We start from the raw sequence: 69,336 nt of genomic DNA on the forward strand, positions 1-69,336 counted from the left end.
CTATGTGAGCAGCTCGGTGGTGCCCGCTGCAGTGGGCAAGGGACCCCCTTCCACCTGCAGGCCAAACTTCAGTCCCTCCTGCTGCAGTCAGATGCTCCTCTTAGGTTTTCTGGGCCCTGCTCCCTTGTTCATCCTTCCCGCATCATCTCATCTCCCTGGACTGGTGTTGACAACTCCATGTTGCAGGATCCTGTTTCCATCCCAGAAAGCCAAGGACGTGGCTCCCTCCAGCACCACCCCCCCTCCTTTCCTGGGGGCCAAGATCATTGCTGAGCATGGAGAGCCGAGTAATCGGGGGAGGGGTTCAGACCGTCTCTGCCCTCCTGCTAGTCCCCCATGACTCAGATCAGGGGGACAGGGGCTGAGGCCATCTGTTTGGCTCTGGGCTGACAAGACAATGGCGTGGGCTTGTGACTTTATTATTATTCAACAGGCTTTGTGGGTGGTAGATTCCCTTCCACTTTCTACTGGCAGGATCCCCTTCTTGGTTTCCCCAGTCCTCTGTTGATATCATCCCCATCTCCGGTTCTTCTCACAGACAGGCCTGGCAAGGGTGGGAGCCAAAGCCTTTGGATCGGAGGCAACCCTGTCACTGCTTCCTTTCCAGGGAAGTTGTGAGCCAGAGAGTGCCCAGCTTGGAGAGGAAAGGCCTCTTTCACCTTCCCGACAACCGTATTTTACCAAAGATGCACATTGCTTCTCACATTTTAAGACCCCTGAAACTAAGCACGTCCAGTAATTGATGGCTTACTCCGGTTTAATCGGCCTCATTTTCCCCCTTCTTGTACCTGCAACAACAGTCACTCTTTAAATGAATGGAATCTTAGATTTGATGTGACCGAGCCTCGCCACCTGAAGGTGGGGGTAGGGAGGGGACAGGAGCTGTCGGGGTCTCAGCACCCCCTACCTGAGGTTTTCACAGCGCAGCATCAAGATCCAGACCCTCCCAAGGCCTCCTGCAGGCAGATGAAGAGCAGAACCAGGTTCTGGAGCCAAATAGAAAATTATTTTTAGAGACTCAGGGCTGAGGTTCGCTTCCGGTGCCCCGCAGACCTCATCTGCTGGTGGCTACAAGCCTCCTTCTCAAGCTGAAATGAAAGTAGCTGGATGCAGCCGAGAGGATATCAGGGATGTAAATGTGGGTGCAGACATGCTGGGGGAGAGAGCTCGGGGCTGTGGTGCCACGTGAAGTCTTGTAAAGGGGTACACGGGACTGGCACTCTCTCCAGGTGAGGGGAGCGGCCCTGCAGGGTGCTGGCTGTCCAAAGCTGGGACATGAGGAAGAAAATGTCTCAGAGGAGGAGAGGCAAGTCTGGGGGAGCCAGGGATGCTGAGCTCAATGGGGGCAGAAAGATGTCTGGCCACAGGCAGCCCAGAGACCTCGGAGCAGGCTCCCAGGGGAATAGCCCTCACTCTGTTCTCCTGAGCTCCCAAACGGCCAGCTGATCAGATCCTTGCTGGAGGACGTGGTCGTGGTCGGTGGCTGATGTGGAGATCAGAGCCAGATGAGGTTTCAACAAGCAGTAGAGACTGGAGGAAGCCATTTCAGGGGCAGGGACAGGGACAAGTATGACCGGGGCCCAGTGGGAGACAGTGCCAAAGAGGCTGGAGGACTGAGCTGGGAGGCGGGAGGAGGCGGGCAGTGTAGTCTTCCAGAAATCAGAAGCTCCCAGCAAGGGGCCCCGGGGAAGAGAATTTTGCAGGAGAAAGACAGGAGCAGTTACCACCCCCAGGACCACAGGGCTTCCTGCCAGCCCGGGTCAGCTCTCATGCATTACTCCACTCATGCAAATATGTTCTGAGCACCCATGACAGGCCATACCTGAGCAGGGTGCTGGGGATTCAGCATCGAAGCAGACAGGCTAAACCCCCCCTCTCGAGAAGTCTGTGTTCTAGTTGGAATGTGATAATAAAATCAACACACAGCCAGTGCTAAGCGCCGCGGAGAAAGAGACACCGGATAAGGGAGCTGGGGAGGCATATGGGTGCTCTTTTACTGGTGTGATCAGGCAAGTCCCTCTGGAAAGTTTGACTAGGTATCAAAATGAGATGAGGGAGTGGGCCAGCAGGGTATCCGCAAACACTGCACTTCAGGCTCAGGAAAGCAACAGGTGCAAAGGCCCTGAGGCAGGCATGAACTTAGAAAGGTGAAGAACTAAAAAAGTCCAGTGGCTGAAGTGGAGGGAGCCAAGGAGAGATGAGGATGCAAGGGCAGGGAGGTAAGTAGCATCCCCTCCCGCAGGGCTTGCTGGCCCATGGAAATGACTTTGCCTCTCATTGTGAGTGAACCTGGGAGCCTGTAGAGGGTTCGAGCAGAAGGGCATGGTCTGGCTTCTGTTTCAGTAGGAGAGCAGACTGTAGGGGGTGAGGGACCAGAGGCAGGAAGCCCCATCAAGAGACTATTGTAATCTTCCAAGTAAGAGATTACGGAGGTTGGATTCTAGCTATATTTGGAAGGCAGAGCTGAGAGATTGGATTCAGGGTGCTTTCCAGTTATGTGTTTCCACATAACAAACCACCCCCAATACTCGGTGCTGAAAACAACCACACTCGTTCATTTTGCTCATGAGTCTGCGTTTGGCAGGGCTCAACAAGGAAGACTCATCTGTTCCATGTGACATCGACTGAGCCAGTCTGACAAGAGCTACCAGAGCCACTTCCAAGATGGCTCAGTCACAGCAAGTGTGTGCCGGCAGCGGCTGGGAGCTTAGCCCGGGCTGTTAGCCCAAGGTCTATCCCTCTTCCCACGGGCCTCTCCCAGGTTCCCTGGGCTTCTCGCAACCTGGCAGCTGGTGACAAGAGCCAGCGTTCCAACAGACCAAGGTGGCAGCCCCTTATGACCAAGCACTGAGTCCTAGACTCTCCTTCCACCACCTTCTATTGGTCAAACCATTCCAGCGCCAGCCCTGACTCAAGGGGAGGGCAAGTAGCCACCACCGTCATCCTTCAGTGGAGGAGAAGCTGATCTGCTGATCTGCTACAGGGTGTGCAAGGGAAAGAGGCGAGTCAAAGGATGGCTTCAGGATTCGGAAGCTGGGCCACATCTTTCCTGACTGAGGTTGCCATCTACACCCAGAGACAAAGCTGTGTGACCTTAGCCAAGTCCCTTCCCCTCCCCAGACCTGTTTCTTCCTGTCAAATGAGGAGCTTGAATTAGGAGACAGCTGTCCCTTCCAGCCCCGGTACCTTAGCTACAGGGGCTGGGGACACCCTGTATTGTGGCTTCCCAGAGACAGATGACCTCTCTAGCCGGGGCTGCTCTCAGAACCATGGCTGGTGGGCCTGAGGCTCGAGCCAGAGCAGCTAGACCTGGTAGGCATCAAAGGCATCAAACAACAGGATCCCAGCTCTCAGCTGTCCCCTTCACATCCTGCCTCTGTGAGGCTCGAATGCAGCCCTCCCTACCACAGAGGACCTGGCCCAGGTCACAGCTGCCCATGGTGGCCTATACCCTCAGGAAAGAGGTGGAAGGGCCTAGCCTGCTAATGCCAGGTTATGGTTTCCAGATGTTTCCAAGCCCTTATTTATCTAGGCCTAACTACACAGCAAGAGACCCAGAAGCAATCAGCTGAGCCGCTGCTGCTCCACTCTGGGCTGGGCCGCCTGGCGGGGACGAGGAAGGCTGTCCCCGGGGCAGAAGAGGAGTGGAGGGGGCGGATTTGTGCAGTGGCTGCGAGCACACAGCGGGGACGCCAGAGGTGCATACGGCGCCCCCTCCTGGAAGCAAGTCCAGCAGCACGGAGAGCCTTCCGGGAAAGCTTGCCCGCAGAAAACTCTGGTGTGCTTGTGAGTCTCTGGGGCAATAGCGCTAAAATGCTGACTCTGATTCAAAAGCTCAGCATGGGGGCCGAGGCTCTGCACCTCTCCCCAGTTCCCAGCTGACATCAGTGCTGCTCACCCACAGAGCAAGGGTCTGGTCTAGCCAGAACTACGGCTTCGCAGGTAGACACTGTAACACAGACAACCCGGGTGGAGGGACGATCATCCAGCCCCAGGTGACATGACCATCAGCCATTGCGCACTGAACACCCAGTGGGGACGAGCTGGGTGCTCCTGGGCAAATTCCTTCTCTCTGAGTTTCAGTCTGTTCATCTGCAAAATGGGGGAGAGTTCTGGACAGTAGGAGAGAGGAGGAAAGGTTGAGGGAGGAGTCGGGGAGGGAATGGGGAAGCATTCCCCCAGTAGACAAAGGGGAAGGATGGAAGGGGAGGAGGAGGGGAAGGCAGAGTGAAAGAGGGCAGCAAGCCCAGAAACCCTGATCAGGAGTCAGCGGGGAGAACACCGAGAAAGCATGCTGAAGGGGGAGATGCGGGGCCAGGGCAGGGAGGGAACTCGGATGAAAGGGAGGGGTGGGGCTTGAAGGGGAGGCGGTAGCTCTCATCTAATGCTGTGCTGCAAAGCGCTAAGAAGAAACGAGATTCTTGCTGGAATTCTTCTGGGAAACATCTGCCTTTTCATTTATGAGAAAAAAGCAGAAAAATGACCGGGGGAGATGCCATTCTGTTTTTTAAGCAATCGAAGCAAAAAATGTCACCACTGGGAGTGTAAAGCCCACCAGGATGGTTAAGTAATCGCCTGGCCGCCTTCATCAGGCTCAGCCACCCACAGACCCCCCCTTCCCTGGGCCATATTTCACCCCAGGGCCCCACAGCCCAGACTCACCTGCCATCCTGTAATGAGCCGCTGGACAAGCATAAAATGCCACCAGCAGTCAGCTCGCGCGCAAGCCAGGCCCTTCTGATGCAAGACACAGAACTTGCGAGGCCTTGAGTGTCCCACCCTGTTCCATAACACAACCATAGGGAAACAGAGGCACAGATATTCCCCACCCCTTTCTGGATCACCAGACTTACTCATTGTGCTGGCTTCTCCCACCCAGTGGGGTCTACAAGGGACCAGAGTTGTCCTTGGGCTCAAGGAATGACAGTTTGGGGAATGCCTTAAAAAAAAAGAGAGAAACAGGGGAGCACCTGGGTGGCTCAGTTGGTTAAGTGGCTGCTTTTGGCTCAAATCATGATCCCAGTGTCCTGGGATCTAGCCCCGCATTGGGCTCTCTGCTCAGCAGGGAGCCTGCTTCCCCCACCCCCACTCCCACCCCCCTCATCCCCTCCGGCCTCTCTACCTACTTGTGATCTCTGGCTGTCAAATAAATAAATAAAATCTTAAAAAAAAAAAAAATAGAGAAATGGATTTCTATACTTTCCTGAAGCCCACCCCCCCCCCTCCAGATAAAAACTTTCTCTTTGGATTTTTGCCCGGAAACAGTTCTTGGTTAGGTAAGGCTGGCATGGGGAGGCAAAAGGGAGGCCTTGGAAGAAACAAAAGAAGAGGCTGGCATCACAGGCCTCTAAAAGATGCCAGGGCAAGGAGGGCTCAACATCTGTCCAGGGTATAATTAGCAAGGACTCTGTGCTCAAAGCACCTACCAAGCTCAGGCTTGGCATGGGACTGGGCTTTGAATTAGAAAGAAGGACTTCTGGGGCAGCCCATCCCCTCCTGCATGATGGTGGGGGGTGGGTTGGGGAGGTACTTGGGGGAGGGGGCTCCTGCCAGCCTTCCCGGACAGGCCGTGCCATGCCAGCTCACAAGTGGAATCCTGTCCAAGGAAGAATCTGCACCCCTGGGGCCAGTCTGGTCTCTTTCCGGAAACATACCAGAAGGCCCTTCAAGGCAGAGCCTGGTACCAGCCCCGGCTCATGGGAAGAGCATTTGGAAATTCCCTTTCCCCAAAGTGCAGAAGGGGCCCAGTCACACCCAGGCCTGCAGGCTCTGCGCTCCGAGCTGCTGCTCAGCTCGCCTTGCTGTACCCACTTAGCCCAAGGCCCTCCCCCACCACCCACTGCCCTTCTTTGTTGATTGTCTCCGGCTAGAATGTAAACTTCATCAGGGCAGGCTGGTTTTACCTGTTTCCCTCACGGATGGATATCTGGCACCTGGAATAGTGCCTGGCACATGGTACGTTCTGAATGAATGCTTGTTAGATCCCGTTCTTTACCAAGGTGGAATGTACGCAGGAGAGTCTTTCTTCAAACTGGTCTACAAACAGAGGCCAGCCTTACCTAACCAAGAACTGTTTCCGGGCAAAAATCCAAAGAGAAAGTTTTTATCTGGGGGGGGGGGGGGGGTGGGCTTCAGGAAAGTATAGAAATCCATTTCTCTATTTTTTTTTTTTAAGATTTTATTTATTTATTTGGCAGCCAGAGATCACAAGTAGGCAGTGACGCGCCCGTGCTTTGTTCTACATTGGGAAAGCAGATAGCACGGGAGAGGAATGGGTCCTTTCATACTATTTTGGGGTCTTGCCCCTTCCCTTTGGAAACTCCCTTGAAATTCCCTCATCTGGACTTCAAGCCCTCAGAGAGCTCAAAACACAGATTGTTGTTGTTGTTGTTGTTCAGGTCCTGGAGAATATGTAGAGAACCAGCACCTTTCTGAGATGAGAGCAGTATAGTGACTTGCCAAATATCACACACCCCATTAGTGTCGCAGCCAGAGCACCACCACCACACCTGGCCCCAGGGGAAGGGGACCAGCCACCAGCCCACGCTGGCTCTCTCACTCAGACGGAAGGAGGCCAAAGACAAGGAAATTAGCTGACTTTAGGGTTTTGCTCCAAAATAAAATGGGTCTGTGATAGGGGTTCCACCTGTGGGTCCTCCACTCCTGGCTGGGTCAGAGGGGCTGAGGTGGGGGGAGCTCTGGCCCCAGGGGCTTCAGCATTCCTTGAACTGGTTTTCAGTCTGGGACTCTCACCTGGGGACAGAATGCTGGGCCTGGTCCCCAGGCTGGCATGGGGCTCTAATCTGCATTTCTAACAGAGGCTGATGCTGTTATGGAGGAGGGCATCACCTTTGAGGACCACTGGCCTAGAGAAAGCCCTTCTGGTGGTTGACAGGCTCACCCTGGGGAATTTGATTGGAAGAGAGAAAGGTATGAGGGACTTTAGCTTTTTACTTATCCATCTCAGTGTGGTTATGAACATGTAAAAGCCAAGGGGACGATTTCTGCAATGGTTTTTTAAAGCTTTAAAAGAAAACAAGCAATTCGTGCGGGATGTGAGTGGCAATTACCTGTTTCAAGTAACAAGCATTTATTATGTGCCTTCTGTGTGCAGGGCAAAATCTGAAAAGAATAAGATGCAGTCCCAGTTTCGTCTGGATGAGAGAATCAGATGGGGAGTGAGACAGTTAAAGCAGCAGTAATGGAAAGAAGGGGGGACTGCCCCGGAGGTGTTTACAGGTATGCCGGGAGCACAGGTGGCCATCAATTCCACCCGAGGAGTCAGGGAACACTGCCAAAGAGAAGGGAGCATTTTCACTCAGCCTTGAAGGACCCCAGCCAAGGGGAGCAGTGTGCCCAGACCTGAAGGAGCACGGCACCTGCGTTTTTATTTTTTTTTTTTATTTTAATTTTATTTATTTATCAGAGAGAGAGAGGGTAAGAGAGCGAGCACAGGCAGACAGAGAGGCAGGCAGAGGCAGAGGGAGAAGCAGGCTCCCTGCGGAGCAAGGAGCCCGATGTGGGACTCGATCCCAGGACGCTGGGATCATGACCTGAGCCGAAGGCAGCTGCTTAACCAACTGAGCCACCCAGGCGTCCCGGCACCTGCGTTTTTAAGGAACTGGACTAAGCCTGGGATGTAGGGAGGACTCTGGGATGGAGGATGCGGGGATGGAAGATACTGGAGACAAGCCAGAAAAAGCAGGTGGCAGGCAGGTGAAAACCCTTATCTATGGAGTAAGTGGCTGTGACTCCACAGAGAACCCTCCAAGTTGGGAAGCAGGAAGATGAGACTCTCCACTGTGCTTCCAGAAGGACGTCTTTGCACAACATGTAGGTGGCTTGCATGGGACAAAGCAGAGAAGAAAGGCTGGATACCAGGATAGGTGATGGGGTCCTGGGTTGGGGGGCAGAAGGGAAGTGGGCACAAAGAATGCCCCTTGTTGTTTCCAGACCTTAGAAAGGGAGAGACAAGAGCAGATCTGCTCCGAGGTCACCAGCTTGGCCCTAGGACTCTGGGGGCCAATGTTCTGTATCATGTGACCCTGCTTCATTTCCCTAGCCACAGTCTGTTGGTCCACATTCGGGCACATGATCTGATGGGGGATGGGGGGAAAAGACTGGCCCTTAGGGATGAGATTCTGCCAGAGCCATGTTCTAGAGGATTCCTTGCAACAGATGTACAATGAGGAGCTCAGCCCTTATACCCCCACCCTCCTGGTCCCAGCACAGGACTCGGCACTCAGCATGGGATTCATTCAAAAGGAAGGTGGAAAGGGCTGGAAGCATGGAGGGCTTCCTGGAGGAACACGTTGGATTTGGATGGGCAGAAGCCATGGCAGGAGCGCAGGGCCAAGCAGGTCCTTCAAAAAGCTCTCCCCTTCTCCAGCCCTGCAGCTCAGAGGGAGCCCTGACTTCCTTGTCCCCTTGGTCCTTCTAGGGTAGAGTCTCTGAGAGCAGCTCTGGTGGGGAGTGTGGGCTCCCAGCAGCTGAGGAAATGAGCCCAGGGAGAGCAGAGACATGCCTCAGGTCTAATAGCCAATTAGTGGCCTTGCTGAACCCCAGATCCAGGCCTCTTTTTCTTGGGGAGGTGGTCAGGGCTGGCCAGACCTCCAGCATGTATGGGACACTGAAGACTGGCCCAGAATCGCCGACTCAGGGCCTGGAGCCTGGGCCGTTTTGCAGACCTGGCACAGATACACCCAGAAAACCCTTCCGCTCCAGCCACAGGGTCCTTGAGGCCCAGGAGAGGACGCTGGATCTGGGGGGCTAGGGGAGGTCAGGTGGTGACAAGTTCTATGATCTCAAGACCTTCAGATCCATATCTTCGGATCCATACCTCCCTGCCCCACCATTCTAGCCACCACCCATTTAACCTGGGGGGCTCTTTAAACCCTCCCTCCAGAGCTTGAACCACAAGCTGCCAGACACGCAGATAAGGGGAGAAGCAGTGAAAGAGGCAGGTGCCAGGCTGAGTGCCCACAGAGCTCTCCTCCGTGGTAGGGATCCAAATGGAGTAACAGCAATGACAGCCACTGGGTGCCTGACTTACAGATCAATCCACTCAGACATCAGGTGGTTATACCTGTGTAGCAGGAGCAGAAGAAGGGTATGGTAGCTTCTAGAGCTGGAGTACCCCCCAAAACCAGGAGGAACCCCCCTCTGGTCACCAGCCCAAGCCGGAGAGCAGCAGGAAGCCCCCAACCCCACGGTCCCTGCCTCCCTGTGTACCAAACTCTGTTCTCCCTCTGTTCTCTGCCCTCCCCACTATCTGTCTCATACCAGCCCTGCTTTAGCCCTACCCTCTTCTCCTCCTGCTCCCTCCCCTACCTTGGAGGTTATTCTGGTGAGTTAAGCATTGCCCTCGTCCTGTGTCCTGTTTTGTCCATGTTTCACCTGTCTCAAGATGCTCTCGTGACTAATGAAATGCAAATTTATCCAAAGCATCCCTGACCCCATCGTGGATTTTCGCCATTATGAATTTCCCACCCAGCAACACATTTCCACTGCAAGGCGCCATTGAAAGCTTCTGTTTTCAAAGGAATGCTGCATTTTCTGTTTTGTTTTAATTCTTCATTACAGAGAATTGCAAAATGACAAAACTGCAGAGAAGGTTCTAATGAAGGCGCAGGTACCCCTCAGGCAGGGTAAAGGGCCAGCAGCCCAAGGCCGGGCCTGGTGGCCACGCCCCAGCCGCGCCCCTCCCTCCCCATACTTGGGAAGCACTGCCCAGCGTCATATGTCATACGGATTCATCTTTCCACACCTGACCACAATTCTCCAAACGATAAGGATGCTTCACACTTTGAAGTGGCATCAAAATACCATGATCACACTTAATACTTACTGGTCACTAGGTCATATCCTGTCAGTGTTCAAAGCTGTTCAAAGTTGATGTCAAACGTGGAGCCCAATACTTGAAAAAGTCATGGAGCATGCTTGTCTGGGCCTTCATGTCTCCCCTTTGATGGTAACTGTGCCTCCCTCTTAGTCCCCACCCCAAGTCACCCTCCATACAACAGATGGGAGCCATCTCAGGCCAGAAACTTAGTCCAAATCCTCTTCTCACCCCCGTGGGAGAAGTGGGTCGGGACCACCACTTGTGGGGTCCACAGTGGGGGCTCCGGAAGCATTTATTCAGCTGTAGTGAGCTGCACCTTATACTGAACACAACTGTAAATCTAAGACCTGCCAGGAGAGGAGCTGGGGGAGGACCCAATCGCCCCCCCCCCCAGGTGGCCGGAACATGGCTCCCATTCCCAGATACTTTCCTGAAGGGCCTCATCCTCCTGACCTCTTGCAGCTTATTAGGCCCTGAGAGAAGCTGTCCCTGAGCATCCTGCTTCTACTCTGCCTCTAAATGCACCTCCTCCAGGAAGCCCTCTGGGAGCCTACTTACCACTGAAGGCCCCCTGACTCCAGACTTTGCCTGGCCCACCCCTCCCTGTGGCTCATTTGCTGTAAGCTCCTGAAAGGCGGGGCTGTGTCTTGTCTGTCTCCCTACCCCCCCCCCGCCCACCCCCCACTCTAAGTGATTGTTCACAGCCAAGAAATACCAGAGCATCTTTCTACCCTGAGATTTTCTTTTTCCCTGCCCCCCTCACTAATTCTTCCGACCCTTTAACCATTTTCTCCCTCTCTCATTTTTTTCTTTTCTTTTTTTTATTTATTTAGAGAGCTAGAGAGCACAAGTAGGCAGAGCCACAGGCAGAAGGAGAGGGAGAAGCAGGCTCCCCCATTGAGCAAGGAACCTGATGCAGGGCTGGATTCCCAGGACCCTGGGATCATGATCTGAGCCGAAGGCTGTCACTTAACCAACTGAGCCACCCAGGCGCCCCATCTATTTTTTCTTTTTAAGACTTTATTTATTTGAGACGGAGAGAGCATGAGCAAGGGGAGCAGCAGAGGAAGAGGGAGAAGCAGACTCCCCACTGAGTGAGGAGCCCAAGTTGGAGCTCGATCCCAGGACTCTGAGATCATAACCTGAGCAGAAGGCAGGCAAATGCTTAACTGACTGAGCCACCCAGGCACTCCTCATTGCCTCATTTTTTAAAACCAGGGCTTCTCACCCATAAATCCATTTATTTTGCAATCTCTAATTAAGCGCTGCTGCATGCTGGGTGTAGGTCAAGCCCTAAAGGGCCAGAGAGAGGAGAAAGTGGGGTCACTTCCCCCAAGGGGAGGTCAGCAGGGGTGCAGTGCCCAAGACGATATCCCACATCTGACTACAGGCAGCTTCTCCAGACCCTCCACGTGCAGCTCATGCCCCATAACCCCTTGGTCCACACAACTCAACGAGGCCTGGCTCTGCCCTACATCCAGGTGTGGCCACCCAGACCTGAATCAGATACTCAGGCCCATCCTCAGCAGCGATGACAGTTGATACAAGGGATACACAGAGAGTTTGTGCCTTGCCTGAGGGACACACACAAGGCAGGGAGGGAGAGGAAACTGGACGTGAACCCAGTTTTTTACACCCCTCAGTGGTCCACACAGCTGACCACCAGGGACCACTCTAAGTAGAGAGCTTGCCCCACAACCACCATGCTGGGTCTGACCCCTTCCAACATCATCACCAAGAAAAGTGTCCCTCACCCTCTCTTTGGTATTCAGAAAGTTGGAGGGGGTATCTCAAACCCTCCAGTACAGCCTTCTTTTCCCCAGCTCCTTATATTACAGTTGAACTATCTGAGCCAAGAGTGGGGCAAATGCCTCAGCATTTATTGAGTACCTACTGTATATACCAGATTCTTTATATTCATTATCCATTTAATACGATGCCCTAGCTGGGCAGATCTTATGATCCCCATTATTCACTTGAAAAGGGGCTGTAACCAGGTCAAACCCCAATATTTCCGCAGCCTCCATGTCCAGAAGTGAGCACAAACTTCTACAATCAAAGTCATCAACAGTTCTCTGATCTGTGTTGTGGAAAGAGCTCCTTTGTTCTGGGCAAAATGATTTGGTAGGTTTTCTTGTGTCAAAGTGCAGCCAAACTCCTCTTCTTGACTAGAGGGGATGGCTCTGATAAGCACAAGGTTCTAAAGGCAGGGTGGCCTTTCTCTCTGAGCCCAGCAGAGAGTGGGTACCGGGCTCTGGGTTACAGGGCCCTGGACAAAGGCATTCTCACTCAGGGTGTGAGGGGGGGCCATAGCACCAGGTCTAAGCTAAGACAAGAGCCACCCTGGGGGAGAGGGGTAGAGGACTGCCCATGGAGAGCTTGGGGCACCCACTAACCCATTTCACTTTGTCGCTGGCTAAGCCGCAAGTAAATCTTGTTTAAACCCCTGACTCGTACGGAGCCAGGTTTTGGGAATTATGGGAATCAGGACTGTGTCCCAGCTTGGAGGGAAGGAGTTTGAGAAGGAAGGAATTGGCCCCAAAATGCCCACATAGGGTAGAGACAGCGGACCCCAGGGACAGCTGTCATCTGGAGAGAGACGCCGGTGGATTTGGAGAGGAACCTAGGCCAGACCCGACTTCCTGCACACAGCGGGAGGGGCTCTGAGCCTGGTGGGGTGGGTGCTGCTGAAGTCCAGTCTCTGTAGACTGGAGAAGCAGGAGGCATCGGGTTAGTAGGGAGGAGAAAACTGAGGACCCCACGGGGAGGTGAGGCAGCTTGCCCCAGGCTGTCAGAGCCCTGCTCTCCAGCTGGAACCAGAATGTCACTTGAGGGCTTCAGCCTGTTCCTCTTTGGAACCAGAGGTCCCCCTCCAGGCCAAGTGAGTGAGTGGCTCAGGTCCCCTCGGTCACCATCACCTCTCAACCAGAAGCCTGTGCCCCTCTGCAAAGGGATCCAGGGCTCTTAGCGGGAGGTGGCCGGCCCTGCTTCACCAGGCTGCCCTCCACGTTGGCTGATTGACTTTTTATTTCCCTGCTTGTCCAAGCAATAATTAGGATCCCCTTTTCCGTATCAAGCAGCAGCTGTCATCACCACTTCACGGCTCTCCTGGTCACATTTTCTCCTCCTTCTCTTTATCCTGGAGGCCGGTGTCTGACAAGTCAGCTGTTTCCTTGTCACTGAGAAAAGGCAGGATGTTGGACAGGGAGGCTGGAGAGCAGTGGGGGAGCCGGGGAGCTTTCTTAGAAGATGAGCAAGGCTGGTTCTGACTTCCAAGGTAGATCCACCCAAGATGGACTAGGTCACGTTCAGTCTCCCTGCAGGGAAACTAGGAGAGATTCTTAGGCCTCCTGTCACGAAGATCTGAATCCCCTCCTCAGAGATTCATTCCTTTGAAAAAGGGCACTTTAAGAATACAGATAAATTCTGGAAGACTAGTTAAACTGTCCCTGCGATTTCTGGTGAACATCTGTTTGACCCCTGCCCTCCCTCTGCTCCTCTCTATTACTGCAACTGCCCCCAGAAAACTACATTTCCCTAGGCTCCTTGCCTGCAGGTTTCTGGTCAGATTCAGCCAATGGCTGGAGACTGGCAGGAGGGAGAAGAGGAGAAGCCAGGGTATTTTTTCCCTCTTTCTGACTCATTGTGTCTCTGCCTGTGGCTGCTTATTGGGCATTGACTACATCTCTGCTCTGGCCTCAGTTTCCCCAGCCTGGGAGATCCCTTAGGTAGCCCCTTCCCCAAATCCTCATTCCCACCAACCAGCCTCAGACCCTGGGCTGCTGGTACCATCACGTCTTCTCTTATACCTCTTTCCAGGGGGCAGGGTGTGCGGAAGGGTGCGGGAGTGGGAGGTAGAAGGGGCAGATACCTGTTTCTCCACTTCCTGTTTTAGCTCTCCAGCACCCCTGCACCTGGTTCTGCATATTGTATTCCCTCTACTAAACTACCTGGCAAAAAGATCTGTTTGCTTGCTTGGACCCTCTCTGAACAAAGCTCTCACACTTAAAATGTGCAGCACAGAGCTGTTGCTTCCACCTGTCCCAACATGGACTCTTCCGTCCTCAGTCCTCCTCAGGACTGTCCACATAGTATCCAAATCAGAAACCTGAGCATCATCCTTGATTCCTTTTCCCATCTATCCATCATCACCAAAGCCATTTTCAAGTACAGATCGTGAATTCCTGGTTTTCCTCCTGCCATCATCTCCCACCTGGCCTGTAGCCTTCCAGATGGTATCCCTGCTTCTTTTCCTGCCTCCCAGTAATCCACTCTCTATACAGCATCCAGAAGGATCTTTTAAAAGATCCTTTGCCTCGGGGAGTGCCTGGGTGGCTCAGTCAGTCAGGTGTCTGTCTTCAGCTCAGGTCATGATCCTAGGGTCCTGGGATGGAGCCCCATATATCTTATGTCTAGCTCCCTGCTCAGCAGGGAGCCTGCTTCTCCCTCTCCTTCTACACCTTCTCTTGGCTTGTGCTCTCTCATGTGTGCATGTGCTCTCTTGCTCTGTCAAATAAATAATCATTTAAAAATAAGTGAATGAATGAATGAATGAATGAATGAATAAAAAGATCTCTGACTAGGTGCACCTGGGTGGCTCAGTTGGTTAAGCACCTGACTCTTGATTTCAGTTCAGGTCATGATATCAGGGCTGTGAAATCAAGACATGTCAGGCACTGCGCTGGGTGTGGAGCCTGCTGAAGATTCTCTATCTCTCTCCCTTTACCCCCTGCCTACCGTAGGTGCATGCAGACAGGCAGGGGCTCTCCCACCCCACCCAAAAAAAAGAAAAAAGAGTGTGCTCCCTGCCTAAAACCCCTCAGTAGCATCCCATTTGAATCCAGACTCCCAAACAGGGTCAATCAAGATGTGCTCATTCATATGTAACACTATCTTTTTCTGTCTAGCATAAGAAAAGAAGGCTCTGCTAGAAGATATCAGGCCTTAGAATTGACAACAGGAGACTCTAGGTTTTGAAAACAGGTGAGAAGCATCTTTTGGCAGAAACAGCCAGGAGAATATACTCAAAGCTGCTAGGCCCCACATCTCCCCATCACCACCTAGAGAGAGCCTGACTTTCTTCACATCTTTGGCTACTTGAGATTCAAAGTCCAGGGCAGGAGAGAGCAGTTCAAGTGCCAAGCCAAGTGCCATAACACAGACAAGAGAGAGAATCTGGTCCTTCTGGCCAGACTCCTTTCACTGCCCCAGAAAGGTAGAAAGTTGGATGCTGGACAGCCAAAGCATGATCAAACTCACAGGCAGCCTTCAGGCACTGCATGATCCAGCTCTTGCATTCCACTCATCCCTAGTTTTCACATCCCACCAGCTCCCCCTGGGTTCAGTCCACACCATGCTGACCTCTCAGTTTCTAGAACATGGTCAAGCTCATTCCTGCCTCTACAGTCTGTCAGGGCTGACCCTCACAGAGGAGCAATGTCTCATCATCCCTCTTGCCCGCAGTCCTCTTACTTGTTTTACTTTCCATGCTGGAAGGAAGGGAGGGGTGAGGGAGCTATCCTACGTCCAATAGGTGCCCAGGCCATGCTCTAGTCTGTTGTGATGGGTGACCCTAAATCCAGCTTTCAGGGCCGGCACATTCGCAGAACCCAGGTGTTGTCAAGGTAGCTTGTGACACAGGGCGGCTTTTCCCAAGGGGCCTCTCCAAATCCAGTCACACCCTCCCCCAGACTTAGCATCTTCCAGGGGGTGCTTCTTCAAGAGCATGATCTCAGGAATCTGGTCCCTCTGTGTCTCTTCTCCCAAACGCACCTCCTTCTATCACCCCCCACCCCCTTCACCAAACAGCTGCAAAATTTCAGCAAAAGCATAAAAGACAGGTGCTTGTCTTTGGCTTTGTTCTTTTAAGAAGAAAAACAATGAAGAGACAAGCCCTAGGAAATCAAGTGGGGAAAAAAAACCAACCCTGCGTTCTAGGGAAATGTTAGATCAGCGAATTAAAATGCTGGTGATGAAAGTGGGACTGCCGGGTGGAGCTCGTCACACCCGCGCTCTGGTAATGACAGCGTGGAGATGGTGGGGGGACGCAGGCAGTGTCAGGTTGTGAGGCTTGACGGCAGCGCCCCCACTCTGCTGGCTCCTAAGTTCCCTTCTGCTATGGCTTTGTCCAGCACCTGGGCTCTCCCCCTTTCCCCCTCCAGCTTGGACAGTTGGGGTTGGGGGAGCTCTCTTGCCTCTGCCCCTCCCCACCACCAAATTGTCCTTAAGTCCCCCACCCCCACGCATCATTTAGGAGAGCACTCCCTAATGGTGGAGTGATATTGGAATTTAGAATAAGAAATACATATTTGGTCTTCTTACTATCTGGCATAGAGCTCCTAGAACCCTTGGAATTTCCTAAGTAGAGCAGTGGGAGCATCTTTCGTTAATGTTTGTTTTTTGGTTCCTGATACAGCCCAGAGCCATGATGATGAAAGGAGTGTCTTGTTACCATAACAAACCCCTTTCTATTGCCCCTGGGTTTACATTAATGAAGTGACTTTTGGAAAGCACCTAAGGGTGGGGGCTTGTTGCCAAGGGGAACCAGCCACTTGACTAAGAGGATTGGAACTTTCAGCCCTTTTCCTCCACCTCCATGGCAGATTGAGTTTAGTCACCAATGGCCAAGTCACCAATTGATTTCATCAATTGTGCCAGTGTAATGAAACTCCTATAAAAAATGCAAAAGGACAGGGTTCAGAGAGCATGTGAGTTGGGAACACGTCTACATGCCAAGAGGGTAATGTACCCCAGTTCTATGGAGACCGAAGCTTCTGTGCTTGGGACCCTTCCAGACCCCACCCTGCATACCTCTTTTATTTGGCTGTTTATCCTTTATAATAAACTGGTAAATGTAAGCTTACCTGTTACAGAAGTTGACGTCTGTGAACAAATCAGTCAAATCTGAGAAGGGGCTCATGGGGAATCTCCAATTTATAGTCAGCCAGTCAGAAGCACAGGTCACAGCCTGTACTTCTAATTAGTATCGGAAATGAGGGCAGTCCTGTAGGAGTAAGTCCTCTAGGTAGATAGTGTCAGAATTGAGTTAAACTGAAGGACACTAGCTGGTATCACAGAATTGCTTGGTGCAGTTGGAGAAGACACACACTGGAGATGGCCTCAGCAAGTTGGTAAAGAGATGGTGGCCTCCTTGGCTCTCTAGAATCCACCTCTCAGGCCCTGGTCTTCCTGTAGACCTCTGTTCCAGAGAGAGTTGAGCCCCCAAGGAGATGGACTATATTCCTGTTTCTTACGGACATTCAGTCCTCTGGTCATTGACCTTGACCATGGGTCAGTTGATTTCGGGAGGTTTCCAGGTAGATTAAGCTGGGGACGGGGGGAGAAAGAGGGGAGAAAGAGGTGGCTGACAACCGTGGATTGGGCACCATCAGATATACTACTCAATGAGGAGATGTAAGATAGGGTATGAGAGAGGAAATGAAGAACACTTGGAGAAGAGATAGAAACCCAGAAAGGAGCCAGTAGGATAGAACATGGGCCAAGTGGGGGCATGGGCATGAGCACCCCCTCCTGGGACGTGAGCTTGTAACTGAGTCAAGTGAGCATTTGCCCACCCAGTGCACAACAAGCCAATAAAACCTGACACTGAGCTCTTGCAGTGAAGACACATAGGCTCCATATTGGTGTGGTGCCACTCAGGAGAATGGGAAGCTAATGCTCAAAAGTCCCAAACTCCCCTAGTAGCTTGTGAGTGAGGGTTTTTAAGGGCAAAATGGAGACCAGTGGTCTCCTGACTCCATTGACTTCATCAGGTTTCCTGGAGGTCTTTTCCATCTCAAGAAATTTGGAAGCTGAAATGCATCTGTATTGTTTATGTTAGAGATTTCATGGGGTAGATCTGGTTCATCAGGCATATAGTGAGTATATCTTTAGAGTGTGTTGATTAACTGCTTGTGAGCTAGTGGGGTTGCATTCCTATAGGTCCTTTGGCTGGTCCAGCCCTGCCTGGGGGCGATATGACCTCTAGTGTCTGTTCTTTTCATCTGAACTGACAAGATGGACTATGGCTTCAAGCCAGACCCAGGCCTGAGGTGATCCTACAGGACCTCAGGGAAGGCAGCTTGTGAGTTGGAGGGTGAAGGAAAGGTCTGATGCCCAGCAGCATGGTTAGCACCACACCCAGATTGTTTCATCCTCTAATGAGCCCTCTCATCCCCACGCAGCATCTGCCTGTGTGGGTCTGTGTGGTCTGTGCTGCTCTGTGACAGTCTGGCCTCACTAAGCAGCTGTGTTTTAGGACAAAGTAGGACCTTCCTCTTGGCACAGAGCTGGGCCTGTCATCAATGATAAGGGGACAAATTGGACCTCCTATCCCCAAACAAGCCTGATGAAGTCAGAGGCTGAGGGAAGGAGGGCTGGGCTGGCTCCTTTTCTCAGGGCTCCTCTCTTTGGCGTGCTAATAGGGGGCTCCACCCACAGAAGGAACACCACAGTGGAGGCTGCCCACACTCCTCTCTTGTTCTCCCAGCTCCCAGCAGGGTTGCTGAGTACCACTGAATGAGGGGTAATCATTCCAGAGATGCAGCAGGGGTTGTTTGGTCGCCTATAGGGGAAGGGGAAATATATCCATTTGTTTAAATCATTCAGCCCTCCAGGGGTGCCTGTGTGGTTCTTTCAGTTAAGTGTCCATCTCTTGATTTCAGCTTAGGCCATGATCTCAGGGTCACGAGATCAAGCCCCACACAGGGCTGCATAGTGAGCTTGGAGTCTGCCTAGGATTCTCTCTCTCCCTGTCCCTCTGTCCCAACCCCCCCCCCCCATCTCTCACTCTCTCCCCTGGCTTCCCTATTTCCCCAAAAAATTAAAAATTAAGAAAAATTATTCAGCCCTCCAGGTTCCATAGCTGCCGGAAGTAGTGCCCTGGTTTGGCCAGAGAGGCTGGTTAAGTAGTGCCTTCAGCACCACGGACAGCGCCCTGGGCCAGACCACCGCAGTCTGGCAGCTGGATGATGCTGAAGACTAGGCCCTATTAAAGTCCACATTGAGTCCCTGAGAGCATGTCCCTTTCACTGCAGCTTGAAGGGACATCGGATAAGGAATGTCACCGCCAGGCCCAGTTGCCTGGTAATCAACCATTCTCAGTACCCTGAATGGAAAGGCAATTAAACCAAGAATTAAAAAGCCATAGCATCATTTAAAATCCAATAATACGGCTGGCCTGAAATGTGTGTTCAGTCTCTGGGGAGGGTAGAGGTGGGGTGTGGGGAGGTGCTGAGGGCAGAGGGATGCAGCACAAGGGGAGAGAAGGAAGGGAAAGGCAGAGATGGTGGCATGGTGGTGGAGAACTTTTCTGAGGCTCGTATGCCTTCCCACTACCCTGCTCGCCTGCCTTGCTGATGACTCTGGCCTTAAGGAAGTTGTCTCCTCTGGAGTCCTCTAGTGCATCTTATGGTACTCAGTGTTGCTTCGTTGTTGTCATCTTTCCTTCTCAACCAGAGCGTATGGCCCTGCAGGGACAGGCTTGCTTATGTCATCAGTGTCCACTGCCCATCACACCTAGTGCCTAGCACAGAGCTGAACCCTGTTTAGGTGATCATTAACTATGCACTGATTGGTTCAATGGCTGAGGCTTTTAATATAGTCCCACCATTCCTCCTATTATTTACCCACCCCTCAGCAAGGCCATCCATAAAAGGAGAATCATAAAACTCAAGATCTTCATGAACCTGTGTGTCAAACACAAAGCAAGTCAGTCTGGCCATTTCCCCTCCTTTTGTTTCCAGTGTCTAAAAAGGGTTTATGCATACTCCTTCATGGAAAAGCTCAAATTTGCTTTTCATTCCTAAGAGACCTAGAGAATTTCTAATCTGCTAAAATGACGGTAACCCTTTTCACATCAAATAAAGCCCTCCTGCAGGTAATCTTCCTGTCACAAGCTGGCTGCCTTGATGTGACTTGGAAGTGAGTGGGGATACTCCGTTCCCTTTCATATTCCGTCCTCCTTAGTAAAATCCTAAACCGGGAGGATTCAAGTTTGATTGGAGCTGTTCTTGCAATTTATGCCTCCTGTCCCTTGGGAGCTTACACGTGCCTATTTTAAATAAATTCCCCCTTTTTTCTCTCCTTTTTTACAAAGAAGAACTGCAAATCTTCTCTGACGATAACTTTTCTTTGGGGTGGAATTCAGTTCTGACAGTCAAACACTCAGGAGATGAGCCCTGGGTGAATAATGATTAGATGAATTACCACTGTGATTGGGTCTTGCCTGGGACCTGGGAGCGTTCTCTCAAAATCCTGCAGTGTTGTTTGGCTGCAGTTTTCCAGTAATTTGGTTGCTCTTCCAAGGGAAATATTATTCTAGGAAGCAGAAAAGGAAAAAGAGGAACGGGCGCTGCAAGAGGAGGTGAGGCTGACAAGCTCTAACATCCTTGTCTTCAGAGCTGCTCAGGGCAGGTCTTGTTCAAGATCCTAGTAGGAGTAGCTGAGTCTTGCCACTATCTACAGCACTTGCTCCAAGCTCATCTTGTCCCCATCCTGGCTCCTGTGATGCCTCTGGCTCGCCCCATTATCCCAACTGAGATCTTTGGACCCGCCCATATGACACATGCCTCCCTTAGATGTGCCCCACAGGAAACCACAGCGGTTAAGGACCTGAAGAGCATGCTCGCTGTGGTGGCAGACCAGGTCTCTGCTCAGACAGACACTATGAAGGCATGGAGCTGTGAATGGCTCCTGAGCACCAAACCTGAGCCACCAACAATTTCTGCTCAATTCCTAGGTGAAATCACCCTCCTTCACCTCCTCCACTCTTGCCCATCCCCCATCTGGCAGTTCAGCCCTGGCCATGGACCACAGAGGAAACAGAATCGCCTCTTCGCCCCTGCCTCTCGCCTCCAGAGTGAGGTGGTGGGAAGGAGGTCTGCGTGACTGCCACTGGTGTCAATGGCAGAAGCTACATGTAGCCCATGGTTCCCATCAGCAGCCACCGGCAGCCCCCAAAATCCAAAACCCACCAGCCCAGCAGGTGTGGGGAAGACAATGAATGAGGTTCGTTGATGCCATGGTAGAGAAAAAGTTTGGACATCTAGCTCCTTTTACCTGAATCTACCCTGGATTAGGCTGACATTTGAAATGATTTTGGCTCCTATCCACATGGCGTAAAACCTCTACTGAGACTTCTTTCCTTCTGAAACATGAGAGTACAAATTTCTCTCAACCACGGACTTCCTTAATCATTTATGAAAATGTGTCAGCTGTCCCTGCCTCCATGTTCTAGTGCCTCGTTCCCTCCGATCAGGGTGCTGGGAGCCCCCTGCCCTGAAGGAGTTGAAGAAAAAGGAGAGGCTTTGGCTTCCCTTATAATTAATTCATCACTTCCAAAGCCATCTGCTTTCCCTTCACACACATCCATCATCTCTATAAAAACATAAATACATAGATTTAAAATTCAATTACAAGGAGACTTGGTGTCACCAGCTCAATTAACAGAAAGAACAGAAAAAATAAATCCCATCAAAGTCCATTCCATAGACCCAGCTCTAAGCACCATCATCGTCCCTGGAAAAAAAGTTATGTGACCTCTTTTTTAAATTTTATAGCAGCAGCTTTTGTGATAAACCCCCATAAATAGAAAGGGAACCCAGAAGCACATTAGTGACTGGGACATTTCTAGGAGTATATTAACCACCCGGGGAAGTATTGACCGGGAAGTCGGCAGGAATGCTATTGTAAAACTCAACAAAGTTCCCAAATTCCGCGTACACTGTCAATAGTCTACAGAGCTGAGCTGAACAGGAAAGCATTTTATTGGATTGTTTTGGGTCCAGGGTTGTTGGCACACATTGAATGGACTCAACAGGAAATCGGAGATGCAGGAATGTTAATTCAAGTATCAGATGTAACACACAGGAAGATCAACAAATTGGAAATTAAATCTGGACGGACGCTCTTCAAATTTGTGTTTTCCTTTCCACTCGCACTATTTCTATACGGGGGCGTTTCTTGGTGCATGGTGTCTGCTGTGTATCATTTCTCAACAAATCATTTGTGACTTCTGAAAAAAGAGCCTAAGCCATGGAAGGAAAAGAATAAAAATAACCCACAGGTCACTAAAGTCTGTGTCCCATGGGCCAGGACACTGTTGTTGCCTAAAATACATCTTTCAGTGCTTTGCTTGCCCTAGTTTTTGTTTTTTTGTTTTTTTGTTTTTTTTTTTTAAGATTTTATTTATTTATTTGAGAGAGAGAGAGAGAGCATGTGAGCAGGGGCAGGAGCAGAGGCAAAGGGAGAAGCAGACTCCCCACTGAGTACAGAGCTCTATCCCAGGACCCTGGGGTCATGACCTGAGGGATCATGACCTGAGCCAAAGGCAGATGCCTAACTGACTGAGCCAGCCAGGGGGTCCCTGCCTACCTTAGTTTTAAATGCCATCACTGTCAACTAGTATTTGTGCTCATGAGCCCAGTCACACCCCTCTAGCTCCAGGAGGGCCGATTGTAGGTGGAGCCGCGTCTTAGGGCCCCCCCCACCCCGTTTCTGCCTTTGAGACACTGTGTTCTTTGCCTCTCCTTGGCCTTTGTTCAATGTCAGCAATGCACATTTAATTCTTACCAGCATTCTGGGCAAGCCAGTCTTTCGAAACCTTTCATTTTTCTTTTTTTTTTTAAGATTTTATTTATTTATTTGACAGACAGAGATCACAAGTAGGCAGAGAGGCAGGCAGAGAGAGAGAGAGAGAGAGAGGGAAGCAGGCTTCCTGCAGAGCAGAGAGCCCGATGCGGGGCTCGATCCCAGGACTCTGAGATCACGACCCAAGCCGAAGGCAGCAGCCCAAACCACTGAGCCACCCAGGTGCCCCTCATTTTTCATTTTTATACCTTAAGCTTTGGCACTCCTAGCAATCTCCGGGCAATTTTGACTTATCTGGACTCTTGTCTTCCTCTAGCCACTGTCCTCTGCCTCTTTGAGGGTGCCATCTGGAAAAGAGAGCAATGTGTTTGCCACCACGCTTCCTGCCCCCCCCGCCACGTCACCCCGGTTGTAGCTTTCCTTCTTTGCTGGCCTCTCCTCACCATCCACATCTCATGTCCTCAAGGCCTTGATGACCTATGTCCAGCAGCTCACCTGGCCTTTTCCAGCTTATAGTTCTGACCTCCCAACGTCTTCTTGTATTAGGAATCTGTCCTCCCTGATGTTTGCTACATCTCCCAATTTAGTATCCTCTGCAAATTTAATTAACACGCGGTTGCCTCCCTGTTCCAGGCCATTAATGAAGAGGTTATGCAGTACCCAGCAAACAATATTTTCAAGGTCATGAGGAGAGGCGAGCTGAACTGTTAATACTTCTGCCCAACATGGGGGAAAGAGGCAATCAAGGACCCACATGTGGTTTGAGTTGCTTCCTCTGAGTTTTGTGAACTTCCTTTCCCAGACGTGGGTCAGGTTTTTTGCCTCCCCTCTGCTTCGGCCGCTGCACATCAGAGGCGGTCCCAGATCAGAGAAGGAAGAACATCAGATTATGCCTGCCTTTTATTTTTGTCCAGTTTCTAGCAGAAGAGCGAGCCACTAATTGAGCATTTGTAGGGCGAGACAGTGTACATGGTAAAGACAAAGTAGTTGTTATTAGGCTTGTTATCCACCATCTCTCCATTTTGGAAGCACTACGCTCGACAGTGGAAAATATACCTCAAGATTGAGGCCCCGGACAGAGAGGAGAGAGAAGACATTCTCCTGGTGAGAACCTTCCTAATGGTCAGACCCCCACGATCCGCAGCCAAGACGAGCAGGAAGAAGAGGCCCCTTCCTCCTTACAGCTTGTGACTCCAGAACAGAGGCCACAGCAGAGCCCCAAACTGGTCCACGTTCCCCCCTGCATTATAGGGAGTAGCTCCCTGGGAACCCCGATTTGCGTTTCCTCCAGACCAAACTGCAGATATCATATGTAACACTGCAAAGTGCTTGGATCAGAAGTCCTGAGTCACAGGAGAGCTCCAGGATAATGCTACTCATGCCCAGAAAATTGATCCCAGATTATTTACTGTTTCCAGCACCTCCTACCTCCCCATCTCTCTTCGCTGTCCTGTCTCCGGTTCCCAGGTTCCTATCATTTCTCAGACAGAGTGTCTCCGGATCAGAGCCCAGACTGGGCCAGCAGAGACAAGGTGCTGGTCTCAGAGGCCTGGTGTAGAGGGGTGATGGGGAGAGGCTTCGAACTTTCCCTTGTGCATGGTGGACAGCCTGGCCCACCACATGCAGTCCTCCCCGGGTCTGAGTCTGACCTCTCCAAACCCGAGAACACACAAGAACAACCTGCATTTGTCGCAGTTGGTCCATTCCGACTGGGTCATGCTCAGGTACCTTGCCAGGGGCTGACTTAGGAGAAAGTGGCAGGTTTGTAGAATTTCTACGGGGCCCTATCAAGGGCCTTCCCCAGCTGTAAACATCCACGTGCTCACTCATCAAACATCAAGTGGCAAAAACTGCAGTGGGCTCTGAAGCCAGGCTTTGAATACAGGCCCTGCCGTTTTAATAGGTGTGATCTTGGGCCCAATGTTTCGCCTCAGTTTTTCTACTTGTAAAATGGAACAATACCCGCACCAGCCTCAGAGTATTGTATGATTTCAAAAAGCTGATACGTAGGATGTCTGGCTGTTATTTTTTAACGTATCAAGCACCTTCCATGCTCCAGACACAGGAAGGCCAAGGATAAGCAAACTTTCTAGAAGGCCCAAATAATAAATAGCTTCAGCTTCGTGGGTCTTAACGTCTCTGTCCAACTATTCAACTCTCTTGTTAGAGCCCCCAAGCAGCCACAGACAGCAAACAAATGAATGAGAGTGGCCGTGTTCCAAGAAAACCTTATTTATGGGCACAGGAATTGGAATTTCATAAAAATTCACATGTCACCAAAATCCTTTTTCTTCTGATTTTTTGAATTATTTTAAAAAACGTAAAAACTACTCTTAGCTCACAAGCTGGATTTGGCCCATGGACCACAGTTGGCCTGCCCCCCACCTCACCATGTGTTAGAGATGAAGGTATGGACCTGAGCCCTGTTCTCCTCTTCCCTCCCCCAGGAGAACATGGTGCTAACAGAGACCCCCGGAGTCTGGGAAGTGGGGAGGGAGGTACTTCTTCACCTTGCTCATGCTATCTTGCCACCACCAAGATCTGTGACTATGTCTTAAAGGCCATTCTTGCAACCTGGGGCAGGGTGGGCAGTGGCATCTCAGTTCCAAGCCCCGGCATTTCAAGCTTTCATTCCTCTGGGCTAAGTCTCAGGGACTGCAGAGACCCAGGGGACAGGCTGAACAGCAGTTGGCGAGCCCACGATCCAGCGATCCAGTGTGACTGGCCTTGAAGTGGAATGCCCAGACCCCGCTGGCAGGAAGCCTTGATGAGCACAGGATTGGGTTTGTAGCTCCACAAACATTTGTTTCTTTCTGAGGAGAAAAGCCACGGCAGAGAGGTCTGACCGGGGAGGGGTTCCTGGACCAAGAGCAATCCCCATCTGGATGTGTGCAGCAGCCTCTCTGGAAAGTGCTACTGGCCAGCAAGGTTCCACTGGGGAAAGGGTCTCCACTAGCCCACGCCCTCTGGACCTCACACTCTGTTGTTTGTTTGTTTGTTTTTTAATTTTTTTTTCTTAATTTGACAGACAGAGATCACAATTAGGCAGAGAGGCAGGCAGAGAGAGATGGGGAAGCAGGCTCCCCACTGACCAGAGAGCCAGATGCGGGACTCAATTCCAGGACCCTGAGATCATGACCTGAGCCAAAGGCAGAGGCTTAACCCACTGAGCCACTGAGGTGCCCCACAGTGCTTTGTTTTGTTTTTTAATTTTATTTATTTATTTGACAGAGTGAGCACAAGCAAGGTGAGGGCAGAAAGAGGGAGAAGCAGGCTCCGCGCCGGACAGGGAGCCCAATGCGGGACTCGATCCCACATGACCTGAGCTGAAGGCAGACGCTTAACTGAGTGAGCCACCCAGGTATCCCCAGCAGCTGAGTTCTAAGTGGGCCAGAGAGTGCCATCTGGGTGGGAGTTGGCCTCCACCAAATCCTGACTGTTGCCTGAGGCAGAAGCCTTCCAGGAAGGCCCCAGAAGTCCACAGGTGGCAGGCCCTGCCTGCTGTTTCCATGAGCTTCAAGAATCTGGGCTCCCCACCCAAAGCCCCTAAGGTGTGGCCAAAGGTTAATGGGCTCCCAAGGACGGGCCAGAGGGACCATCAGACCAGCCAGATACCAGATATAAAGACCGGTCAGATCAGCCAGATACCAGAGGATAAGCAGACACAGACTCCGTCAGTCCCATTCACACCGCTGCGCTGATGTGAGTAGCCTTGGTTGGGGGGGAGTGGGGAGGGTTCAGCATTAGCCCCAGGGCAGAACAGCGGTGCAAGCAGAGCCAGCCGGTCCAAAGATCTCCCCTGTGTCTCTCCTGCCACCTTCCAATACTTCACTAGGCTTTGGACTGCAAGCCCCAGAGCCGATTTCCAGAGTAGCAGGTTAAAGCCACTCATCGTGTGTGTTAAAGCAGGACTGCCCCGGAGCAGGGAAGCTGGAGGGGGGAGTGGGTGGGTGCCTTTCCTGGCAAAAGAGAGGCTGTGTGGGTGCACGGTGCCGTTGACTACAACTACAAACCAGAGCTCAGTGTGGACGCAGGACCCCCGCATGGCATGGAGGCTTCACTCTGGAAAGATAAAGGTGAAGCGGGTCCCTAGGGAGATTGAGTGACGAAGCCAGACTCGCCAGAGCCGGGGATCCTATGGGAGGGCAGGGAGCAGACAGATGCCCCCTCCTCCAGCCTGATCGCTTGAAGACTGGAGCCCCATCCTGGGAGATGGAAAAGGGAAGTCAGTGTCTCATCATACAGCGAAAAGCTCTCCCACGCCGAGCTCCCAGGAACGCAAATGAACGTAGGTGACATGCCAACTGCCAGTTGGATCAAGAAAATGAGCAGCAATTGGATTTTGCCTTTTTTTATTTAAGGTTTTTATTGATTCTTATGGAGGGAATTAAATGTGAACACCAGAATGAAAAGGGCTCTGTAGCATCTCTGTGAAGGAAACGGGACGCCATCGATGTGACACATGGTCTCCACCTGGGGAGGGGAGTCAGGGCCCTCCAGCCTCCATAGGGAGAGGGAGGATAGGAAGAAGAGTGATTGGGAGCCCTCCATCCCTGCCCAGACTCTGTACTACTCCAGGTCCTCCTGGGGTCCCAGACCAGATCTCGGCTGTCCCCACAGATGGGGAAGGCAGTCGGTGGGTGGGTGGTCTTCTGACCCTGAATTTGCATGTAGCTGGCATGGGAGGCTTTGACTATCTGAGCTCTCATGTTCTATCTCATGGAGTGTTAGCCAGATGGAGAGAGAAAGTAGGACGGGGACAGGAGGCTTCAAAGAAGGCAGAGAGAGTGTCCTGCTTAGTAGAGGTGGCTTCAGATGACTGAGGATAAGGGTCCTGGACATGGGGAGGCAGGACGCAAGTCGGCATTCTTGGATGATTCTCTCCAAAGGGGTAAGGGGGGTTGGAACTGCAGGGAAGCTTGGAGACCAATCCAGGGCCGGACTCTTTCCTGCCAACAGAATCCAGGCTGCCCAAGGGCTGTGGGAGCCCCAGGCTGACTCCCTGAAACTCTTTATCTGCAACCCTATAATCCTCCAAACTCTGCCTGCTGTGGAGGCTGCCCGTTGTCTCTCCTCCTCGCTCTGGGGCCTGGCCCCTGCTCTCATCAGCCCACTCAACACAGGAATGTTGGGGCCTGGATTGCGTTCAGCAGGCTGCCCCCGCGATGTGCTTCTCCACTTTCTGTGAGCAGAGGCAACATGGAGTGGCGTGCAGGGCCAAGCAGCAGGCCTCAGGAAGCCAGCCTTCCAACTTCCACCATCTCTGAATAAGTCTCCTCACCTGTCTAGGTCCCCTCCCCTCCCCAGATAGCACCTGCTCCCAGGTGAGTGTGCAGATTGTGTGGGAGAGGGCTTGGAAGGGGGCACTGTGCACCAGGGTAAGGAGTCAACTGAGGCTGGCACCCAGCAGGCAGCACCCTCCCCCACCCCCACCATAGGACCATTTGGACCCAGCCCGGAGTCTGCTCAGCTGACCCCATTTCTCAAGCCTTTGTTCTCCTGGGGTCACCACACCTACCTGTTTCTGGTAGGTGTCTGCGGCCCACCTTCTGGCCCGCCAATCCAGACATACCCACTTCCTGGGACACGAGGCCCCACACGTGCAAGCAGGCACCCCCAGCACTTGCAGCATTCTGAGGTGTCAGGGGAGGGGGTTGCTGGGAACAGACGCACTCTGTGTTGTTTCTAGACAACCAACAGGCAGCTAGCTGAAAGAGTCTAACTGAAAGAGTCTCGTTCCAGAGCCAGTGCTGGCCCCTGGAGGGGTGGAGACCCCACTTCAGCTCTAGGATGCTGTTCCCTGCTGAAATTTTCCATCTGGCTCTGCTTCCATCTGCGCAGAGTGTTCCAGCTCCTCTCTCCAGACCCAGTGCCACCTGGCACACTTGGGGAAACCTGGGGTCATCTTGGCCTGGGTCTATCCCTTTTGTCATCCTCATCAGCTCAGGGCACAGGGAGGGCTCAAGGGGGTAGCACAATTCTGTTGATTATCTAGTCTTTCTTCTGAGACATGGGTCCTTCCCACTTCATGAGCCCCCCTGACCCTGGAGGACTGCAGCTGTGACAAAGAGGGGAGCTGACACATGGACGACTTCTCCCCCAGCATGTGGCAGGGGCCGGGCCACCTCTTCTCAGGCCTGGCTCTGTGACAGAGAAGGGCCTCTGAGCTCCTCTGGTAAAGCCCCACACCCGGCCCGCATCAGGAGAGGCTAAGTGGCTTGCTCAAAATCACAGCTGTAGGGAACGTGTGCACCATAATCCCCATGACAAGAGCTTCTTGTCACTATCCAGCTCCAGGATGGTGTCCCGAAAGGCTGTGGCTGCTCTGCTTGTGGTGCACGTGGCTGCCATGCTGGCCTCCCAGACAGAAGCCTTCGTTCCCATCTTCACCCACAGCGAGCTTCAGAAGATCCGGGTAGGAAGTCTCCCCCACCACACACATACCTCAAGGCATGCCCACCTCCCCTGTGTGGCCCAAGTGGCGCAGAGCCCTGCTCAGCACTCAGGTGGCCTTAGTCTCTCTAAGGCACAAGTAAGTGTCCCTTTGGTAAACCCTTGTTTAATCAGCTGAGCTAGCCCCCAGCTCCAGCTGTCTACCTGCCACCTTCACTCCTCCCCAGCACCACACACAGGTGACTGCAGCTCCTACACGCAACACCTTTTCCTGCCCCTGCCCATCCTTCAGAGGAGATTTTCAATTAACAAGCCAATCAATATTTGCTGAGCATCTCTGCGGTATAAACGGCCACGCTGGGTGAGAGGCCAGGCACACAAGGAGATCTAAGAGCCTCCGTCTTCAAGGAGCAGGCTCAGCAGCCAAGATACAAACACCTGAAAATTTCACTAACAATAGAGAACAAGAGAAATGTCACGAGGTAGGACGTGATTAATTGCCCAGCGAGTGACGCTGATGGTAAGTGCGAAGCTCGGAGGAGGGAGAGGTCTCCACGGGCTGGCGCATGTTGGCAGCCTACAGAGAAGAGGTGAGCATGGATCTGTGGGTCTTTAGAGAGAAGGAGGGGCACTTGGTGGGAGCAAATGCCCAGAGTGGGAAAGAAGAAGCTGCTGCTCCCTGAAGTGTCGGCCAGAGCCGCCTCTTGAGAACCCAGAAGTAAACCAGGCAGACTTAACAGAACTCAGGGGGGCAGGTCCCCTGAAAAAGTGACCACCAGACCTGGCTCCCCGTGCCTTTTACTTTAGATGTCCAGGGGTTCTGAGTATCTTGTACAGATAGTTGTTTCTCTCTGACCTGAGGAGGTGAAAAAAATGGGACTTTCATGTCCCACCTGAGACCAAGGCTCCACTAGGAACAAAGACATGAATCCATTCTCTGGGAGGTTGCGTGGCCTCTGGACCCACGTGCTCTGTACAGGGCAGGCTGCCCCAGACCCAGTGACCAGTGTCCTCTGCCAAGGCAAGGCTGGCCGGAGCCTCCCTTCTTCGTGGGGGTGGGGCGTAGCCATGGAAATACGGAGGAGATGTGTCAGTCTCTCTAAACACACTTCCTCCGCCACCAGCTTCCTCCCCAGAAGAGACAGCCCATTGTTCTAGAATCACCATGTCTCAGGCAAGGCCCTGAGCTGAATCCCAAGGGTGCCATTAGGGAAACCAAAGGAATGAGGTGTGTCTGATCTCAGTGCCCTGGGACCCAGAAAGCAGGATGCCACGTAAGATTTGGGGCAGAAACAGTCAAACTCAGTAGAACATAAACTAGCAAAATGGCAACCAAAGGACACTTTGCATTAATCCACTCTATGGTTTTGCTCCTTATAATTGCCAGGCACCAGGATTTTTATGAAGAAGCTGCAATCTCCTTCCTCCATAATTCATCTCCCTGTCTCGCCTCTTATAAATCACCTCCCAGGGACTCCAGTTTCTGGGCCACCCCGTGGTGCCCTCGCAGGCTAGGCTGTCTTGCCACCTTTTTTATAGGCTCTCTGCTAAGAAAAACCCATTTTCACGCTTAATATGCATGAAGGGCAGCCATTATTTTCAGCATTTTAACTTAATTAACAGTAACAGCCTGGGTGCAGTGCTGGAACGAGAAAGGAAGGGATTCTTCTGCAAGTTGACCTGTTGGTGGACAACTCGGAGAGGCTTCTGTGGCCATCGCATTGCTGGGACTTGCCATAGAGGCACCTGGGGAGAAGGAATGCTTCTGTCCCTGTGGGAAGCTCAGGTCACTTAGCACCTTGGACAGAGACAGGCAGGTGCCCTCTGGGCAGTGGACAGACCACGGTTTTGGGTTTTGTGTGATTTTGTGCTCTGCCCTTAGGAAAAGGAGCGCAACAAAGGTCAAAAGAAGTCCCTGGTTTTACAAAAGAGGTCTGAGGAAGTGGGGCCTCTGGACCTTGTGGAGCCCACAGAAGAAGAAGAAAACCAGGTTATCAAGGTGAGCAGACAGGGCGACAATACAAAGAAACCTAGTGGGTGGGGGCAGGGAATGGCTCCCCTGCTAGCCACCGATTATGCTAGGATACAGCAGCGAACCAGACATTTAGGCACCCAGCTCCCTTCTAGGAGAAAGGGAGGGAAACACCAACGAGGAGACAGTAAATCATTTCAGGCACCAAATAAAGGAGGCATATCCAAATAAAGGATAGAGAATGACAGGGTGGGGCTTGGGGGTACTCTGTCGCCAGAGGAGGGCTCAGGGAAGGCCTCTTGGAGGAGGTGACATTTATTTTCTTTGAAACCAGAATGATGAGAAGGAGCCTCTCATGCAAAGCGCTAGAGTGAGAACATTCCAGAAGGAAAAGTGCAAAAGCCTTGCTCAGGAAGCACATAACAGGTGTGAGGCCCTCAAGGCCAGGGCATACTGGGAGAGGACAAGAGGTTGGCGGGCCTGGTGGTCCAGGTGAGATGTCTATGTCACTGGGGTTCAAAGCAGGGTAGTGACCTGATCTGACTTAGGAAGATCTGGGGCAGCACAAGTGGAGGCAGGAGACCAGTCAGGAGGCAGGTGTGGTCCTCAGGGGACAGATGGCAAGGGTGCCAGTTCTTCCCCTAGCAAGGAACCTTGGGGACAGCTACAGTGTGAACCCCCCTGGGTCAGTGCTGAGTTTGGATGCACAGATTGGCATAGCCAGAGCCAGTCTTGGGTTTGTCCAGCACAGCTCTTTAATTTCCAGACTCATTTGCCCAGGAAGTAAGTATTTACCGAGCCCTAAGTGCGAAGCCGGGCTCTGGGCCCTGGGGATAGTGTGGTGAACAAAACAGATACATCCTCTGAGCTCATGGAGCTCACAATCCATTGGGGGGGGGGCAGAAATGAGATAACAAAAGGACCAGCAATGGACTACAACCAGGATAAACAACCTTCCTAGTGTGGCCGGTGGTGGCAGGTGCCATGGAGGAAAATAAAGCAGAGAGGGGAGATGGATGTGTTGCAATTTAAATAGGGTGGTCAGAGCAGGCTTAGTCAGTACATGGTATTAGTACACAGACCTGGAGACAGTGAGGCACTAAACCGCTAAGATGTCTGGGGGAAGAGCATTCCAAGCAGCACAAGTAATCAGTGCAAAGGCCCTGAGGCAGGAGTAGACCTGGCGCATTGTGGGAACAGGGAGGAAACTGGAGTGGCTGGGGCAGAGGGAGTCAAAGAGAAAGTGGGAGGTGAAAGCAGACTCTGCAGTTTGAACTTTGCTTTCACTCTGCTGAGATGGGAGCCACTAGGGGCTTTGGAGCAGAGCAGGGAGAAGATCAGATTACATTTTAAAAGCATCTCCCCAGGGGAATCTGGGTGGCTTAGTCTGGGTGGCTTTTTAAGCATCTGACTCTTGATCTCAGCACAGGTCTTGATCTCAGGGTAGTGAGTTCAAGCCCCGTGTTCGGGCCAGAGGACCTAGAAGGATGGGTTCATGACTCATGGAGACGGTGAAGCCTATGGTTAGCTGTAGGATGGCCGGAGGAAGGTCAGGAGGTCAGATAGGACCTGTGAACTTTAAGATGCCTGGTGGGCGCCCAGGTGGAGGCGTTGCCCAGGCAGGTGGATATAGATGATGGACTTTAGGAGCGCTTAGGGCTGGAGACATCCCTCCCTGTGGGAGGCATCAGCAATTAGCTGGAATTTCAAACCAGGACCGGGTGAGATCCTGGAGAGAGTAGGCATGGATGGAGAATGAAGGGGGTCCTGGGTCTGAGCAGGGGACACTTCCCTGTATAGGGATTTGGGAGGGGAGATGACTGATAGTAGGGAGAGTGAGAGCCAGGGTGACACAGTCATCAGAGCAAAACTGAGCTGGACTCCAGACCTCCTGCCTCCTGCCAGACACCAGCCAGGGATCCTTCTACCCCCTCGGGTCGCCATAGCACACTGTCCACAAACAGGGAGGTCAGTTGTGGCCCAGAGAGGGACTTCGGTGCACTCATCACACTGGGTGGCAGGGTTAGGGGAGTGTGCCTTCCCTTCCCACATGCTCCTTGGGCTCCCTGGGAGGAACGGGGAAGGACTGGTTCAGCTGGCAAAGGGGAGCTCACTTGGAACTGCCCGCTACCTGCACCCTGGGCAGTGGTAAAGCACGTGTTACATCCTGAAGAATGTCTTGGGGAGACTGTTCCATCTCCCTAGAATAGGATATATGGGTCGGGAGGTCCTTTCCAGATCATTCCATCAGCCGCCTCATTTTAAGGTGAGGACGCTGATGCATAGAGAAAAGCATAGCTCAGCAAGAGGATGGCGTGGGCAGAGGATGGCATGGGCAGGCCTGGAGACCCTCTGTGTGGCCCTTCAGGCAGCCTCAGCCTGTTTCCCACTGCCAGGGAGCCCCTGGGACTCCTCCATCACAGCTCTCCAGACAGGCAGGGAAGCTCGGCTGGCCTGTGAACCAAGACTACTGAACCAGGAAGCTCTGGGGTGGTGGCAAGATCAGTCAGGCCCCCACCCCTCACCCCCCCAGCTCGGCCACAACAACTTCTCTTGGTGGCGAGCCTCCAGACAGCTCCTTTGGGGTCTCACCTGTGTCCCCATGGTCCAGAGAAAGTCTCACCTGGTGGCGCAGATCCTGGAGTCAGACCCCCTGGGTGTCACACCCTTTCCCTCCACGACTTAGTACCTGTGTGGCTTTGACCAAGTTACTCTACCTCTTTGCCCTCAGGTTCCTCATCTGTGAAATGGGCACACCACTAGTCATATCTACCTCTAGGGCTATTGAGAGTCATCATACATGCAAAGCGTTTGGAGTAACGCCTGTGCTGCAAGGCTCCAGGTGCCAGCTCTCCTTATACAGGAGAAGAGGGACGGAGAGTTTCCTCCCACAGGAAGAGCCAGGGGGTTTCCTGCAGACCCCTCCCCTCCTGTCCCAGCTTCCCAGCCAGGGGAGATTTGTTGATCCTCCTCCCAGCAAGACTAGGGTGACTTCCAGGATCCAGCCCCTTGGTTGGAGTTTGGTGGGGGGGGGGGGGGGGGGTTCCTGCCAGAATTCTCTGGCTGGCCCTGGAAGGTCAGAGGCTTCCCCGGAGGATGGATCAGGAAAAGTGGGGCCGCCGCAGAGCCGTGTGGCTACTGGCCATCCCTCCTGCCACCTGTGAGGCACCCGGGGGTTAATGGCGCGCTCCGTGTCTTTTCCTTCTTGTTAACTCTGCCTTATTTCACAGCTGACTGCTCCCGTGGAAATTGGAATGAAGATGAACTCCAGGCAGCTGGAAAAGTACTGGGCTGCCCTGGAAGAGTTGCTGGGTGAGGCGCTGCTGTCCACCCAGAACGGTAAGGGAAGGCGGGCGCCTCTGCAGCTGGGGCCTGGCCTCATCCACCCCGTGTTAATATTCCAGGAGCGCGTCTGAGCGCAATCTGGGGACGGCGATTTGTTTTGCTGCCTTGCACTTGAGAACAGGAAGCTGCCTTCTTGGGGGAAAGGGTGCCCCTGTCCCTGAGGGGAGCCTCATCACAGACAATGGCAGGCTCTGAGAGCTCCTGGGAACCACTGAGGCCCAATCCCCAGCCAGCGGCATCTCAAGGCTCTGTCCCATGGCTCGGGCCCCTTTTCCACTACCACGACCCTGCTCCAGTTCGTTCATTCCCTCCCCCAAAGCACCACCAGCACTGGGGGCTTCCTCTGAAGGGAACTCTGGAACAGTCTGGCTCCCGAAGCCTGCATTTTTTTTTTTTTTTTTTAATCTGTTCTACAAATCGTAGTGCTGAGCTGCACTTGGCCTTGCCCCGTTCAAGGTCTGCCAGAGTAACTTATGCGAAGCTAGAACTTACCTGACAAACAGCTACTAATGACTTCTCATCCTCCCCAGGAGGGGAGGAGAGAGGTGGGGAGGAAGGGTTGGAGTGGGAAGAACCAGAGGTTAAAGGACTTGCCCCAGGGTACAGAGAAAGCTAGAGGCTGAGCTGCCAGATAGCTGGGGGCTGGATGTGCCCCCTCCTTCCTGGCTCTGCAGGCAGGTTTAGAAGTCAGTTTCATAAGTGGACCTGCGAACGTTCCTGAGCGCAAACCCTGCTTTTCCCCAGCAGACAAGTGACAGCCCGCTCTGGGAAGAAGATGGAGCCCTCCTCCCACCCAAAGGAGGCCCCAAAATCTGCATGCCCAAGAGCGGGGCTCCGAAGGAAAATACTCTCTCCCAGGCAAGCCCCCCATCTGGCAAATAAAGCAGGAAATACACAGAAATGACTCTTTTATTTAATATTTTAATTTTGGAAGGTTAAACTCAGGTCATATAAAGGGGGTGGGGGGATAAATTTGGAATGGGCCGTAAGTGGTGGTACGTACAGGAGCAAAATGTGTGCCTTTGGTAAATTCTATGTTCAAATATGAAGTAAGACCCACGGAACTGGAAGATCTGTGCCGCTGAGAAAAGATGGCATTTTCTGCCCACACACACCAGCCAGTGGCAGAGCAAGGACCGGAACTCAGGTCTCCTGAACCCTTGTTGGTCTACTTTCTGTGTATGGGCAAGCTCGAGGTCTAATGGGCCAGAGAGTTGTGAGACTTCTGCACTCAACCCCTTGCTGTGTAACTTCCAGCTAGCCCTCTAACCTCAATGAGCCTTTGCAAATGCAAGGTGGTAATATGTGCCTTGAGATCGGGGGACAGGCACCAGCAAATCACTATTATTACTATCATCTTGTGACTCTACGCTCCAGCATCCACAGCAAAATTCCACCGTCAACACACTTATTTCTGCCTTCTGAACAAAATTGGATGGGAAATATCATTCTGATTTCATTTTGCATTAATGAATGTTCATTTATTTATAAACTGGGGCTGTATAGGAACCACAGCTCCCGCTATCCATAGGTAACCAGCAATTAGACATGCTGCCCCTTCGGCATTTCCACCCACCACAGTCATCGCGGGAGCTTAGCCACAGTTGGTAGTTAGCGGGACCAGACAAAACCAACCCTTAGAATGGACACTTTTGGTGCGCTGTGACTGCTGCTGAGGGACACCTGAACCTTCCAGGGAACCCAGACCCTTTACACCACCCAGTCCTACAATTTCCCATGCATGCACTGATCAACCCAAGTGCAGCTGCAGGTTTATGGGAAATGCTGCCAAGACACCCTGTTATAAACGGGGAGAGGGCTGCACAGGGCAGGGGAGGAAAAGGAGGAAGAAAGGCAGGGAAATCTACAAAGTATGCCATTGGGAAGAACTGGATCCAAGACCCCTCCTGGCCCTTCGGAGCTCCGCCGTGTCATTCACATCATTCCACGGAAGCCACTCCAAAAAGCAGACCAAATGCTCACTGTCCTCTTTCTAAGGCAGAAAACACAGCTTTTGTGTCTTTTCCTCTCTGCTCAGATCTGTCGCTATATGAGACTACTTTCCCCCATCACCAGATGGGGGCGCTCACCACTCCCACTCCCCCTGCCCCAGCCTCCGAGCCCCCACGCCCCCGCGCCCACCGCCCGCGTGAGGGGAATTTTCCTTAAGATCCTGGGGTTGGAGAGCAGCGTTGAAATAGGTAACAAGAAGGAAACAAGAGCTCTAGGTGGTTGTGCCAAAGGCAATCTGCATTTCTGAAAACGGAATTGGTTCCGCAGCCACAGCACTTAGGTGGCACGAGGGTGGGGTTCCTTCTGCAGAACAGCCCTGTTCAAAGCTCAGCGTGGCAGCCAGGTTCTCCCTGACCCTCACCCAGTGGCCTCTGATGTGCTTCTCAGTAATGAGCCGCAACAGGGACCCAGCCACCACCTCCATCTGTATGCACAGTGCCCCAGCTGCCTGGTTGGATGTGTCCGCTCCTTTCTTCTCTCCTTCTCCTCCTGCCGCTGTTCAATTTCTCACAATCGGTTCAAATAATTCTTTTTCTCCAACGAGTTCCTCCAGTTTCCAGGACAGCAGACTCGATTGCTTACTGGACATGCAGAGCCCTGGAAGAAATTAAAATGGGGGGTGGGGAGGGAGGGATAGGGGAAGATAGTGTGAGTTGAGCCGAGACAAAAATGACCCTATTTTCACAAAGGAGAAAGAAAGAGAGATCCGCTTTTGGTTAAAGCTCTTCACAGCCAGGAGCAGGGATGGGAAAGGGGAAAGTGCCCAGAGGAACCAGGCAGGAGAGGACCGCGATCTTCCTCACATCTTAACTGAGGTTCATCCCGTGAATTCTGCAAGAATCTCGCCAGAAAACTGGCAATTACGGAGAGTTACAGATTATCCCTCTTCGTCTGGAATGTACTTTACACTTAACAGGACCACGGGTAATTATAGGGCAACCTGAGCCTCGCTTCACAAGATGGAGATGATGAGGTATTTTCTCGGTAACCACATCGGTATGATTTTATAATTACCGAGCTACGTGGATTTGCCATGAAATTGAATAGTTAAAAGCAAAGAGTAATTGCCTGATATCTGTACTCTGTAATTTTGTATAATCTAATCATGGACAAAGCCCAAAAGAAAATGTTCTGAAAGCATTACATTTTTCTTCATACACAATTCGTTATTGACATCGGGGAACATATTCCATGCCGCTAAAGGAACTTTTACCCACAGGTATCAAAGTGTGGCCAAAAGAATGAGAGTTTTGTTATATTTTCAGCTGATTGTGAAAAGCAGCCAACCGGACTGTCCATTATACCTGTTCTGGCGTTTCTCTGTGACAATATTTGCCGCCTCACTAACCTGGAGGGATGAAAGGTAGCTCTCCTCTTCCCCGGGGGGCACTGAGATAAGGCAGCCGGAAGCTGGGCTGTGCTGGGACCATTCCTGTCAAGACCTGAGCCCAGAGGGCACCCACTTTGTCCCCCACTTTTCAATCACACTCTGCCAGCACCCCACTGTTCCACGGTGTGATACCACCCATGATGCGGTTCCAAGCAAGCCCAGAGAAATGCACAAGGCTGGCAAGGGGGTGGGTCAAGGATGAGGCCATGGTCCCCCAGGGTCTCTAAGGACCTGATAAATGTGTGCAAGGCTCTTTGCAGGAGGAGAAGGCGAATGGAACCCACTAAAAGATTTATGGCTGTTGTTATTCTAAGGCTCTGCTGAGACAGAGAGAGGTCAGCAGGATGGCCGGCGGTGTGCCGGCCCTCTGGGAATCCAGAGCCTTCTCCTAGAGGCCCCTCACCTCTGCTAAATGTGTGGATGTGGTTACTAAGTAGATTTTGGACACTGGAGCCTGCTTTTCCTCTTCTGCCTTTAATAAATCAGGAAGACCGCCTGCAGCCTGAGCTGCTCACAAAAAAAAAAAAAAAAAAAAAAACCCACAAGAAAGTGAGGAGAAAGGGGGGCATGCAGGGCAGCCGCTGACTTTGCAATATTGCCCTTTGCTTTAAAATATGCGTTCCCATACTCGACCCAGGAGGCAAACTCTGAGAAGGCTCTCATGAACCTCCAGGGTGGCTCCCAACACAAGGCAGTGGTGCTGGAAGAGGACGAGGGCTGAGCCTGAGGCCGGGAAGATGCCAGGGGCAGTGAAGAAACTGTGGGGGTGCAGCAAGGAGCAGGTGAAGGCGTCCTGGCAGACGATGTGGGTGGAGGGCGACCAGGGGGCTATCAATCCATGGAAGGGCCAGGACTGGAACAGACTGGAACCGGACCTTTCCAGGGCAGGGTACATGGAAAGGCCCCAGACCTGAGAGGGACGATTGCCTTGTGAGGGTTTTTCTGATTGACTTTTCTCCATCCAACGGTGAGGATTCTTCCAGGGGTGGAGGGTAGGGGGTGCGGGGGAGGCAGGCATTGCATGGGAGCACTGATTGGCAAACACCCTGGGGGGGGGGCACATGAGCCCAAAGGCCCGTTGGACACAGCGAGATATCCAGGAACTTCTAGAAGCCCCACGGAGACAGAGGATGGACCGCAGGGGGACAGAAAGCTACGCCTGAGGATATGATGGGTTCCAGGCTAGAGGGAAGACAACAGGCTTGGCGGGTGGGGGTCACTGGGCCCTAGGTCGGTATATCAACAGCAGCAGCCCCAAACCCAAGCCTGGCTTGACAAAGCCCACACTGGGGACCACTGCTGGGGGCGGCTCCAGTTCAGGACATATTTTTAAATCGTCCTGGGATCCATTGTGATGAAACAGACCATAACTCTGCAAAGTGCCAGAATGTTCACTTTGTTTAAGCATCAGATTCAAGCCCTCTTAGAATACACGGGGCCAGTATTGATGCCGAAAGGCTCGTTCCTTATATATTGAACTGCACAGCTGCAAGGAGCTGCACAAATGTTACCAACTCATTTGTCATGCAAACAGTGCTTCAGAAAAAAATAAAATACTATTATGTGGTGTATGTGTTAGGCAATCACTATATCAAATTCATGGCAGTCCGTGCAAACACAGGCAGAGAAAAGGAAAACAACACTTGGTGAGAAAAATTGCACCACATGGGAACAGCTAAGTTGGGGGAGATGGGGAGGCTAACAATGGAAGCCCGACAGCAGAGGCTGTAATTTTCCCAGCAACTGTGGCCAGTGTAGGACTACCCCGGTGGGACAGCAAGTGGCAGTGGCAGAGATGCAAACCACTGGCGGAGGGGCCTTGCCCAGGACCCAGGGAAGGAATAGGGACACACAAGGCGGGGGCTGGGCCACGGGTGGGGAAGGGGGGAACCTCATTGGAAGGGTAGCAGTGGCATGGTACCTGGGAGGCCAAGGGCAGCCACAAACGTCTGGGACAGGAAGCTGGAGAAGGATGTGGAAGGCTTACAAAGAGGGTAGGGAGACAAATAGGAGGCTGTGAGCCATAGCTCAGTTTCCATTTGTCACCACTCCCCCATGCTTCCCTTAGGGGCCTCTCACTTCCTGTAATCAAATAGGGTGCCCTATGGGAGGTTCTAAAACGGCCCTCCCCACCCCTAAGCTGCCCCTGCAGAGAGCGGGATTAAGTATAAACACTTAGGAGCCATGAAAGACTATGGACTCTAAAAAAGTGGCGGGGGCCGGTGGGGGGGGGGGGTATTACAGAGGGCACAGATTGCATGGAGCACTAGGTGTGGTGAAAAAATAATGAATATTGTTATGCTGAAAATAAATAAAAAATAAATTAAAAAAACAACACCACCACCACTTAGGAGGCCTATCAGGCACTGTTTGAACCTCTCATACAAATTACCTCTTCTAATCCTCATAACTGCCCTACCAACTTTATTGGCCAGCAGACTATAAATGTTAATCGGATGTGATCACACATCTGAAAGTGGCGCCGGTAGGATTTGGGAGTCCCCAGCCTAAACTCGCAAGTGATACAAGACTGTGTCTCGGGGGTCTTCCTCTACCCATCTCTTGTGAAAAATCCCACTACCCACACATACGGGCTCCTCCCAGAAGCCTGTACTGCCCACTCAAGCCCAAGGGCATTTGGGTCTTCTGCCTCCTTGAGGCCCGTGGCATGGACCTGGGGCAGAGGACCTGGGACAGGGCCTACATCCCCTCGGAGCTCCACCCCAGAGCGAACTCCTAGGAAAACACCACGGAGGCCTACCGCCCTCGACCTGAAGTCGGACAGGGTCTCAGAACATTTCCGGCATCTAGCTCACGGCCAAACAAAGCCCTTCCCCAAGCACAGACAGAGGCAAAGAATCCCATCTCCTCATACTCCACTGGCGCTTATCACCATTAAGCAATTCATCCATTATTTCACCATTAGGCAATTCATCAACACTTTGCTGAATGCCTACCAAGGGCAAGGGACCGCGCATGGGGCGGAATATTTGGAAAGAAACCCTGATCGGTCTTCCGGAGGAGACGGACTGAGCAAGGAGGGGAAAGAAAAAAGGAAGAAGGAGGGGGGGAAGAAAAAAAAAAAAAATCCTCGGACCTCCCCAACATGGCGGCCAAAAAGGCCGACTCTGACCCCCTCATCATGGCCGGCAATCAGGCAGAGGCGGACCTTCTCAACATGGCGACCCAGACAGACCTTCCCATCATGGCGCGGGGCCCCGCCTGCTCCGCCGCGGCCGCGGCGGGAGCAGTTCCGGGTGCGGTGCGCGCCGGGGGCGGGTGGGGGGCGGCGTCCTGGCCATGGCCGGCCTGTCGGACCTGGAGCTGCGGCGGGAGCTGCAGGCCCTGGGCTTCCAGCCAGGACCCATCACCGACACCACCCGGGACGTCTACCGCAACAAGCTGCGCCGCCTGCGGGGCGAGGCCCGGCTGCGCGGCGAGGAGCGGCTGCGGGAGGAGGCCCGGCTGCGGGGCGAGGAGCGGCTGCGGGGCGAGGAGCGGCTGCGGCAGGAGGCCCGGCTGCGGGAGGAGGCGCCGCTACGAGCACGGCCCGCCGCGGCCTCCCTGCGAGCGGAGCCCTGGCTCTCTTCGTCGGTCTCGGGCTCGGCCTACGCGACCTCCGGGGCCTACGGCGATGTTGGGGCCTCCGCGGCTCCCTGGTCCCAGAGCCGCGGCCTCGCCTACCCCGCCCGCCCTGCGCCGCTCAGGCGCCGCACCTCGGTCCGGGGCAGTTCCGAGGAGGACGAGGACGCCCGGCCGCTCGACAGGGCCGCGCCGGGCCACGGAGTTCGTCGCTGGTGGGCCTCGACCCCGACCCCGACCCCAGCACGGCCACCCTCAGCCCTCCTAGGCGCGGACCCGCGCCCCGGCTCGCGGGCGGCGCGAACTGGCCCGGCCGGAGCGGCGCGGGCCCGGCCCGAAGCGGGACGGCGGCTGGAGCGCTACCTGTCCCGGCTCCTGTTCTGGGCCAGCCTGGGGCTGCTGGTCGTCTTCCTGGGCATCCTTTGGGTGAAGATGGGCAAACCCTCGGCTCCGCAGGAGGCGGAGGACAACAGTACGTCCCGGGCCGGCGCAGGGGAGGGCCCCGGGCGCGCGAGTGTCCACCAGAACGGCCACCCGGTCCTCCCAGCGCCAGGCTGCACATTCCCGGGGCCTTGTCGGATGCCTCTGGCTGTCTTCTTACCTCCAGACCCTGACTCTCCTTCCTCCCGCTGTGGGAGAAGAGGGCTGGAGTTCCCGCAGTAATTTCTGTCTTCACTCTCTGCTGTTCTCATTTTCTGCCTTAACCCTCCCTGCCAACCTCCCTTTCAACCACGTGCTGGAAGCAGTCTTCATTCCTAGTCACTTCCACCTCAACCTCTGGTTTTCCCCCATCTAGAGAAAACCACACCCCTATCCAACAGACAGGTCCACCCCCATTCGTTTTTCGTTCTTTCTTAACTTGGATCTCTTGCTCATTCACACGTTAGTGCCCATTTGAAGGCACCCCAGGTTTCACTGCCCACAGATCAGATCTGGTTGGGTTCCCAGCTTTGCAGCACCAGAAGAGTTTAAACCGATATAAATGGAGGCATTTATCCTTGCTTGCATTATCCTCCTGGAGTGTGTGCAGAGAGGGTTCATGTTCCCAGCCATGCTGCTGTCCACACTTCAGTGACTAGACATGCCAATAAGTGGTCTGCAGGATACAGTATGCTTCCTGAAGAGTTGAGGATTGGTATGTTTCTTAAAAGGGAAATTTGCCTCTTGGGTAACGTTGGGCTTTAGTCTAACAGAAAACAACATAGACATCATTTCTTTATAAATTTAAAGGGTAAAGTGTATAAATTTAAAGTCTAAGTATAAAGTGACATTGTGAGTGCACCAGTTTTTTATATTCTTTGGAAAGCATCGTGATTAATCCTGCTCCCAGCCTCAGGCCAAGGCCACATCTCTTCACGCCTGGTAGGAACAGCCAAGATGGAGGGAGAAGCTAAATTGTGTCTTAGCTCTTGCAGCAGATGGGTGTTTGGGTATACGAACGAGTCTGTGGGCTCACGGGGATACCAGACTTGTGCACACACCCAAATAATTTCTTGGCTCTGAGAGCAGTTTATCCACCTGCTAAAGAAATTAAGCAGACCCCGGAGTGTCGTGGGACTGTACTGGTACCACAACAGTGAGTCTACTGTCATACTTACTGCTGGAGAGGCTTTAAGACCACAGCTCTTGGATATATACTGAAATTTACCTGGAGCGCCCCTCCCATGATGGTACTAATCCCTGTTCAACATATCACTGTTGGCAATTTACAAAACCATCATGTATATTGACTTGTTGGAGGTTAACTCCCTGAGTTAAGCAGGGGAAGCTTTATCGATCCCATTTTACAAATGAAACGGAGATTCAGAGTGGTTGAGTTACCCAAGAGCCTGTGGCTCATCATTTCCCGCTAGGACTTGGACCTAGCTGCCCTCATCCTCATTCCTAATCCAGGATTGGGAAACTCTTACGTGTTACTGTCTATGTTTTAAAAATGCCGCCACTTAGATGACACCTTCCTGATCCCCACCCTTATGTTGGTAATGTTTTACTTCCCCTGAATTTTGAGACTGGTCCCTTTCTTGCAGTCTTTTCCTCCACCCACACGTTTAATTTCCTCTGTGTTTCTTTTCTTGGTCTCAGTGAAATTATTGCCAGTGGACTGTGAGAGCAAAACAGATAAGGTGAGTCTGCGTTCCTCTAAGCTTTTGTTATTCCTCCCAAGGATGTTAGCCTCTGCCAGGAGGTAAGCTGGCCCCGAAAAAGATCATAATAGGCTCATTTTCAGGAGTGCTTCCTGTAATGTACCAGAATCACATCGTGTTCTGTGGTGTTTGTGTCAGACTCAATTGTGGCAGGCGAAGGAGTATTTGAAACAGAGAGAATTGAACTCCCAGGATCCAACCCTGGGCTTGTTATGGAAGCTCTCCCATCAATCACGGCGCTGGGGACTTTGATCTTCTGCCTGAGTTAATCTAGGGGGATGCAGAAGGTGGGGGCTGATGGTTTTAAGCACCCGGAGGCTGGCTTCTCAGGTCCATATGCCCTCTGGTAGTGCGTCTGTGGCTGACTGACGGGTGCCGTTCGGATTTGAAACATCATGGGATGGGGGGAGGTTGTTTTAAATATATCTGAAGTAGAATGAGTCCTCCCAGTTCTATAGATTTGTTTTATGAAGCTTTAATGTTCCCTACAAATAATATTTGGGGAAGGCGAGCAGCCCCATCCATTTATGACTCATGCCCCTAGCATTAGCCGGGAGCTGGGATGCTGGCACTGGTGATAGTCTAGGGAAGATAGGAGGCAGTAAATTTTCAGGTCATAAATCCTACCAGGAGGAGCCTTTTGCTGCCAGAGGGCATGACTTAGTAGTCTAATTATTAAGTGTGCAGTGCCAGGCTTCTCTGGAGGCCTCAGTCTCCACGTCTAGCAGCCCAGCGGCTGGGAAAGAAACAATACAGGGTCATGTGTTCACTCTCTTACCCATGTCACTGAAGGGGTGGCCTGGGGCAGATAATAGGTTTCATCTCTTCTTTGGCTTCTGCTGTGCATTAAGGGTTGTTTTGTTGTTAACATTCATTTATTGCGTTCATCCACCAAGTATCTTTGCCTCTTCTCAGTTGTTTTGGGAAAACAGATTCGTCTTAAGTTTCAGCTCCCTCGTGTTGTGCAAACCACAGTTGGCGATTACAGGAAGTGGCCCGGAAAAATAGGTAGTGGCCAGACGGAACACTAGAATTCTGAACCCCGAAAGCAGAAAATGGGCAACAAGTCTGTAAGATTTCTCTGGTTTCTGTCTCTTGGTTCTTCACCCCAGTTGAGTGAGCCCCGACAGGCACAATCCAGGGCCTTGCTAAAAACGTGCCCAGTGAGCAGACTGGGGACTTACAACCTCTGAGCATCCGAGAGCAGGGTCTGGCATCGTCAGCAGGCGCCACTGAGCTGAGATTTCACAGGATGCTCTTGGTCTTTGTGAAGGGCGGACACAGGAACTGGGAGGCGCTTCTTGGCTTTGGTGAGGCTCTTGCTGAAAGTTTCATTCTTTGTGCGACTCTCAGGCTCCCCCAGAACCCAGATGGGCACTGGAGTTATAGATATACATGTTCTTTCCCTTCTCAGCCAACGATGACACTTAGCGTTTTTCTTTCTGCCTTTGTGCTGCTGAAAACGTGTGGACAGGCTGGGAGTGGGTGTGCTATCTCAGGCAGGCCGTCTCGTGGTCTGGTGCCTTCTGTCCTGTTCCCTTTAGGTGGTGTGAGCCCTGCTTTGCCTAAATGTCGGTGAGTTTGGAACAGAGCTCATTGTGACCACTTTTGTTGTCCTTTTGTGGGTTTTTTTCTTTTTCTTTCTTTCTTTATTTCTTTCTTTCTTTCTGGTTGTGACAGTAAGAGATGTTTAGTGTAGAAAATTTGAAAAGTGTGACAAAATCAGCCATGAATCTGCCACCAAGAGATAATAAATCGCCTTTGACATTTTGGGGGCGTTTCCTTCCCCCTCTCACCTGTCTGCGTACGTATGTTTATAGAATTGGAATCTCTGTGTATATTCAGTTACATTTTCTATCATCAACATTTCCCGTCTCATTCGTCTTTAAAAGGTATCTTGGGTACCTGATTCCACTTACAGACTTGGGAGTTGTCTTAGAATGTTCATGGTCATACTTGTAAATCTTGGTATTGCCATTTTGTACCCTGTAAAGGCTTTTGGGTCTTTAAGCAACACGAGGTTACATATCTTGGCCTCTGAGACTATGAGAAACCAAGCCCCGCACATTGCAGATGAGGGCCACAAGTGAGTCCAAGAAGGATATTATTGTGGTTCCTCCGGCAGTTGTCATGCCAGGCCCCAAGCCCTGGCCCTCGGTGTCAGTCAGGCGCCCTGGCCAATGACACCCCAGGGGAGGTCTACAGGGGGCGGCAGGCTTAGAGGTGACTGGCTGCAGCACTTGGTATCTGTGGGATCTTGGGGTCCTAGCAGGTCTCTAAACCTTGAGCTCTTCATCTGAGAAATTGGGGTGCGGTCAGGATTGTGGTGAGGAGTCGGAGCAGACTCTTGACAGCCCGTGGCCTGTCATTCATTCTCAAGGACAGCAGCCTTCCGTTTAAATATTCTCAAGCTAGCAGCCTAGCAAAATGGGTTCAATTCAGCTGCGGGTGCAGGAGAGCTAGGTGTGCCTGTATTCCCGTGCCCATGTCCTCATACGGGTGACTTTCGTTCCCCCGTTTCAAGATGCCTAGAGATATCACAGTTCCAGTCTAGAATCTGGATGTCTAGGATGAGGCCTTTGCTGCAGCTCATGCATACAGTAGATGATTTATGGGCGGAACGAAGACAGCTGGCTCTCCAAAAACAGACGGGAATGGCCCAAGGAGGGACGAGACCGTGGTAGTGTGGCATTTGCCTGGCCCACCACGGAGGCCTGACCACATCTTCCCGCAACCTCATGGCCTTCATTCCGAGGAGAGTTACAGGACAGAGGCCGGGGGTGCCTCTTAGACAGTAACCGGGGCTGCTTTTAGCTCTCCCTCAGCTTTTATGGTTAACCAGATACTTACCCATCCTTTGGAGAATGTGGGTTTTGCGGGGTTCCGGGCTGCTCAGCCCTTGACAGTACAGACAAGGAGGCCTAGCCAGATAGACAGAGCCCCCCCGGCCATCACCCCTCTGCTGACTGCTTGTCCTGTGCTCTTCCAGTTCTGTCAGGCCAAGCAGAAGGCGGCCTTGCTGGAGCTGCTGCATGAGCTCTACAATTTTCTGGCCATCCAAGCCGGTGAGTGCCTCTCTCAGAGCCCCAGGGTGGTGGGCTCTCACCCTCAGCAGCTGAGTGGGGGCTGGCTGGCAGGCGGCTAAGATGCCAGATGTCTCCCGGAAGATATCCTGCAAAACCACGCCTTGCCTTCCCCACTTTTCCACTCAGTCACATCTCCTTTCAGCCTACAGTTGGTTCTCATATCCCCTGGAAGGGTCCCAGGGCTCCTGGCCCCAAGCCTTTCTGCTTTCTCCGGATGCCCACTACCTGAGGTCTGGGGCATTCATGTTGCCTTGGAGGGGGCGTGGCACGCCCTAGGTCTCCTCAGTGCAGGTCTGTTGACTTGGAGGGCCTCCCTGTACCAGGTGGCTGGCCAGGCCAGGAGGAGAGGCCTGTGCAGGGGCCAGGGGTCGGCAAGGTAGGCTAGTCACACTCAAGTCCATCCAGCTTGCCAGGGCCCCGGGGTCACTTCTGGTCCCATTTACCCCATCTGGCTGGAGGACCTTGGATAAGTCCTTTATTGTCTCAGAAACCATCTTCCTATCCCACCAAGTAGTCTTGGGTCTTTTTTTTTTTTTTTTTTTAACAAAATGAAAAAGGAAGTCCTGTACTCTAGGAGAGGGCATTTTCAGCACCCCCATGAATACCCCCTAAAAAGTCATCCATTCGGAAGGCTCCCCTACTGTTTTATTTAGAAAATTGTTCTCTGAGGCCAGAGATAACCCGTCCCCACACCTCTAAGAATCATTTGCTAAAAACATAGGTAATGACCAAAGCTTATGCCCCCGGTGAAATATATTTGGCACAAGAACCAGATGGAGCTCTTCAGTCTTACGAGATGTTCCAGAGACACCTCTGACCTGTGGGGCCTTTTCTAAAGTTGTTGCTAGGGAATTGAGGCTAGATGGGCCTGTACTGGGCCCTCAGCCCTTGGGGCCAGTCTTACTGGCCCGAGCTCTGCCACCACCTTCCTCCTGAACGGCAGGAGACTGGTGATGGGCAGAGAGGCATCTGGGAGCTTGGAGGAGGAGCAATAGGAGTGGGAGCTCACAGCACCGTAGGCCTCAGGGGCCTTTCTCTGCGGCCCAAGTGCTTGGAATATAAATTCTGGCCCAAGAGGGTATTGTAGACCTTTGTGACTCAGTTGTGGTCCGGGAACCAGTCAAATCACTCAGGAGGTTACTGGATGGAAATGCAGACTCTGAGGACCCATCCCAAACCTATGAATCAAAGTCTGCATTTTCAGAAGACCTCCAGGGTATAAAGTAGAGAAACTCTGTCTTAAGCTGTGGATGCTGGTAGACATTTCTCCTTCCTGCCCTCTGACTATGGTCCTGGCTTATGCCATCAGGGAGCCTAGTGCCTCTTGTCCTCTGATAAGCCCTCTGTCCTCTGACAAGTCAGGGGCAACCCTAGGGTCTCATTGTCGGGGAATGAGGGCTCTACCAGGCTATACCCACCCCACCACCCCCACAGATCACCTGTAAGCAGAGCCTTGTGCTGGCCTTTGCAGCTAACAGGCTGCTTCTGGTCTAGTAGAAGAGACACACCACCTACGTCCCTGACCACTGGCTGTTATGAGGCATGACTGGATGAGAACCGAGAGGCCAGAAGTTCCAGGAGGCATGTTGCCTTTTAGCCAGAGCAGTCAGGAAAGTGGCACAGGGGAGGTGGTGTCTGTACCAGGCCCTGAAGCCCAAGGAAGGTTGATTCTATGTATGTGGGGGGCAAGGCAGAGCCAGAGAGGCAGGAAATGACGGGGGCAGGGATGGAAGCAGCTGGCCTCACAGGGGAAGGAGAAACAAGGGATGGAGTTTGGAAAGGTCAGCTGGGCCCAGTTGTGGACGGCAGGCCACGGGTGCTTGATCTCCGTAGGCAGTGAACGCCAGGGAGGCCTTCAAGCAGGGGAGAGAGGTGCTAGGAGCCAGGAGCCAGGAATGCCAAGGCGACAGCAGCTCAGGGGTAGTAGTGCCATTTAAGCAGAATCATTTTAAACTCCTGTTGATAAGACATGGATGGGAAGGGGGAGAGGAGGAAACCAATTAGGAGACCATGGCCATGATCCAGGCAGGCTTAAGCGGGGCAGGGCGATCAGGGCAGGGTAGGTGAAGCCAACTTGATCTCAGGGGTCCCCTAAAGTCAAAATCAACTTCGGCATTAGAGGGATAAGCTGTAGTTCATTCTCAAGATTTTTGAGAATCCTCAGCCACTTCCTCCCCCAGCACACAGACTGGCCCTCCATGGCCCCTAGGCGGCACCAGGTTAAGAGTTTGTGGCTTCAGGGTCTTGTGCAGGTGCACCATGTGCTGTCCCTGCTCTCAAGGAGCCTGGTGACCCGCGGGAAGCAGCACGTGGTGGGTGGGCGGTAGTGGGCTGTCGAGAGCCAGTGACTGTGGCAGGCCCCCAAGTCCAGAGTAATTTGGTTCAACAGGATTCCCCTACAGGCCAGAGGTTTTTCCAAGGAGATGTCCCTGGGTGGGCTTCCTCCTAGGTGGGAGCTGGTCACCTAGGGTGCTCAGATGGGAACAGCACCTTGGGGCTCCACACTGAGGCCCCACTGCCCAGCACAGAGACACCCTTTTTCTCTGTGGGGCATTTGGACATACATCCCCAGAACCCCTCAACCAGGTCACCTGCCTGTGTCACGGTCAGAATCCCTGCAGTGCCTACGGCTTCCCAGCCTCTCTTTTCTCCCAGGTTGCGTTTATTTATAGTGCCATTCTGGTACCTTCCAAAGCTATCTGTCTGATCCTTTTAAGGATCAATTGCAAACAGACCTTAGGATTGGGCAGCTTTTTAGTCATTTAATGCAAATCACCGCACTGCTTTGCAGGTCAGGTTTTAATGATCTGGAATCGATCCAAGCTAAGTGGCTTTTGATCTTGCTGCGGAGTGAAGATGCCCCACGGAAGCTGGAGTCGCGGGGCCACATGCTCCCCATCAGAGCTGATGGCTTGATTCTCGCTGCAGTTTTTTTAGGCCGTTTCCGAATAATTTTTTTTCCACCTCTTCTTTGTGTTTGAATGTGTGTTTTCTCCTCCTAGGTAATTTTGAATGTGGAAATCCAGAGAAGCTAAAAAGCAAATGCATTCCTGTAATGGAAGCCCAGGAGTACCTAGCAGTAAGTAGGCTGCGGTGCTTACCCATTCCCGAGAGGTCCTCGTGCTTTTGTACTGATCTTGCAAGCCCTGCTTTTTTTTTTTCCCTTTTTGTTTTGTGTTTGCTTTTTGGCTTTTTTGTTTTCCCTTTTTTTTTTTTTTTTTTTCCTTAAAGTTAGTTCTGAGTGTTAGGCTACTTTCAGTTTGGGCAGCAGCAGGGGTGACTGGTCCAAGGTGGGCTGTGAGCCGGCCTGCTGCCTCTTTCCAGGGGCCCTGTTACTTGCTCCCCACTTTTCTTTCCTTCCCAGCAGCTTTACGGAGCTGCACTCTGCCTATCCGCTCTTAACTTTATGTTCGCTGTGTAGTTTGCTCAGGGTCTGTTGGACTGTTGGCCTGGCCCCAGTTTGATAGAATTCTGGAACTTGGGGGCCAGCAGAAACTTTAAGGGTCACCTAGCTCCTTGTCATTTCCCAGATGAGGAAACTGAGGCCCAGAGCGGAGCAGGGACTGGCCACCGGCCTCCCACCCTACCCCGCCCCCACCCCCCTTCCCCTTTTTTTTATTTTCCCCAAGATGAGCTGCCAGTTCTCTGGCCTCACACTTTGGTCCTTGAGAAGATGCTGTGGTCTTGGCTACCTCAGGCCTACATTGCTTTCTTGTGTGCTTCTGCATCGACTCCTCCCAGTAGAGCTCTTTCTTGGCTCTCATCGGCCAGATTTCCACCTGCCACTTTATTGTGCATTTAGCAGAACAGGGCTTTGGGGCCTGCAGAGGACACCTTAATCCAGGAGGAGAATAATGTTCCAGCTGATCCGCCCAGACACAGCACTAATCTCCTGTTCCCTCCCACAGAATGTGACTGGCAACTCCTCCGCCAAGTTTGAAGCCGCACTGACCTGGATACTGAGCAGTAACAAAGACGTGGGCATCTGGTGAGTATGGGCGGGGCCTCACAGGGTGGCGACACTGCCACAGGCCCCTGCGGCCATGGTCCTTACCCATTGGCCGGCTGCTGAGCACTCACAGATGTGTCTCAGGGCGGAAGTTGGAGGCAGGTCTCCCTGCTGAGTCCTTGTGGGCTAAGCCTGCAGCGGGGCAATGGAAAGAAGCAGCACTGGGGCCAGGGCAGTGGGGGTTGGGGGTGGGGCAGGGGCCAGCAGCATAAAGAGCCATTTGAAGATAAGACACAAAATCCAGGTGTTGGGTTGTGAGCCAAGTGTTCTAGCTAAGCGTTTCAAGTAACTCACTCTGCGCCCCTTGCATTTACCAGCTCCATAGGGTTGCTGGAGAAGGCATTTTTCTGCACTTCCTTTTGTCCGCTGCTAGTTTTCCTTCCTAGATGAAACATTTCTGTCTGTTGGTTTTTACTCAGCATGGACATTGCAAAAGGAAATACTGAATTTTATTCTGACTGGGCAGTTCGACCTCATTTCTGTCTCTGCGGAACTCTGTTAGTAGAGATGGCAAGCCCCCTCTTCCTCCTGAGAAGCCCCAGCTGGCTGGTCAGCCTGTGGGGGAGGGGCGCACCAGCCACACTACCCCCATCCGGCTCCCTCTCGCTTTCCAGGGTTTGTGGAGTCTCTGTTCAGGCCACAGCTCCTGATATTCAAATACACTCTAGGGTTTTGTTCCCTTCCATTCTAACCCACCCAGACTACTAATTCTGTCGGCCTCGCCTCCACCAGAAGCCCCTTGGGCAGCTCAACCTAAAGCTTGCTCACTGGATGCAGGGCACGATTAAAATTCATTGGCTTAAAAAAAAAAAAAAAAAAGCTTCCCTGAGTGGCTGAGTGATTTTGTGTTAGGAACAGGGAAGGAGAGAATATGGATTTTATCCTCCGCAGCACTCACCAAAGCTGCCAGCATAGAAGAATGATGGCACTCACCCTTTCACATTGGGGGAAGGCTGTCAGGAGAGTGTCCAAGCCCAGCTCAGATGACCGGTGCTCAGAGTGGGTCGTGAGGTACTGGACCGCTTCAGAGACTGGGCATTCCCTTGTGTGGTCTGGAGCGCGGGATTGTCAACTAGCCGGAAGAAGGTGCAGGCGTGGGCATCCCCACACATCCCAACATCACCTCTTAGGGGCCAGGCTGGAGGTGATGGGGCCGGGGCCTGGCCTCGGAGAATCCTTTGCTTGTCCTTCCCTGAGCCTCACAGCACCCCATCTTTACTCTTAAGCAGCCTATGTGCCTTCTTATCCCCGTCACCGTCACCGAGGAAAAGCACACCCTCCCAGACTCTCAGTTCCTGCCATGCAGTGCAAAGCCAGCAATTCAGTAAACATTTCCATTTCTCTGTGCTGGGAGGTGGGAATCCAATTTACAGTTTAATCTTCCACATGCTGAGAGGGGCTGTCAAAAGACCCGACAGAGGGGGACTTCACTTTAGCGGTAGGGGTTCAAGCCTGCTGCCGTCTTTAAAGCTTTATTCTTTCTAAGTAGCCAACGTGGGAAATTTCTGGAAAGCATGCAGCCAGGATACTAAGTCAATTTTATAAGCAAGTAGAGGCCTCAAAGCTCATCCTTTTTTCTCTATCTGCTCTAAAGTAGGGCTGATCCCAGGGCTCTTGGGAGCTTGGGAACGTCTTTGCAGCCCCATGTCCTGTTTCAGGTTGAAGGGGGAAGATCCATCGGAGTTGGTGACGACTGTGGACAAAGTGGTCTGCCTGGAGTCTGCCCGCCCCCGCATGGGTGTGGGCTGCCGCCTGAGCCGCGCCCTGTTCACCGCGGTCACCAATGTGCTCATCTTCTTCTGGTGTAAGTCCTCGGCTGCCCTTCTTCCCCCACCCCAGCCCATCCTTGCTGTGGGGACTGCTCACACAGCACCTCCCCAGAGCCCAGGCTCAGGGACGCTCCTAGGCATGAGTGATGAGTTCTAGAAACCCAGGCCCTGAGAGTTCATTTCTATCTAGTGAACCTAAGGTCTGTGTAATAAAACAGAGGAGATGAACAAGTCAGCCTCTGCTCTAGGTCATCTTTAGAGATTGGTGGCAGGAGCATGAGGGTAACTGGAAAATATCCTTGATCAGGGTCAGGACGATCAGGGTCCCCGGGGTCGGAGTGGTGGGGGGAAGCCTGGCCCGGGGCGGGAGCCCAGCATCATCTCCCGACAACCCTCCAGGGCCTCAGAGGGCAAGCCTTTCAAAGGAGGAGAAGGCGCAGCAGGACCTTGGCCTAATTTTATTCCCTGAACAATGTAAACATCTCCTTGGGAGCTCTAGGTACCCGATGAAAGCGGGAAAGGCCCAGGGGGCTGAGCTACAAATCCGAACACAGGTCCTGTCGCCTGACATCAGGGGCTGCCTTTGAGCAGAGACCTCGGGGCGTCTCTGAAGGCCAAAGGCCGAGTCACAGGACCTGCCGCTCTGCAGAGCTGGCAGAGTTACAAGTTTCAGGCCATCTGGGCGTGCACACGGCTCCCTCCCTCAGGCCGCCGGGTGCAGACATCATTATCCGCAGCAGTGTCTCCGAATACAAAGGGCCCCACATGTATATATGTATGAAATGCCGTGTTCCAGTTCACAAGGGAGGAGATGAAAGGCCCGGAATGAGGTTGGGAGGAGCCGCAATCTGGGCAGCTGGGGAGGCCTCTGTGGTGACAGCCGGCGGGAGGAGCATGATCACTTCATAGCCTGCCTACCCCCTGCACCTCCACGGCCCACGTCTGCTGCGGGTGGCCTGGGCCTGACACGCTGCAGGCATGCAGGCAGAACCCTGGTGCTGCTCCCCCACCGCCTCCGGCATGGCGGCCGGCCCACCCTGAGATCTGGCCACTGGCTCAGCGGCCAGGAGGGATGTGACGGAGTCATGGGGCCCGTGTTCCCTCATAGGTTTGGCCTTCCTATGGGGGCTCCTGATCCTCCTGAAATACCGGTGGCGGAAGCTGGAAGAAGAGGAACAAGCCATGTATGAGATGGTGAAGAAGATTATAGGTGCGTGGCCCCCAGGGAGAGGACTCCTGGCACCTGCCAGAAGGTCCTTGCCCTCAGTCCTGCCCTCTGTCCTGCCCTGCAGACGTGGTCCAGGACCATTACGTGGACTGGGAGCAGGACATGGAGCGCTACCCATACGTGGGCATCCTGCACGTGCGCGACACCCTCATCCCTCCACAGAGCCGGTGAGTGCCATGGGAGGAGGCCCAGAGCGTCAGTTATTGGGGGCGGGCAGTGCAGCCCCGAGGGGCACCGGGGAGAGGGCTGTGCCCACCTCTGGCCACTGCTCAAGCGCAGCTCTGAAAGAAGCTTCTGGAAGAAACAAGCCCCTGTGAGCGTCTGTACTGACTCTGGGTGGCTGACTCTGGGTGACTGGCACCCTCTTCTCCGCGGTGGCTCAGGCTGGGTTTCTGTGAGTGGAGGTCCAGAGTCCTGTGGACACTGGGAACAGAAGAGTTGGGTCTCTGGTTCCGTTTCTCTGCGATGCTTATGGTCCCCGCCTCCGCAGACTCTGTGAGCTGGTGTAGAGTTCCCCCTGGTCACAAGATGGTAGCCTGCCGCAGTGGGGGCAACATCTCCCTTGTCACGGCAGCAGGGGAGAGACGGGTCATTCTCATGGGCAGAAGACATTCCCAGAAGCTGCAAGTGACACGCTCCTTGAGGCCCTGCTGGCCGGAACCGGTGACTTGTATATTCTTGAATCAGTCACTAGCCAGGAGGAGATTGTTTTGCAAACATTTTGAACCATGACCCATTACCTAAAATACCGTGACGTGCGTCCCACAGACGCGTGCACATGTACATGTGCATGCCTGTAGCAGAGAGCAGGGTTATGCAGTGGTGGCTGGGGTCAGTTTCCAGGGTGCACAGCTGCACGGGAAAGGGGAGAAGGCCACGGTCATGCCTGGGCCGCAGATGCTGGATGGAGCCTGACAAAACCCAGCACGGATAGCTTTGGAGGATGGGGTCCCCAGCGCCTGCCACGACTTTAGCCCAGGCTGTGGGCCCTCCTCAGAGCTTGCTGTGGTGTGGGACCAGACGCCATCCCCTCAGGGGGTGCCGAGCCCTTACTGGCTGAGTGCTCACTGGGAGCCGGCACTGCCCTGGGCCCTCAGGAGACACCACCCTGCTCACTCACTCCTTGCTGCAGCCATGGGAGGTTACGGCGGCGAGTGTCCCATCTTACAGAGGAGGGAACTGAGGCACCTGGAGAGACTAAGAACTTGCTGAAGAAAATGCAGCTGCTGGTGGTGTTTCTGTGCAACCCAAGAGGAATTGATAGAGTAAAACATTGAAGACCCCTTTTAAAGGTGAAGATGCTTTAAGAACTTTCAGGCCCCCCTCCTCCTTGGGGAGGTGCAGGCAGGAGCTGAGCAGGGGCAGCTGGACCCCGGCAGTGGCCAGTGCTTGCTGTTGGTGTGAGCACAAGGCAGCCACATGGCCCTCTGGGGCAAGGTCACCTGGTGCCTTCATGCTGCCACCAAATTTCTGGCTTGCCCAGAGTCCTCATGTGGCCATGGGTAATGGCCCCTCCAAGCCGGTTTCCTCGTCCAAAGTGGAGATAACAACACTGCCTTGCAAAGGGAAGCCCCTTATTTACTCAACAAATGTTTACTGAGCTCCTGCTATGGGTCACACACCCCTGGGTCTCGGGGAGGCTGTGAGGAAGAAGCCCAAGTCCCTGGCCTTGCTTCCCGGGAGGGAATAAGGAAACTGCTGTGGGGTAGTGACCGGTCCTCGGGAAGTGGGGCGCGGGTGTGTCGGGAGAGGGCCTCACCACTCATTAAGTCAGCGCCTAGCCAGAACGCTCCTCCGAGGGCAGCCCTGACGCTCTCGGGCTTCCTTCCGTTCGGTGGGGCCTGCACACCAACGGGAGTAAGAGCAAGAGCACCACCACTGCTCGTCTTGGGCCTGAGCTGCCCAGCCTCCATGCAGAGATCACAGGTGCAATGGCGGTCCATGGGGACTGAGCCCTGGCAGTGAACCCCAGGAGACTCACCCCCTGTTGGCTCTCAGCCCCTCAATTTATCTCCCAGGGCCCCTGATTTGCGTAGCCAAGCCCTCACTGCCATCACAGCCAAACCCTCCACTGTCCTCGGCCCTGCAGAGAAGCGCCTGCCCTTAGGGCTGAAGGAGGGCTGGGGAGCCTGGCTGGCAAGGAAGGCAGGGGAGCTAAGAGCAGCTGGCTAGCAGGGCGTCGATCAGTACCTGTTCGTGGGCAGCCTGAGAAGGAGGGCTGGTGTGAGACCAGCCAACTGGGGACTGCTGAACCGTCTGAGGGGTTGTTGGTGGCAGGACTGACCCCCGAGATAGAAAGCCCTGGCACCCTCACTCTAACTCCTGACCCACAGGCCGCCTCAGGCTCCTTTGTCCGCCCCCAGGCTGAACCTCTCCTTCTCCCACATGGACGTACCCCTAGCCCCTCTCCACGTGAGGGGGCATGAGGAGGTAGTGTGCAGAGCTGACAAAACACAGGGACTCAAAGAGAAGATGTCAATGCAACCCTCCCTGACCGCCTTGGAAACTTCCTGTCTAGCCTGGAGGGGAAAGAGTTTATAGGGGGCTGTCCAAGGGATTGCAAGTCCCCGGGGAGCCAACAGAGAAGGGGCCCTGCCTGGTAGCTCTGGTTCCAGGAGTAGCTCTGGTTTCTTGGCCTCCCCAGTTAGATGCTGAGCTCATTCCTGTGCTCCAAAGTACTGTGGAGTTTGGGCTCAGCAGCCCAGTGGCCACTCTTTAATTGGCCCACATGGGGCATTAAAATGCAGCCAGCACTGGTGGGGGGCCGCCTGACCGGGGCTGCTGCAGGAACAGGCCCCAGCAAGAGCTGGCCAAGGCCGGCACAGCCCCTTCCCACTCGGACACCTGGGGGTACTCTGGCCACCTCTGGCTCCCTTCAGCTCCCTTTAATTGAATGCTTTTAGAGCAGAGAAGGTTGAGGAATCATTTCTCTGTGGCTCAAGAAATTTCTCTCCTCTGCAGGAGTTCTGTTAGTACCTGACGCCTTTTCCTCCCACAGATAAATTCCATCCGGGCTCCTGGATTTTTGGCCTCGGTTTGTACAAAGGGTTTACACAGGCCCACTCGCTTCTCTGATCAGTGCCAGACGGAGCTCCCGGGGCGCTGCTGGCCTGCTGAGCCTGGCTCCTTTCTTTGCAGGAGGCGCATGAAGCGGGTCTGGGACCGGGCTGTGGAGTTCTTGGCGTCCAACGAATCCCGAATCCAGACAGAGTCCCACCGCGTGGCTGGAGAAGATATGCTGGTGTGGAGATGGACTAAGCCCTCTTCCTTCTCTGACTCCGAGCGATAAATCCCAGGCGGGGAGGGGGGCCTGTTCCCAGTCGGCCTATCCCAGGCCAGTCCCCTCCAGGGGCACAAGAAGGCCACCAGACCTGCCAGTGCTGAATTCACACTTGCCTTGACTTTCACCCTCCTCCCGACTCCGGTTCCAAAGGTCTGTCTATAAGACTCTGCAGAGATCAGCTTGTAGGAAAGCATGGGCTTCGTTGAAGGGCAGCGGTGGGGAAGAGCCAGAGGCCAAGTGCCTAGCTTGTCCTCTGTGTTGGTCCGATCCTCTCTGCCCTGATTGCTGGCAGAAGAAGGGAGAAGGGTTTGTTTTTGATGCAGGGAAAAGACGAAAGAGCAGCCGTGAGACCCTGCAGAGCAAGTGTGCAGTTCGGTGGGCTACAGCTCTCCCACCGCTGGCGAGCACTCAGCAGGGTGGGCATCGTGCCTTTGGGAGGCGGGTCGGGACGGCAGGCTGGGGCAGCAGGGGTTGGGGAGCAGTTGGGTCCATGTGCCTTCAGAGGGTGTTACCTGGGAGCTCAAGGGTGAGGGGAGAAAGCCTGTCCTCTAGCTGGGTGGGGCCTGTTTTATCCCGAAGGGGTAAGGTGCTAGAAAGTAGAACATGTACTGTAGAAGAACTCTCTAGAAATGCCAGGTCCTGGCACACGGAACCCTCAGGTCAGGAGGAGTGAGCTGCCAGGGTGGCCTCCTGAGAGGACCTGGAGCAGGCACAGGGGCCTGAGAGCAGACAGGAGGGTAGGGCTGCCCGCTGCCACCATCTCTGGCCGCCGGAGGCAGCCTCCCAGGGTCGGGCTTCCGGGACTCCAGCGGTGCTTCTCACAGAGTATTCGTTCTAGACCAGCCCCGCAGCCACGGCACTGTGTGGGGCCACGATGCGCATTCCGGTACTTTGGGAGTGCCGCGCTTCCGGTGTGCGAAGGTCACCGTGTCTTAGGGCGACCACAGCCACCCCACGGGGAGGCAGTGGAGCCAGAACTTGGCGGCACCGACCCCAGCTGCGCGGGGCGCGCGGTGTGCGGCGGCCTCACGGCTGCCCCCTGCTGGCCGCCAGGGAGCGTGCATGCGCCGCTGCAGACCTTCGTCACGGCCCCCCCAGCACAGCCCGCCAGCCCTCGGCCCGGCCCGGAGCCCGGCTCCAGAACCGCCCTGGCGGGGGGCCTTATTAGTTAAGTGCGGGGAGCCTCTCCGGCAGAGCCGCGTTCCCATATGTTCTCAGCCGCAGCAGGCGGGAGAGGGGCAAGCGGGCCGAAACAGCTGCCTCCAGAAGGCATCAACCACCCCCTTTCGGTCTTTCTGGTATTTTTTGTTTCTCTAATAAAGCTCCAGTCTCCCTCATTTGAGCAATACTCTCTCATTTCCTCTGATATCTGGATGATCGGCGGGGCTGGAATCTGAGTGCCAGCCCCGTGGCAAAGAAACAGTCGTAATCAGGCTCCAGCCAGAAGAATAACACTGCAACAGGCTTCAATATCAGGGTTGAAACTATTGGATAAATAAACTATTTATTAAAAATGGATGTGTTTCTTGTCCATGGTTCTCCCCCTTTCTCCCCCTAGAGTGACGTTGTAAGGGATGGCAGCTTGCCAAAAGGTCAGCAGAAGAGGAGGGTGGGGTGGGCTGACTAGGGGCCCTGAGCCTTCTCCCATGGCTGGCTGGCCCCACCCCGCTGTGGGACCCAGCCTTTTCACCAACAGGCTCTCCGGCAAGCCCCCAAACCTCCCAGAGCCTCAGTTTCCCCATTATCACTCTGCATGGCCTTCATACCAGGCGGGCTGAGCTCAAAACATGCCCACCTGGTCCCAGTGAGTGTGTGCAAGGGGCGAGAGTCAGTAGAACCTTTCATCCTCGGCCCCATTTCTGCTTCCCCGCAGGGCCCCAGACACTCCCGGGTGGTGCTCAGCCCCTCTCAGCCCTGGGAGGGAGAGGAAGGAAGAGCAGAGTGAGGCTGGTTGGGGCTCCTTGTCTGCAGACTGTGTTCTCTGAGGAGGCAGAGATGAATGTCTGCCACAGACCAGTGTCTGGGCCTCCATTGCTCTGGAGGCCCCGGGGGCAGTCTGGGAGGGAGGGCGCAGGGCATATGGGGGTCTGCAGCGCAAGGGTTCACGGAGCTTCCGGGGTCCCATCGCCCTCCGCCAAGACAGTCCCTACCCAGAGGGCACAGTGGGGTATGGGGAAGAGCTGCAGGCATGGGGGTTGGCGTCCTTCTCTGTCGGCCCTGCTGCACCCTCCACAACAGCCCACTTCTAGGTGGTGGCTGGTGCAGGAGCACCATCTGCGGGAAATTCTGTGGAGAAACTGACCATCAAAGCACCCAGAAACACAACCCAGACAGAAACAAGCCCACCTTTTCCGTTTCTGTTTTTCAGGGAGAGATTCTTTTTCCCTCTCCCCTGTTTCGTCTTAAGTTGAGAAGGAAGTTAATGCACGGTTCTATTTCTGTGAGGCTGTTTGGAGAGCGGCAGCAAGATCAAAATAAGCCAGATAACAAAAGGCCCCTGCCAGCCGGCCCCTGGCTTTCTGGAGCACTGAGCGCAGGCACAAAGGCCCGGAGGTGCGTCCTCTGCTGCTCAGCCTCAGATCTGGCCCTGCAGCCCTCCTCTGCTTTGAAGGGCCAAGCTTCTCTTTCAAGCAGCTCTTACTGCACAAGGGACAGGGCAGGGTGGAGGGATTTGCCTGAGGATGGGATCCAGGGGCCTCTTTTTTAGTGGGAGCCATTGCTGAGAAGCTTCCGTGGCTCTGACTACTCCCTTCCAAGCCTCCCCAGGCCGCGGACCTGTCTTTCCTCAGTGACAAACAGCCCCCTTGGGCTTGGTGGCACAGATAAAGAAGCTTGTGGGTGGTGAAGGAGGGAGAGGTTGTACCCCACAAATCTCGGCCATGGACATCCACCCAGGAGCTCTAGGGCATCTTCCGGAGCCTCCGCTCAGAAGAAAGGTAAACACAGCCATTTGTCACTGACTTATCATAAGAACTGCAGTAGCAGCTGTTCCCCTTAATTAATACACCATTGACTTTGAGTCTCTCTCTCTCTCTCTCTCTCTCCCTCACACACACACACACACACACACACACACATACACACACACAAATCCCTGCGTTGAAGCAGGCCTATGGACTTCAAATCCATTATCCTCTTGGCCTCCACCAAAGGGAAGGGGCAGGGGAGTGGTCAGACAGTAACTCAGCTCCAAACAGGCCTCCTGGGACAGTCAGGCTAGCTTCTCCACCCTGTCCCCAGAGAAAGCTCTAGAGACAAGGAGAGAATCTGGACAGAGGGGCTCGTGGTACACCAGGGAAGAGACAGAGGGAATGAGTGGGGGGTGGGGGTAGCATGCCACCTGGGGCTTGAACAGTGCGAGGCAGGCAGGCACTCAGCATCCTCAGGACCGGCTCTGTCCCTTATTGGCTGAGACCTCAGGCAGATCAATCACTTTATCCCTGTACCAAGGGACGTCACTGAGAAAGAAATGGTAAAATTAGCCAACACATGATAACATCATGACATGCTCCTAGTGAGCCGTAGCCCACTGTGGGGCCATGACACCGCACACGGTAGTTGCTATTGTTATCCCCTTTATGGGGGCTGGAGGAAACTGAAGCAAGGGTTGACGGGCAAGTAGCAGAGCTGCAGTTTGAATCCAAGCACAACAGCCCAGAGCCTGTGTCCTCAGCCCTGCTCTCTTCCCTTCTCCAAAGAAAGCAATGGGAGCCACTCACAATTTTTTGAGCTGTGCTGGGTTTGCCAGAACAGTAAAACTATGCCAGGACCTCAAAATGGCTCTGGGAGGCTCCTCTGACGTGCCCACATGCCTGCCCCCATTATGCTTTCTGGCCACACAGCTTGCTGCCCTCACCTTGCCCCGGGGCCCACGGCTGCCAAGCCCACGGCTGCCAAGCCTCTGCATTTGCTGTTCCACCCGGTCTGCTCTTCCTCCAGGGCGCCAGGCGGCTCTCTCTTCCTCTCCTGGAGTGGGGGCTTGGAGCAGATGGGCCAAGATTTCTAAAGGAAGTGACAGGATGTTTTCTCCTGCCAAGAGTTGGGGCATCCAGGGCTGACGCCTCCCAGGACCTCAAGGGCGCACCCCTCAACCGGGCAGCAGCAGTGTGCTGAGACTGCTGGCCACCGTGGAGGGACTGCCTCCTGCAGGTACCAGGCTGCAGGTGGGGACAGTCCAGAGCAGGGGCTTGGGAGCAGAGGACCTGAACAAGCTCTGAGAAGCGAGGGGAACAGAGGTATCGCTGGTGATTACAGCCCAATTTCTGAGCCGCTTCTGTTTAGGAAGGAGACAGGGGAAAGTACAGCAATTTTCTTCAATGAAAACAGGCAACAGAATTCCCTTTGCCTCCTTCCCCTTGCAATTAAGCCCTTCTCTGCAAATGAAATGATTTGGTTTTCATGGGGACTAATTTAAGCACACTGGAAGGGCCGCTGAACTTTCTGATTGCAAACACCAGCATGTGCAAAACAGACTCCCCAGCGGTGGCAGGCTGAGGAGTTGGGTCCCGCCCGCCACCAGCCGGGGCTTCAAGCGGTAAGGTGGGCTAAGCCCTGGGGTGTGAGTCCAGCTCCATCCCCGCATCGGTGACACTATCTTCGTGGCTGCCGCCATTGCCTTCTCCAGCCCCCATATCACAGGTCAAGGAGCTGGACTGGAGCCCGAGTGGTGGGGGGGTGATTGAGAAGCCTCTGACCCAGCTGGTGAAGGCAATGAACTGAACACGCCGCCCCTCCCATCATCAAGAGGGCGTGTCTACCTCTTCTTGAAATCTACGGAAGGGAGATGGTTAGGGGGACACTGGCCAGGGCCAGCCCAAGGCCTGACCACTTCCGCTTTTATCCCTGGGGCCCTGAGCCACCACATAAAGTGGCCCAGCTGTCCTGCTGGACAGAGCTTGTGGGGGACAGCTGCACGCCTGCCCCTAGCTGTTCCAGCGTCGCCAGCTGGCACCCTGGACGCGTGAGTGTGTCCCACGGGAGCAGGGATAAGCTGTTCCCACCCAGCACTGCCCACATGGCAGAGTCATGAATGTATACAAGGTTGCTGTGTTAAGCCACTAAGTCCATATTATTACCATTATAACTTTTTAATTTGAAATAGTTGAAGATCCACAAGAAGATGCAAAAAGAGTGCAGAGACTTCTCGGGTACCCTTCACCCAGCTCCTCCCAGTGATAATGTCCCACATGATTGTGCCCGATTGTCAAAACCAGGACATTGACCTTGATCCAATACTACTAACTCACGCACAGACCTGATTTAGGCACTTCGTGTGTGTGTGTGTGTGTGTGTGTGTATAGTTCTATGCTATTTTGTCACACAGAACCACTAAGTTTTGGGGTGGTATGTGACACATAATGGATACCTGATCCAGGCTTGGACAAAACCTCCCAGGAGTGTGTATGACACAGTTCCTCGGGTGGGAAGTAGAACATTCCACACTAGACTCAGAATGAGCATCCGAGTGGTATGATGGGAACTCACGACGGGTCTGTGGGACAGAAGCAGCCAGTATCCAGAGACATCACGAAGGCCGTTTGCCAGAATTTCTGGCACTAGAAAAGCTCAGAACTGCCTCAGTCCCTTTGCAATGAAGCATAGCCACATGACTTGCTTTGGCCAGTGATATGTTGAATGGAAGTGACAAATGGCGCGTGGAGGCGGAAAGCCTACGAGCTAGCACGTGATCTATGATGTCTTTCCTTCTGCTAGGGTGTGGTACTCCCACCCTCTTGGCCTGGGACCCAAAGCCATGGTGGCCTGGACGGAATCCCCAGCGGACCTGCAATGCAGTGATGTGAGCAAGAAATCAATGCATGTTGGTAGAAGCCGCTACCAAGAACCTGGGCTGGTTTATTACCAACCTCAGCTCCCTGACCCAGGTAACCATCTTCTACCACCTTCGATGCCGGAAGAACGAACAGCTCCCATCGCAGGAGGGGAGCTAGAGGAATATGCCTGAGTCTTCCGTGGTCTAACATGCAGTGCCTGGAGGTTGGGGCATGGCCTAGAAGATTCTGGAAGGTCTGTCTAGGCCCTGCGATCTTTTTCATTCCATTTAGGCAATGTCTGCCAGGCTCTGCAGGAAAGATCTGGATCTTTCCAAGCTGGCTATGCCTGCTATGCGATTACCCCAAAGAGAAGGTCTGGGGTCCCCCGAAGAGAAGGATCAGAGAAACAGCACACAGCAGGTACACTGGCAAGAAGGAGCTCTCACCCCAAGCAGTTGTGCTGACTTCACCATCAGCAGCCACAGCCAAGAGGGGGAAGAGCTACACATCTGGATGCTGCGTCTGGTGTGTCTAGCGGCAGTGGGAGGGATGCACAGCTGGCCGGGAGAGCCAAGGTCCATGCTGGTTCACCAGCCTCGCCTTAAGCTTGAAGGAAGGGGCCAGTGGGGTCTTGCCGGGGCAAAGGCTCTTTAAACACCTGCTGATGGCGGCGAGGACATGAGGACGTCCCCAGAGCATCCCATCCACCGCAGGGACACGTGCACAGCAAGTGGCTGAGAGTGCCAAACCCTCTATGGGATACAGGTGCCCAGGATCCCCACCAGGATCCGGGTGACTGGACAGGGCTAACAAGCCTCAGCCAGAAAAGAAAGGGGAAAGCGCAAGTGTGTGTGTGTGTGTGTGTGTGTGTGTGTGTGTACGTACACACGCGCCTGTGCACGCCTGTGCACGCCTGTGCTCCAGCCACCCAATGCAGGGGAGGGGGCTTCCTCTGAGACAAACACGCTCCATGTACTTTATCAAATTTGCAGATGCCACACAGCTGGAGGGGATGATGGCAAATACACCAGATGACAGAGCTGGGATCTAAAGGGAAGTTGACAGGCCGGAGCGACGGGGTGGATCTAACGAGATGAAACTTAACAGGGACGAACGTGTTTATTTCGTTTTATTTATCTATTTGTGCCCTGCCTCCACGCGCAGAGGAATGGGGGAAGGACAGTGGCTCATGGGAGGAGGGAAGTGTAACTATGGCACGCAGGGCCACAGAGCTGACTGCACAGAACTGGGGGCCCAGGGGAAGGGGGTGGGGACCGAACTCTGGTGTGGGCTTGGGGGTCCAGGGATGATGGTCAGCTCCACAGGCAGCAATGGGGGCCGTGGGTCTGTGGCTGCATCAATAAAGGCATAGCATCCAGGTTAAGGAGAGTAGTGAGGACTGGGGTGCCTGAATCTGAAGTCTAGGATGGTCAGGTCTCCTGTTGGGCAGGGGCCTTTCAGGCAGCTCAAACCTGGCCTCCTTCCACGCCATCCACCTGGGATCAGGTCCCCACATCCACCTCTCTTTAAAATAAAAAAAAAAAATTTAAATTTATTTGAGAGAGAGCATGAATGGATGGGAGGGGCAGAGGGAGAAGGAGAAGCAGGGAACCTGACATGGGGCTCGATCTCAAAATCTGGGGATCATGATCTGAGCTGAAGGTAGACACTCAACCGACTGAGCTACCCAGGCACCCCTGTCTTTCCTTTCCTATGGCCAGGACACCCCTAGGGCAGCCTCTTCCTTCAAACTCTTCAGCAAATAAAGTGGTCACTCACTCCAAACATCATCAGGGGAAGGGTCGGGGATTCTGAGGCTTTGAGAGTGGAAGCCTCAGGGAGACAAAGCTCAGCTCTGTAGGAGAAAGAAGGTCCTCACTATTTTGAGCCTTGGGCTGCCTCGAAAGGTAGTAAGCCTCATGTCACTGGAGGTATGTAAGCAGAGGCTGCCTTAGTACTCAGCAGATATGCTAGCCTGGAATGAATGGATGGAACTAGAGTAGTCTGAAAGTGTTGTCCTACCTTGAGATGCTTTTGGTTAAAGTTTGAAGAGTTTTTCACCCATGGGAATCCTTCTGAAAGCAGGGCTGTTCCTTGTGGTCTCAACAGTGAGACTGGAAAATGGAAGGAGCTTAAGGTGGCAGCCAGAGAGGGGAGTGCCTGAGCATGATTGAGGGCACTGAGGCCATGGAAGATGGCCAGAGGTCGTCAAAGGAAGGGGGAGAATCCAGACCCCTGGTAACTAGAGTGTCCTGTGTCCCACCCCCACACCTGTGCAGCTTCTCACCCTGCAAGGGCTGGCTAAACTGAGGAAACCTCTCCATGCCCCCTTCCAGCTCCTTGTCCTTTGAGGGGCCAGGAATTCTGTACCCCCAGCCCTGCCCTCAAGCACTAACCCCAACAGAACCTCGTGTACCAGGCAGGGAGAGGCCACCCCCATTGCCACCAACCCTGCCGTCCTGCCAAGGGTCCATATGAGACCAGGCCCAGGCAGGCCTCCCAAATGTGGACTCCTGAGGTCTGGCCAGGCACCAAGTAGGTCCTTGACCAAATCTGGCCTAGAGGGGAGAGGAGCTGTAGGAACAGACCTCCTGACTGTGTCACCACAGACTCACCCACATCATAGACATGGGCTCCCTATCTCCTTCCCTCCCCTCCCCTCCTCTCATTGTGAGAAGATGCCTAGGGAAGAAGTCTCCTTCCTTACTCCTTTGCTGTCCAGGAGGGCTTCCTGGAAGAGGAGTGAATCTACTTTAGGTTCTTGGGGGAAGGTGGGAGCTTACATGGGAGATAAGGGCTTGGCGGAAAAGCAACAACAAGATGGAGCCAAGCGGGAGGTGGGGTGAGCTGGGGAGATCCCTGGCTGGCAAGGGCGTGGGCTCTGGATTTGAAACCCAGGTTCTGTAACTGCTTGGCTTTGTGACCCACTTAGGAGACATGCTTTCTCTGGACCTCAGGTTTCCCATCTATATAATGGGGATTACACAGGTACCAACCTTACAGGTGTTGGATGGGTTAAATGACATGTTGCACTGAGCCTGCTATGCGGATAGTGCACAATGATGAGAATTTACTCACGGCATGTGACTATAAGTAAACAGATGGCTGCCACCAAATATTCAGACTTCGGCTAACACAAAGAACTTTCCTAAGAAACAAAGCACCTCTGCCTGGAACAGGCTCCTGCATGAGGTGGTGAGCCCCCTGTCTCTGGGAGCATTTAAGCACTAGGGCTCTGTGGAGGGATACCTGTGCAGGGAGGGGTGTGTGGAGATGGCCAGCAGGGGTCAGCAACACAGCAGGACAGAGGAAGGTATGGCCAGTAAACTTCCCTACCCCCCACACCCCCAGCTCTCTGGGGATAGTAGTGACAACTGGCTCAGGCTGCCTTGCTTCCAGGCAGACAGGATCCACAGGACCTGGCCCAGGCTGTGGCGTGTCCTGTAGGGTCAGGCCAGAGTCTTAACCCCCAGCGGGGCTGGGTTGGGGTGATGGGAAAGGCAAGCTCTGAGACTTCCAGTGAGGGGCCCTGCAGCTGAGGTCTGAGCCAATTGGGGAGGTAAGAACACGGTGCTGGCACCCCAGGATCTGAAACTCTAAGTACAGGCCTTCAGAAGGGTCCCTCGGGTGGTCAGAGCTGGGGCCTTCTTCCCTTCTGATCTCCACAGCAAGGGCTGACAGGGTCCGTACTGAGCCCTCCCTTAGCTCCACCAGGGGCCTCCCAGGGCCAGGAGACTGAGGATGAGGAGATGGGCTGGGAGGGCCAGGGATTCAGCTGTGTCCCCAGACCCTGCCCCAACTGGTACAGCCAAAGATCCCTACAGATGGTGCTGCTTGGGGCACCTGGGTGGCTCAGTGGGTTAAGTGTCTGAATTCTGGCTCATATCACGATCTTGGGGTTGTGAGATGGAGCCCTGGCTTTTATTCAGCAGGGAGTCTGCTTGGGATTCTCCCTCTTCCTCCAACCCTTCCCCCAGATAAATAAATAAATAAATAAATAAATAAATAAATAAATAAATACAGCTTTTAAAAGGAAAAAAAAAAAAAGATGGCATTTCTCCCTCTTCCCACTCCTGACTCCCAGAGTGGCAGGGAGGGTGTGCCAGGGCACGTGGGAAAGTTACAGGTTGAAGGCAGGAGCAAAAAGTGGCTTTTCCCCGGCTGGGGGCCCATTTCAGAGCCAGAGGGAGCTACTGATCCCCACCCCTACCCCCAAATGCTCTGGCAAGTGATGGAGAAAGTGACTTGACCAAAGGTGTGCCTGGGACAGCAGGGTGGCTCTGGGGACACAGGGAAGCTTCCCTGACAAAACCAAACCAAAGCCAAAACAAATAAAACCTCTCCTAAGAGGAAGAGGTCTGAAATTCCACCATTAAAGATTCATTCCTTTAGCTTAACACTTTGTCCTTTTTAAAAATGCAGACCTATCAGAGCCTCACCTACAAGTAGGTTTGTCAGAGGAAAGAAAAGGGAAAATGCATAGTATCCCCTGTGAAGAAACACCGTGAAGAGACCAGCAGGGAGAGCAGCAGCAGGGGACACTGTGAGGAGGTCAGTGGAGAGGGCAGCAGCCGGGGCGGATTTCCCAGGATTTACTTCACCTGCTACACAGCTTTGGCCAAGGGCCAGCTCTAAAGGCACCTGCATGGGAAGGACTCACCTGCATGAGTCTCCTGGTGCTGTTCCTGTGTTCAGGGAGTGAAACTGGACAGAACAGACTCCCAATACGCCAACCAAAGACACCATTCACACATGCACCCCCCACCCCGGTACTCGGGGCACTTCTGAGAGACTCCACAGGCAAACATGACCCCGACTCCCATCACCACTCCTACCCTCCAGGTTCTGCACCTGACTTGGAATCCAGAAACTAAGAAGACTCTGGGCCCAGACCACTCCCCACCCACCCCCACTCCCTGCCCAGCATCTCTCCAGGGTGGTCACCGGGAGCAGTATCCCCACCTGGAACTGCTTTCCGGTTTGGGCTCAAAGCTCTCAGCCAGTGAATATTTACTGAGAGTTTGCAGGAAGCTGCAGAAGTATGCTTGTGACATCTGAGAGGCGCAGTGAAGAACCCATTCGAGGAACCCATTATCAAGGGTGAGTTTTCCACAATCACAGGGGCCTGGCACCTCCTGTGGTGCCCCTCCCGCTGCCCTCCTTGCCTTCTCCAAGCTCAGCCAGATTCCCCTGCAGGGAAACTCCTGCCCCAAGGCTATTTCTTTGTGGGCTCCGGCAGGGAATGGGGGAGGAGGGAAGGGAGTGGGGCAGGGGGAGGGCCCACTTTAGTGCACTGGGCCAATATACCGGACTCCTTTTCCTTCTTTTTTCTTTTTTAATTGTGGTGAAACAGCCTCCCCTTCCTTTGAAGTAAGTTCAATTTTTACAAAAATAACGCAGGGGAATCATTTTTTAAGTCAAATAGTGTTTCACAGATAGTACATAACATGTGTCCCATGAATGAATAAATGAATGAATGAATTGAATGAATGAATAAGGAGCCGCTCCTGATGTCTCTCCAGCTCCTCATGACAGGGTCACCCAGAGAAAGTGGCATGGAGCAGTCACATCTTGCTTCATAGGGAAGGAAACTGAGGCCCGGGCCACCCTGAGTGTTGTTGGATAACATGCAGCAGCCCAGGGACTTGCCTAAGGTCTACTTCAGTTTGGGTCTAAACCCAAGCCCACCCCTGCTCTGGCTGCCAATGGGCCCGGGTCTGCCTTCCCCGGCCTTGCCCTAGGGCCCCTGTGGCCACCCAGCCTGGGAAGGTGGACTGGCTTCTCACGTTGCAGGTCTAATTTTATCCACTTCTTCAGAAGAGCCGGACCAGGGCCAGAGGACACAAGGCCAGAGGGCCAGAGCTCTGGTGGCTAGGCTGGTCCAGGGCTGCAAGGGCCTCTTTTAGCTCCAGAACTTGGGGGCCAGGCTTCTAACCTGGTCTTCCCTAGAGGGGCCAGGCTGTGGGGGCCGACCGGCTGAAAAGGAGGTGAGAGAGAACGCTTGCTGGGCCCTGCAGGAGCCATCTGGCCAGGTCCTCACTGCATCTCACCTGGATCATCGCTGTACCCCCAGAACCTCAGTGCCTCCCAGGAGCTTCGCAAGGAGAAGTGCCCTGAGTCACGAGCCAGGGCCTCAGTCTCCTCATCCCTGAAATGGGGATAATAATGTTGCTTTCATCTCAGTGTGACTGGAGGCTTAACTAAGTTGAGAGAATTCATGTCTACAGCAGTGCCTGGCACCTAACAAGGGCTTCCCATGTACGCGCTGAAGTTGCTGTTCCAGACCTCATGATTTGAGACCCTTCCCTCCCCCACTAGGCCACCAGCCACCCCCGGAGCTCCCAGGTCCTTCCAGCCCCCTCAATGTCTGCACCAGCTTCTGGGGTTTTCTCCTGGGGCAGAGAAGGGGGCACAGGGAGTGGCCTGCCCAGAGGACAAACTCCCTGACCGCCAACACCCCCAGGCCCTGCCTGTATAGGGACCTAGGGACGGCTGCCAGGGGATGGGGCGGGGGCAGACCAAGGACGGATCGCCGCTGCAGCCCTGCTTGCCCGACTCAGCAGAAAGCTGGGCCGGCGGTAATGGGCTGGCGGCCCCCGGCTGCAACCAACTTCATTTTCTGTCACAATTAAATGATCGCTCGAGTTTGCTCACGCTCACTTATTCAATTACCTCCGCGGCCCTGAAGGACTCACAGAGAAACAGCCATAAATAACCCGCATCAGCTGCCCCCTCCAGGCCGTCATCCTTGTGCATCAGTCACCGCCCGGGCCGGACTTGCCTGGGAGCACCGGGCCATCGCCGTGCGCAGCCCTGTCCCGAGTCAGTCCTCCTCAGCTCTCCCACCCGCATCTGGAATCGAGCCCTGGCCGCAGAGCTGGGAGATCTGGTCCCTTGTGGCTCTGGCTGCCCAGCTGTGCAC

At 53.5% G+C, this 69,336-nt stretch overlaps 2 protein-coding genes and 1 long non-coding RNA gene across 4 annotated transcripts; 2 read left to right on the forward strand and 1 right to left on the reverse strand.

Annotated features, from left to right (window-relative positions):
* The first annotated feature begins 26,035 nt into the window (after positions 1-26,035).
* Positions 26,036-35,040, forward strand: MLN (motilin). 2 transcript variants are annotated; one of them, XM_059178606.1, is made up of 5 exons: positions 26,036-26,131; positions 28,721-28,844; positions 30,705-30,821; positions 34,025-34,133; positions 34,884-35,040. In XM_059178606.1, the coding sequence occupies exons 2-5, from the start codon at positions 28,728-28,730 to the stop codon at positions 34,892-34,894; spliced, it is 354 nt and encodes a 117-aa protein (XP_059034589.1). In that variant the 5' UTR covers positions 26,036-26,131; positions 28,721-28,727; the 3' UTR covers positions 34,895-35,040. The 2 variants fall into 2 exon arrangements, with proteins under 2 accessions (XP_059034589.1, XP_059034590.1); XM_059178607.1 differs by having other exon boundaries at positions 34,887-35,040.
* Positions 35,041-36,368: 1,328 nt separating this feature from the next.
* On the reverse strand, positions 36,369-41,976 carry LOC131834229 (uncharacterized). Its single transcript, XR_009354794.1, has 2 exons — positions 41,726-41,976; positions 36,369-36,749 (listed from the first exon to the last, which is right to left on the reverse strand). It is a non-coding gene; the product is annotated as an uncharacterized LOC131834229 (long non-coding RNA).
* Positions 40,802-58,159, forward strand: LEMD2 (LEM domain nuclear envelope protein 2). Its single transcript, XM_059178605.1, has 9 exons — positions 40,802-41,596; positions 43,207-43,247; positions 46,258-46,333; positions 49,357-49,433; positions 50,263-50,342; positions 52,022-52,167; positions 53,241-53,342; positions 53,425-53,527; positions 56,499-58,159. The coding sequence occupies exons 1-9, from the start codon at positions 40,843-40,845 to the stop codon at positions 56,647-56,649; spliced, it is 1,530 nt and encodes a 509-aa protein (XP_059034588.1). The 5' UTR covers positions 40,802-40,842; the 3' UTR covers positions 56,650-58,159.
* Positions 58,160-69,336: the final 11,177 nt, after the last annotated feature.

Source organism: Mustela lutreola, chromosome 6 (genome assembly GCF_030435805.1).
Source record: "Mustela lutreola isolate mMusLut2 chromosome 6, mMusLut2.pri, whole genome shotgun sequence".
NCBI lineage: Eukaryota > Metazoa > Chordata > Mammalia > Carnivora > Mustelidae > Mustela > Mustela lutreola.

Coding starts and splice junctions, on each gene's coding strand:
- MLN (XM_059178606.1), top strand. CDS start 28,728: ATGGTGTCCCGAAAGGCTGTGGCTGCTCTGCTTGTGGTGCACGTGGCT. Junction 28,845..30,704: donor GCGAGCTTCAGAAGATCCGG/GTAGGAAGTCTC, acceptor CTCTGCCCTTAG/GAAAAGGAGCGCAACAAAGG. Junction 30,822..34,024: donor AAGAAAACCAGGTTATCAAG/GTGAGCAGACAG, acceptor CTTATTTCACAG/CTGACTGCTCCCGTGGAAAT.
- LEMD2 (XM_059178605.1), top strand. CDS start 40,843: ATGGCCGGCCTGTCGGACCTGGAGCTGCGGCGGGAGCTGCAGGCCCTG. Junction 53,343..53,424: donor GATGGTGAAGAAGATTATAG/GTGCGTGGCCCC, acceptor CCTGCCCTGCAG/ACGTGGTCCAGGACCATTAC. Junction 53,528..56,498: donor CTCATCCCTCCACAGAGCCG/GTGAGTGCCATG, acceptor CTTTCTTTGCAG/GAGGCGCATGAAGCGGGTCT.